Consider the following 61690-nt stretch of genomic DNA (forward strand, 5'->3'; position numbering starts at 1 on the left):
GCTCCACCCCACCTCTCTGTAGGGTGTTCTACCCGGAGACAGCTTCTGCAGCTCCCCCTTTCCCCAGATCACCCCCCATGCGCGATCAAGCCAGCCCGGCTGTGACAAAAGAATAGCAGTAGACATAAACAAGAAACAACCATTGACAAAACCCGAGGCGAGGTGGGTGGGATTGTTGCCTGTAGGCCACAGGTGATGATGCGACCTGACTCTCACGAGACCACGTTCCTCCAAGGCTCGGCCCCCACGTATGTGCGGACCGAGGCTGGAGTGCAAATCATTGCCCTTGTAAAGGCAACTTATTAGCCTTGTTTCGCCAGGGGGTCCCCTTCCAGCCCATAACGGCGGGCCATTCATGAAACACGACCAGCGCTTTATTGGTTTAGAAGACTCATTTAGCACCCATTCTTCCTACTTGGGTCTTCAACACTTCAGAGAAACAACCCACAAATACTTGGCCGAAGTGCGGGTGGGGATAATAATTTTCATTCTCAGACCACTTTCTGCAGGTAGATCTTCTCTCCAAAGTTAATGAACTTAAGCCCTGTTCCCCGTGCACGAGCCCTCCATGAGAAGGGTAGTTTCAGGTTTGGGGAAACTGCCGTGGTGTGCAATAGAACCAAGATCTGAGTCAGGTGGCACCCTAAAAGTCCTAGCAAGATTTGCAGGAATAAGCAGCAGGAGTTTTGACTCTCCTAATACTTTCCGGTCTGCAAATCTTGTTGGTCTGTCACATGCTACTGGGCCCAATACAGAAACCTTGCTCTAGAAAGTCCAGCTCCTTGTCCAGTGGCACATTTCAGTTCCCTCATTAAGATCGTCTACTGGCTTTTTTCAATAATGCAGACAGGCTGCTTACTCCAGGGCTAAGTCTTCCTTCGAAAGCAAGAAAAAAGATGCAGGAGTTCCTCTTTGAAGTGGCAGGAAAAAAATCACACCTCTACTGCTTTTATCAGAGCATTATCCAGAGACACAAAGGAAACTTCATGGTGGTTTAATTAAACACCAGCAACTGTTTAAGTCGTCACTGCAAATATGCTTAGTTATTATATGCAGGTGAACAAGTTTCCTTGGTGCTTAATTTTTAATATTTTTTTAAAAAAAAATTGTATTGCACATTTCAAACCCATGGAACAAATGACAAGAAGCAGAGGCCGGTTATTGGACCTTCTATTTATACCTCTACCTGCAGTGGTGGGATTCAAAAATTTTAATAACAGGTTCCATTGTTGGTGGGATTCAAACAGTGTACGCCGCTTTGATACACCTCCAGTCCCTATTGGGCAGGGAGGTTGCTTTATTAACCCCTTCTGAAGCACTCCAGAAAAAAATTAGTAACCACTTCTAGAGAAGTGGGTGAGAACTAGTTGGATCCCACCTCTGCTCTACTGGCTTCCAACCTTGTCACCTTAACTGGTCCAATTACCCCAGTCCAACAGGGAATACTTTTGTAAATGAGCCAAACCATCCCCAGGAGCGCCTTGGCATGCCCATCTGAAATTTGGACCCAGAAATGTTGAGTCCTGAAAAGGTACATTTTGAACTGTGGCTTGAAGTTGATTGAATGTGATGAGAGTGAACAGAAATGTGAGATTTGTGTACAGGGCTAAATCTACAGCACCCAGGCACTCCAGTCAATATGAGGCAGTAGAGACTGAAATTTTGGAAAAAGTGCCCAGTGACTTGGTGGGGCTAAATACAGGTCGGGTTCCCTTGTATTGGTAGGCTGAGAGGCAGATCTGTGTATCAGACAGCCTATGAGGTTTACAGGTTTGGGGATTTAAAATAGGATTCACTTTTACCTTGTGAATAGATTACGTTTCCACCTAGATTATCTTTTGCCAAAGGAGGGTTACCCGGCTCTGCCTACAGAAACATCCTTCCTCCCAGCGGTGGTGCTAAATATGTGCTGACTTCTATTGATAGTGCAAGCCATTTTAGGTATATGCGTGTCTCATCAGGTCTAAGTGCCAGAGAAATCCAAACGTTATGTGGCTGCTGTGAAAAACAAATTTGTATCAGAGCCTTACAGAATTTTGTACTGAGACAATGGAACTGAGGTACACAGCAGTAACGACTTCCAAAAGTGCCCGGAGAATGAAGGCGCCTGAGAGAATGCCAGATCCAGTGAAATATACTCCAAAGCACAGCAGCCTTGCAGAGAGGTTCAACCGAACTTTAATGGAGAAAAGCTGCTAAGCTGTCTATTTATTTAAGCAGAGTTGCCCTGGCCCCTGCTGGGAAGAAGCGAGTAAATACAGCTGTTTACCTGCACAATAGAAACTTATGTAAAGCCAGTGAAAAGAGCCCTTTTGAAATGTGGCACAATAAGATACCTGGTTTAGAAACGCTTGAAAGCTTTTGGATCCAAAAGCCTATGTGCACATTCCCAAAGAAGGACGGGAAAAGAGCAAAAGCTAGAACAAAGAATCTTGGGCAAATTTCTGGGGGTGCCTGTAGGGGGGGCGCATTTGTAGATGTGCTCCGGTGCCAAAAATTTCAGGCTATCATCAGGAGAATGTCCTGGTGATTACCCCTAAGTTTGGTGCCAGTTTGGTTCAGGGGTGCCAAAGTTATGGACCCTCAAAAGGGTAGCTCCCATCACCTTATCTCCCATTGGAAAGAATGGGGAATAGGGGCACCTTTTTTGGAGGGTCCATAACTTTACTCCCCTAAACCAAACTGCACGCAAACTTGGGGGGGAGGTATCATCAGGACAGTCTACTGATGATACCCTGACCCCATTTTGGTGCTGATATGTTTAAAAATGCACCCCCTACAGGCCAATAATATGAAAAAAACACCAAAAAAATAAAAGCACTTAATTTGGCTGGTGATACAGATCCCATGGATTCAGATTGAATAGGATTCGGACAGCTCATATTCCAGACCCTGCTCATGGAAATCCGTCCGAATCAGATTGCAGATTCGGTAAAAAACCAGATCCGGACCGTCCGAATCTCCAACCCTAATTACAGCCTTGAAAGAGATGCATGCAGAGCATCTAGATATCAAAACTACTTCTCTCAATGGAGAACTATCAGAGGAAGTTTACATGGAATTGCCACAAGGAATCCTATACAAATGGACAGCACAGCATGCAAACTTCAGAAAAGTTTGTATGGCTTGAAACAGGCAGCCAGATCATGGGAATGAAACACTGACAGTGCTGCTAAAGGTGCAAGGATTTCAGCAAGGACAAGCTGAGCCATGCTTGTTCTCAAGGATGAAAGATGGACAATATCAGTATGTGCTTACCTTTGTGGATGATCTATTATTGTGATTTACCAGAATAAAGAAAATGCAACAGAAATTGCCAATACACTGAACCAGTCTGTAGAAGTCAAACAGCTGGGAGAAGCACAGAAATATTTAAGAATCCAAATGGATACTTGGGAGCCAAGATGGGGGTTTTCTTCTCAATGAAACCCAAGATTGTGGACTTTATAGAGTCTGTGAAAATGAAGGATGCTACTGGAGTGAGCATACCAATGGATCTTGTGTACCTGAATCTCCAAGGTGGAGAACCACTGTAGAAGACAATCATCACTTTACAGGGGGAAGCAATTGGGAAGCTTCTGTACCTGTGCACAGTCACAATGCCAGACATATCTGCAGCTGCAGGAATTCTGAGCAGAAAAATAGATACACCCCAAATGCCCCATGTTTGGAGTGCTGTCAAAAAGAGTGTCCAGATATCTTACCAAAACTATGGACTGAAAACTAGGAATTTCACCCCTGGTAACCCACAACTGGTGGGATCTCCTGGATGCCAACTGGGGTGGGGGGCACTTTGACCTAGGGATGCCAGCCTCCCAGATTGCAGAATGAGGGGGTTCCCTGGAATTACACCTCATCTCCATACACTGCAGAGATTTTCCCAGGAAAAAGAATTTCTGCTTTGGAGGGTGCCCTCTCCACAGTCTACCTCCAAATCTCCAGGCGTTTTCCAACCTGGAGCTGGCAAATACCCCTCATTCCCTACCTGTGGCCAAATATCTCCCTTAGTGCAGAGCCCTTGATCACATGTGCACATTCTGGGGAAAAGTGAGAAGTCCTTAGGAAAGTCTGCCTTTTGTACTGACTTAAAGACAATTTTGTGAAGTGTTGATCCCCAATGCGCTGGTGAAGCATGGTAGGAGTGAATTTAGTTTTGGACTGTGGGCATGGAAGGAGCCTTTACTAAAATCCAAGGTATTCTTCCCCACACTTCACTCCCTTTACAAAATACTACTTGCATTGGTCCTGGCATTTTTCTCTGCTTAACATACCTTCCCTGAAATACACCTTTTGAGAGCATGTTGTAGAAACGTGGATGAATACATACATACACTGAGTTTATTTGCACACATGTTGGTGCCATTTTTATTACATTAAAACTAGTAACTTAAAACAAAGGTCATGACCCTTCCCAAAGGTTTATACCCTCAATTGGATTCACTAGGGGACACGACCGCGTTAATATATTTTCAATTCCAGTTTTATTTCATGTATATTTATTTATATTTCAATTTATATCCCACCCTCCCCCATAGGACTCAGGGCAGGAAACCATAACAACAATAAAAACAGCCAATATATTAGTACAATTAAAAACCACAAGAACAACAACAAATGGCCAAACCCACCCCCTTCCATACCCACAGGAGGCTGGATGGTATATGGGAATCACTTTAATTTTGGAAATATTCATTAGTATCTTGGAATACATATGGAATTATTCCAGAATAATAGTAGATATTTCCAAGTTGTTTCACTTTTCCTTTTTTATTATCTCCTGGAGAGGAGGAGGAGGGGGAGGAGGAGGAGGAGGAGGAGGAGGAGGAGGAGGAGGAGGAGGAGGAGGAGGAGGAGGAGGAAGAGTAGTGAGGGTATGTCTTTTTTCATCAAATGTATACAGTGAGGGTATGTCTTTTTTGGGCCAGAGTTTTGATTGCAGATGTGCTCCCATTTACAGTGCTACATATCCTGGATGGCTTGCAGTTCCTGAGATTGGGCAAACCCTGATTTTTCCCCCTAGCTTTGGAGTCTCTGGACATTTCCAGGGAATCAACACCTGACTTTATTAAAAAAAATCGGTAATGAGTCATCGCAATAGCACTATGAAGGACAACAATGCAAATTTTTTTTGAAGGGATTTAAAAAAAACTAGCAATTTTGCAACTGACCAAGAACGTCACAAAAGTGGGGGCAGGCAAGCCATGCAGCAAAGCAGCGGGGCACTTCCTTGCATGTAAACAGAGAAACGTGAGGAGACTCCACTGTAAGGAGCCAAGAACCTGGAAGAAAGTACTACATGCATAATGGGCTGAAGAGTTGGATTTATCCCAGTTTTTCTCTTCCACATGGAGTCTCAAAGCTCTTTCCCATCCCCGGGACAGACATTTTGCAAGGTAGATGAGGCTGAGAGTTCTAAGAGGATTGGGACTTGCCCAAAGTAACCGAGCAGGCTTTATGTGTAGGAATGGGAAACAAATCCAGTTCACAAGATTACAGTCTGCTGCTCATGTGGAGGAGTGGGAATCAAACCAGGCTGTCAGATTACAGTCCATTGATCTTAGCAATTATACCACACCGCCTTAAGACCATAAGAACATAAGAACTAGCCTGCTGGATCCGACCAGAGTCCATCTAGTCCAGCACTCTGCTACTCGCAGTGGCCCACCAGGTGCCTTTGGGAGCTCACATGCAGGGGTGAAAGCAATGGCCTGCTGCTGCTGCTGCTCCCAAGCACCTGGTCTGCTAAGGCATTTGCAATCTGAGATCAAGGAGGATCAAGATTGGTAGCCATAAATCGACTTCTCCTCCATGAATCTGTCCAAGCCCCTTTTAAAGCTATCCAGGTGAGTGGCCATCACCACCTCCTGTGGCAGCATATTCCAAACACCAATCACACGCTGCGTGAAGAAGTGTTTCCTTTTATTAGTCCTAATTCTTCCCCCCAGCATTTTCAATGATTCAACAGCTGAATTGTTTGGTGGTGTCTCCGCATGAGAAGATTCACGCCGCTACCACAAATCCTGACACCAACTCATTTCCATGTACTGAAGTCAAAACATCAACATCATTTTTGTGGCACCTCTTTCCTTGGAACCGCCTCTTTATTGGATGGTGGGATTCGGGATAAGAACAGGCAAAGGTTTGGTCAAGGAGAATTAAATAGGAAACATCAACAGGGAGCATTTAATGAATTCGACCATTTCATGGACTGACTGTCCTTGGGCACATCCATACGACAAAGTGAAGCCTAATTAGAGAAGAGAACTTCCAGAGCTTAGTTCCTGCCCATAACATCAAGATCAGGGCCAGGTGAAGCTGAATCCAAAATGGCGCTGCCATCTTTCCTTCTGGCAAAGTCCTTTTCAGCTTCCCAATAGGCCTACATGAAGATACAGTAAAGAGCAGCTGTGAATCAACATGGTCGTAGTTGCTGCTCTGAATGGGCGGGGAAGAGTCTCCCAGCTTCAGCCCCGGTAAGAGCAGAAGTGGGCTTGTGGCCATGCCATAGCAGGGCAAGCGGGCATCGTGGCGCTTGCCCCGCAATGTCATCGAGAAAGGGGCTGGCCCAGGGGTCTGCAACCGGCAGCCCTCCAGACGTTCATGGGCTACAATTCCCATCAGCCCCTGCCACCATGGCCAATTGAAGCCATCTGTAAGTTATAGATGGTTCTTATTAATTGGTTATTGGTTGTTGTTCCTTGTTTTAATTGTTTTTATGGCTAATGTTGGACACCGCCCTGAGCCCTTCGGGGGAGGGCGGTATATACATTTGATGAAATAAATAAATAAAATACTGACTCTTGAGTGTCCTACTTCCCACTCCCTTTAGCTAAAACAACTCCTTTGTGGAGCTCTTCTTGGAAGGGTGACTTTGAATCAATGATGGCTGTTCTCTTCGGTCTGATCCCCACTCCTCCTTAAGGCTTGCTAGAGGAGTCCTGCGAGGTCACACCTGCACGTGGGCTGGGCTCCTGATCCACCTGGTTCTTTACTCCAAAGCCAACTTCAGCTCCACCACTGACCACAAGGTTGAAACCAGTGCAAAAAGTTCCATCAGCGGCAAGATATATGGCAGCCAAAGCCACTTCTTCTGGCGTCCCAAAACGTCCCATTAGCTATAAAAGGGCAAGAGAAGAGAGATAAATATAGACTTCTATACTCCTCTCAAGTGAGATAAGGTTTCCCTTGCTGAATCTGTGTGTGGCAGGATTTTCTAGCAGTAGAATCCATATTTAGGTGCTGTGTGGTTTCCGGGCTGTATGGCCGTGTTCTAGCAGCATTCTCTCCTGACGTTTCGCCTGCATCTGTGGCTGGCATCTTCAGAGGATCCTCTGAAGATGCCAGCCACAGATGCAGGTGAAACGTCAGGAGAGAATGCTGCTAGAACACGGCCATACAGCCCGGAAACCACACAGCACCCAAGTGATTCCGGCCGTGAAAGCCTTCAACAATACAGAATCCATATTTTCTGGGTGAAGAATTCTAACTTTGAGTGTTTGTGTTCACAGTCCTTATTGTTACCCTTTTAGATGCGGTAGAGGTAGGGCTGCCAATTCCAGCTTGGGAGGTCTAGAGGCAAAGTCTGGGGAAGGCACAATCTGAAGAGGGTGACAGAACTCAGTGGGGATGCTTCTCCCTTAGGCAATACAGAAGTCCAAGAACACCCACCCTCTGTAGATTCCCATACCCTCCAGAGCTTTTCTCCTGAGCACTCATTTTTGTCGCACGGAGAATAGTTGTTATTTTCGGCGAACATCAGGTCCCACCATCAGGATGGTAACCTTAGGTCGAACCAGGTATCTGCAGCTGCACCATTCCTGTTTCCCCACAACACACTTGCCTGGAAATTTCTGCCTTCTTTCTTTGCGGCCTCTGGATTTGGCGACTGATTTGCATGCCCTTCCCACGAAGGAGTCCAGATATTACTTGGTGAGATGCTAAAATTCAAAATGTTGGGGAATTTTAGAAACGGTCAAAGAATCACGGCAAGATCTCAAAAGAACACCGGAGAAATAAGCGGAGGCAGGCAATAGTAAACTAGAAAGGAGCAGCAGTGGCGTAGTGGCTAAGAGCAGTGGCTGAGAGTAGGTGCGCTCTGATCTGGAGGAACCAGGTTTGATTCCCAACTCTGCCACTTGAGTTGTGGAGGCTTATCTGGGGAATTCAGATTAGCCTGTACACTCCCACACACACCAGCTGGGTGACCTTGGGCTAGTTACAGTTTCTTGGATCTCTCTCAGCCCCACCTACCTCACAGGGTGTTTGTTGTGAGGGGGGAAGGGCAAGGAGATTGTCAGCCCCTTTGAGTCTCCTGCAGGAGAGAAAGGGGGGGGGGATATAAATCCACACTCCTCCTCTTCCCTTGAAAGCCCTAAACCCATAAGTCAGCTGTGACCCGTGCCATGGAAGATTGTGGGGTGACATTGGCTCAGTCGCATCCTCTCAGCCTCAATTCTGGCAAGACCTCAAAGGAACACCAGGGGCATGACGTGGAGGAAAGCAATGGCAAACCACCTCCAGAAATCTCTTCCCTTGAAAACCCGAAGCCCGTCAATCAGCTGTGACTTGACAGCCAACAATAGCAACTAAAAGCTCCAGGCACTGGGTTAAGGAGGACCTGCCTTTCATCCATGAAATTATCCTGCCAAGGGCCATGTAGATCAAGAGTTTTGTATGGATAATAATCTCTCTTACCAGTTGACTCGGACTCCGTATTTGCTCTCATCTATGGCCAGAGTTTTGGTCATTGCAATAACTGCACCCTGCAAGGGAAACACACAACAAGCGTGGTTGCCAACTGACCATAAATGACTTGGGCTCCTTTTATGCCTTTGACTACAATCTGATCTGCATGAAGAAAAAGCTTTCTATGATATGTACATAAATAATACCTACAATCCAAGTAGCTATTAAGCTTCTATTAAACAGACAGGGTATTTTTCTCAAGGCCTCTTGGCAGCTCTAGTGAGGACAAGATAGGGGCCATACCTGGGTCATAACCATCCCCAGAAAGATCTGTTGCACTGGGCAAGAGATAATGCAGGAGGGGCAGCTGAGAAACTTGTAGTGCAATCCAGAACAGAGTTACTCCAGTCTAAATTATTCAGAGAGCCAGCGTGGTGTAGTGGTTAAGAGCAGGTGCGCTCTAATCTAGAGAACTGGGTTTGATTCCCTGCTCTGCCACTTGAGCTATGGAGGAACCAGATTAGCTTGTGTACTCCAGCACATGCCAGCTGGGTGACCTTGGGCTAGTCACATTTCTTTGGAGCTCTCTCCGTCCCACCTACCTCACAGGGTGTTTGTTGTGAGGGGGAAGGGACAGGAGATTGTAAGCCCCTTTGAGTCTCCTACAGGAGAGAAAGGGGGGATATAAATCCAAACTCTTCTTCTCCTAAATCTATTGAAGTCAGTGGGTTTAGACTGAAGTAACTCTGTTCCGGATTGCCCTGTTAATTTTGTCAATTCCATGCAAAGCTAACTGAAAATTCGCTTCGTGTGGGATGGACACCTTTATTAAGGATTCAAGAATTGCCGTTAATATACAAACTGATTGAAGGATGGAGCACCTTCCTTATGAGGAGAGGCTGCAGCGTTTGGGACTCTTTAGTTTGGAGAGGAGACGTCTGAGGGGGGATATGATTGAAGTCTATAAAATTATGCATGGGGTAGAAAATGTTGACAGAGAGAAATTTTTCTCTCTTTCTCACAATACTAGAACCAGGGGGCATTCCTTGAAAATGCTGGGGGGAAGAATTAGGACTAATAAAAGGAAACACTTCTTCACGCAACGTGTGATTGGTGTTTGGAATATGCTGCCACAGGAGGTGGTGATGGCCACTAACCTGGTTAGCTTTAAAAAGGGCTTGGACAGATTTATGGAGGAGAAGTCAATCTATGGCTACCAATCTTGATCCTCCTTGATCTCAGATTGCAAATGCCTTAGCAGACCAGGTGCTCAGGAGCAGCAGCAGCAGCAGAAGGCCATTGCTTTCACCTCCTGCCTGTGAGCTCCCAAAGGCACCTGGTGGGCCACTGCAAGAAGCAGAATGCTGGACTAGATGGACTCTGGTCTGATCCAGCAGGCTAGTTCTTATGTTCTTATGTTCTTAAACATAGGACTACATAATATATCATTTGATAGGTGTACCACTAGCAACTAGGAAGCCATCAATCACAGGCTGAAAAGGGGGGAAATTATGCATGAAATAAGCAAGATAACCTGGTGGCTTTTCTGTGAATTTGTTGATACACAACACTGCTCTCAAACATGCTCACATGTAAAAGCACTATTGTTCACGATTTGAATGTTTTCTAGGTCTAATAAATATTTGCATATAGTTTGGACTCTCCAAGTCTTATATTGGTTGCTTAGGTATAATATTTGTTTGAGTTGTGGATAGTTTTCAATGTATCTTTTGTAGTTGGAAATTTTCCAAACCTTCATCTCCTAATCAACATGCGGCAGAAGGCCCAAGGGCAGAACCTTTAAAAAAAAAAACTTGGGTCAGTATTACCTTGCTTGAGGAGTATGTCACAGTATTCTTCATCCCAATCACACCAAAAAGACTGGCCAAGTTGATGATGTTTCCTTTCGTTTTCCGTAAGTAGGGCAGCGCATACTGTACACAAAACACAAAGAGAAACGATGTGCCTGATCTCGAAACAGAAATGGATGAAGCTGCCATGTGCTGGAGTCAGACTATTATGTTAACACAGCTAGCTTAGAATTGCCAGTTGGCAGAGACCTTTTAAAACACTGCAAGTAGAAATTCTTGCAGCTGGAGATCGCAAGGTGCAAAGTAGCTCCTCAGCTATTGAGTCATGAATCTTGCATTTCATTTTGATTTGGGTTGCAGAGAACTGACAGATACAGGTAAAGCATTTCACCTCTGAATCACATACCATTCCAGGTTTTTTTCTTTTCTTTTTAAAAATAATCTTTATTAAGGTCCCTTCCGCACACGCAAAATAATGCATTTTCAAACCACTTTCACGACTGTTTGCAAGTGGATTTTGCTATTCCGCACAGCTTTAAAGAGCAGTGAAAGCAGTTTGAAAGTGCATTATTCTGCATGTGCGGAATGAGCCTAAGTTTAAAAGAAATAATACTATTTGAAAAACAAAGCAACAATTTTTATAGATCCAAAGGATCATGTCTCCAATACAGATAACATTGTCGTCATCTTTAGGAATACGTAATCTTGCAAATGTGACTCCTTGTTCTTGCAGCCTTTCTTATTTTATTTCTCACTCTTATCTTGCGACAGTTAACGATCTTATACACATTTCTGAAAAAAGCAAAACAGCATATATACATTCTTGTCTTTCAACTCCAGATGAAGCTAGCTGCCCTCAGAGAACAGGGAAACTCCTTGCAAGTTAGAAACACTCACCTTGGATGCTAACAAAACGCTTAGAGCGTTGAGTTCCATCATGTTGTGGAAGTCTTGGGCACTCACAGCCCTACCTGTTAGCAAGAGGATATAAAACGGAAGTGTATTTCACAGAGGCAAAATCCATAAAGAGCAAAAGAGTGGGCCTTTCCCCACTTATCTTAAGCCCCACGCTACTCTCGGAAAGTAGCGCGGGGTCCCCCGGCACTCTCCACGACAGGGGCGGCGACAGCACAGCCACCCCGACTCTGCCGCTGTCACACCCCTTCAGCGGGCGGCATCCCTGGCGCTCTTTTAAACGGCGCCTTGTGATGACCCCGCGCAAAGGGTCATGGGGGAGTGCCGGGGGACGCCCGGGTGCGCGGGGTCATGGGGACGCCCGGGTGCGCGCCAGGGATGCCGCATGCTGAGAGCAGCGGGCGGCATAGGGGGGATTAAGGTAAGTGGGGAAAGGCCCAGTGTGCACCCCTGAATACGCTAATGGATTTGACACTAGTTTTGGGGATTAAAGGGATACTCATTTGACTGAAACCATAAGTCAAACCTAATAGTCCAGGGGTCTGCAACTTGCGGCTCTCCAGATGTTCATGGACTACAACTCCCATCAGCCCCTGCCAGCATGGCCAATTGGCCATAGTGGCAGGGGCTGATGGGAATTGTAGTCCACGAACATCTGGAGAGCCGCAGGTTGCAGACCCCTGTAATAGTTCACATGGGCACAAGAGCAACCCTATTGGACCCCACCAGTAGTCCAGACCACTAAACACAGAGGCAACCACGTGCTCCAGAAGGCCCAAGCCTCTTATTGTTATTACCCTGAGGCTCCCAGCCTCCAAGTGGGGCAGGAAGATCTACAAGAATACAAAAATCAGTTGAAATACATCCTTTGGAGACTGGGATCTGTGGTCCCCACTGAGGTCTCTCCCCTCCAAACACTGTCCACCTCAGGTTCCCCTGCAAATCTTCAGGAATTCCCTAGCCGAGCTGACAATGCTGTACTGTCTCCCTTTCACTGATCCTCGGAGACGCAGGGGCTCCAAATGCAGAAGTTTCATTCCAACAGCATAGCTAACTGATAGACCTAACCTCCAGGAATCCTTCTGAGCCTCCAATTCAGCTGGAGGCCATCACTCCACCTTGGAACAGCAAAGTCCACAAGCTAGCTAATCTTGAAGTGAAGAAGACTTTCCTTTAAAATACGTTAGTTGGGAGAAGGCAGTCCTAAGAGCTTCATAGAAATATGTTGCGTGATAAGGGCACTGTCATTTCTTTACTTTCTTTATAAACAGGTATGGCTTGGATGCATTCTGGATTACAGCTGCTGCGAAGTTATAGTTCTGGACACATTTGACAAGTTCCTTCCATCTTTTGAATAAACACCCTCATCCCCCTCATCTCTCTATATAAAAATCTATCAGTTCGTTTTTCTGCTGACAGATAATCTCCCAAACTACTGGACCGACTGCTTTGAAATTTTCACACAACGTCACATTCGCGTGCGGCCAGGTTTTCATACTGTTTCCACACCTCCTGTGGTGTACATGTCACAACTGTGCCAGTTATGGTGTACATGCTACACCTGTGACAGTTGGAACCACAGTTCTGTTCCGCAACAGCACCATCTGCTGGCCATCAAAGCAACACCCTCTGATACAAGGGAACCAACCATGCCTTCCTTGAAAACCACTGCCTTATGGAGTGAAAGGGATGCGACGGGCTATCTGCACATGGCCCACCCACCCTAGCGGAGGAAGGGGAAGGTGAGGGAGGGTCCAGGGGTTTGCTGGACCAAATGCTCTGAAATTTGAACACAACATAGCTCATGCCTGTTTTACGCCTGCAAGGGAAGGGAGTGAAAGGGACAGGACCAGCCCACCTGGACATGGCCCGACCACCCTAGCAGAGGAAGGGGAACGTTAAGGAGGGACCTGCAGGGTTGCCATGCAAGGGAACAGGAGAGAGGGAGGGGAGAGAGGGGCCCCTTGCCTCTCCCCTCCCTTGCAATCATTGTGCAATGACACATGTTCGAACCGCTCGCTTCCCCTTTTCTTCCTTTTCCACTTCACCAGACTCAGCCACAGCAGCGCGTGGCCGGGCATGCTAGTATGCCAATAAAAGGCTTTTGTTGTTGTTGTTACACCCAACTATCAGAAAATCTCTTACCACTTCCAGCATTGTTCACCAAGCAGTCCAGGCACCCGTAACGTTCTACAGTGACTGAAATCAACCTCTGCAGGAACAGGGATGAAGAGAGTTCTATGTCAGGACAATATTAACAATGGTCAAGAGCCTTGAAGTTCCAGGCCTACAAGGCCCTGCCATCATCACGCCTTCCCTGGTTGCCAACTCCTCTGAGAGTTGAGAGCAAGAATGAGAAGGTTGGGTAGAAAAGGAACCACAAGGAAGAGAGGAGAAGAGAAACCAAAGAAGAAGGTGAATATATGGGATAAGGGACAAGATCAGATATGGTTTGGGGAGAGGGTGCTCTGGTCTTTCCTTGATGAAGATTGCTGAATTGTGAACTTCCAATTGGAATAGAGCCATGTATTTTATGCCAAGAGGAGATCCAGTGAGGGACAGCACGCTCACGATAGACAGGATTGTAGGGAGAGCATTTTCTTTCTAAAGAGGCTTCGCCTTGTCCAGGACCATTCCAACCTAAAAGGGTGCCCTGAGCTCACCCTGTACGCTGAACCACCTACACCCACCAGAGCTGTAACCCTTCCCTGCCTCACATCAGCCATGGGAATAGCATAGAAGAAGAAGAAGCGTTTGGATTTATATCCCCCCTTTCTCTCCTGCAGGAGACTCAAAGGGGCTTACAATCTCCTTGCCCTTCCCCCCTCACAACAAACGCCCTGTGAGGTAGGTGGGGCTGAGAGAGCTCCGAGAAGCTGTGACTAGCCCAAGGTCACCCAGCTGGCGTGTGTGGGAGTGTACAGGCTAATCTGAATTCCCCAGATAAGCCTCCACATCTCACGCGGCAGAGCAGGGATTCAAACCCGGTTCCTCCAGATTAGATACACGAGCTCTTAACCTCCTACCCCACTGTTGCATACTATGACAGTGGGGACTAGAAGCATAAAGTTCACAGAGAAGGTAAGTGGAACTACATGCAAGGACTTAAGGAGAGGAGACAGATATGACTTCGTGGGTGACAAACTCATGCGTAGTTTATGAAAGAAGATTATTATTCAAGTCAAAAGTCCAAAAGAACAGTGCCACCACCATTTAGACACTTGAGAATTAGAATATGGAGAATAATTTTACTAATGGTTGCTGTGACGCTGAAGAAGAATCCGCAGGGAAACACCAGTCCTCACCCGGTTTTAGCCTACCTTAATGTCGGTCTCCTTGCGGACATCACAGACCGCGAAGTAAGCGTCCCCCGGGCACTCAGAATCTTGCAGCTCTCTCTGAATTGCTTGTCCCTTTTCCGCTGCAAAGTGGAAAAACAGCGCAGTTGCCAGCCAAACAAGCCTTCTAACCCTACCTTTTCTGAGTGGCTCTCAGCTTATCCCTCCATCTTCCTCTCTAGTTGTGCCCAAGCTCTAAGTGCACAGACGTTTCTAAATACACAAGGGATTTGCAAAATGCTCTGAAAACTACCCCTCCCTCCTGCCTGTTTTCTCTTTTTTTTTTAAAAAAAATATTTTTATTGATATTTCGGAATTATTACAAATTTATAATGTATACTTTATATACATCCTCCATATCTTTTTTTCCCCTTTTTCCCCTCCCCCTCCTTCTTCTTCTCTTCTTTAGATGCGCAGCAGCAGGTCCATTCTTTTCAATCTTCTTGTCCATTTTTCTTCTGTAATTCCAATTTCGTTTAGCCAGTCTTTGAATTCTATCCAAATCTCCCTCATGTCCTTTTGTTTTTCTTGCCATATTTGATTTCTTGACATTGTGTCGAAAATTTCTAATTGTATTTGCTCCCATATATATTCCAACCATTTCTGCATTGTCCAGATTTTTTTGTCCTTCCACCCCAATTGTCCATTTGGAGAAAGGCAACCTAAAAGTGGGGGAACAAAGGGCCTTTCCCCACTCGAAGCGATCCCCCCTATGCCGCGGCGCGCGGCATCCCTGGTGCGTGCCCGGGCGTCCCCACAACCCCGCGCTCTGCGCGGGGTCATCAACAGGCGCCGTTTTCTCCAGCGCCAGGGATGCCGTGCGCTGAGTGGGCGCGACCGCGGCAGCATCGGGATGGCTTCGCTGTGGCCGCCCCTGTCGTGGGGTATGCCCAAGGACCCCACACTACTTGAAGAGCGTAGCGCGGGGCTTAAGGTAAGTGGGGAAAGGCCCAAATTCCTTCTGGAGAAAACTCCTGTCTACAGGGGGAGTGGACCAAATCGATGACCGATAAGTATTCAGAACCCAGAAGGAACTGAATACTGTTGTCTATTTTCCCTTGGAGGAGTAGATATCTTCAAATTGCTTTTACTATTGACTCCTGACACCTATTTTATGAAAAATAATTTTAAGTTTTAATTCTTTAATTAGGGTTTTAGTTGTTCTGTTTTTTTAATGAACCATTTTCATGCTGCTTTATAATATTCTTAATGTGAACTTTGTAAAGCTGCCTCACAAAGTATCTCAGTAGAGGTAACTTATACATATATTTTAAACAAACCAGGGTATCCTATCAGGGGGGCACAGGTTCTATACTCACCTTCAGATGGTAATGAACAGAACACCACATTGGCTCCCCGGCGAACTGGAGGAGGGGGAGAAAAAGAAAAACAAGACAGAACTTAACGGTTTGACTCACTCACCAAGATGTACATAGCAGACCAGGTGCTCAGGAGCAGCAGCAGAAGGCCATTGCTTTCACATCCTGCATGTGAGCTCCCAAAGGCACCTGGTGGGCCACAGCGAGTAGCAGAATGCTGGACTAGATGGACTCTGGTCTGATCCAGCAGGCTAGTTCTTATGTTCTTATGTTCTTACATCGAGAGATTCCTGCCCTTGTGCCTGGAAACCGGTGTGAATTACATGGAAACCAGAGTGCGGCTAAAAACAATTAAGTATTGGATACACCTACATTTCAAGGCACTGCATGGCAATCTTATCTGGGACATACTATCTGATTTTCAACAGTCAAAATGGAATAAATTAATAATCAATACAATCAAATCTGTAGGTTTAGCTTTAGACTTACTCCTCAACTAAGAAGAACCATATATATATATATATAAGGAATTTAAACAAAGAATCCTGGACACTGAGATGCAACACTTATTTTCGCATGCCAACAAAATTTGTTCTATGTATTGTCGAAGGCTTTCACGGCCAGAATCACTTGGGTGCTGTGTGGTTCCCGGGCTGTATGGCCGTGTTCTAGCAGCATTCTCTCCTGATATTTCGCCTGCATCTGTGGCTGGCATCTTCAGAGGATCAAATCCGCAGGCGAAACATCAGGAGAGAATGCTGCTAGAACACGGCCATACAGCCCGGAAACCACACAGCACCCAAAATTTGTTCTCCTTTGAACCTCTCACCCCGAAGTATAAAATATTACCTGCATATTTTTATAATTTAATAACACCAGTTTTGAGGCGTGCATTTATGCAAGCACGAATGAACACATTGCCCTTGGCTGACCTCAGAGGAAGATATTTAAATATCCCAGCAAAGGACAGATTATGCCATTGCCCAGACAAGCAAAAAAGAAACTATAGCACACATCTTGCTATACTGTATCCGGCATAACACCCTAAGAAGAGTCTTCATTGATCCCCACCTGAATACTGATCACCTATACTCTGATAGGGATGAGACTTGTTACCTTTTAAATGATCACAGTCCAAGAAAAACCGAAGATGTGGCTAAGGCCCCTTCCGCACACGCAAAATAATGCATTTTCAAACCACTTTCACAACTGTTTGCAAGCGGATTTTGCCATTCCGCACAGCTTCAAAGAGCACTGAAAGCAGTTTGAAAGTGCATTATTCTGCATGTGCAGAACGAGCCTAAGTTTCTAGCAAAGGCATTTTATCCTAATGGTCTATAATGTTTTGGATGTGTACATATGCCAATAAAAGTCATTTGAATTTGAATTAGATTCCTGCCTTTCCTCCCAGTTGGGTCTTCAACATTTCAAAAAACAACCCACAAACACTTTGGCTCATTCCGCACACGCAGAATAATGCACTTTCAAGCTGCTTTCAGGGCTCTTTGAAGCTGTGCGGAATGGCAAAAACAGTTGTGAAAGCAGCTTGAAAGTGCATTATTTTGCGTGTGCGGAATGAGCCTTTGAGAGAAAACAAATTATTTTCAGTCTCAGGAGGGGCAACTTTCTGCAGGCCAACTTCTCCCCAAAACTTTCCCTGGTGACAAAAGCAGTCATGCCCCCATCCCCACAAAGTCTTCCATGACGATAGTTTCACAGCGTGGGAAGCTGCCATGGTTTGCAGTAGAAGAGAAGAAGAAGAGTTTGGATTTATATCCCCCCTTTCTCTCCTGCAGGAGACTCAAAGGGGCTGACAATCTCCTTGCCCTTCCCCCCTCACAACAAACACCCTGTGAGGTAGGTGGGGCTGAGAGAGATCCAAGAAACTGTGACTAGCCCAAGGTCACCCAGCTGGCGTGTGTGGGAGTGTACAGGCTAATCTGAATTCCCCAGATAAGCCTCCACAGCTCAAGCGGCAGAGCTGGGAATCAAACCCGGTTCCTCCAGATTAGATACACGAGCTCTTAACCTCCTACGCCACTGCTGCTCCTAGGAGAAGTAGGAGAAGATCTGAGAAGAGGGGAAGAAGTAGGAGAAGATCTGAGTCCGGCAAGATTTCCAGGTTTAAGTATCAGGGGCTTTGACTCTCAAATGTTTCCAGCTGTCAGATGGGAGCCTGGCATCCAGGGAGGGAGGCATAGCTGCAGCCTGGTACGGAGGAAGGGGGATGAAGTGTTGGGGAGTACTTTCACTTTGCCTAAAGAACCAAGCAGAGGAACCCAGGACCAGGTGGTCTTATCTCTTCCCTGGCCTTCAGTCTTTCACACATTCCTTCCTTTCTATGTGCTTTTGTAGTTTGGGTAGAATGTGGGAAAAGAGAAGGGGGAGGTGTTGGAGAATTGATATAAGGTGTTTAGGAAAGCCATATTCAGAATTGGCTTTCGGCCTCTTGCTGACTGTTGTCTGCCAATAAAGACTTTTGAACCGAATGGTGCAAAGTCTGATTTGAGTACAGATCTGGGGCTTGACAGCAGCCTGGAAATCTTGTTGGTCCTTCTGGTGCTACTGGACTCAAATCTTGCTTCCTCAAACCCTGTTTCTTGAATATGTGACACATTCCATTTCCTCATTATTTCATCTGCTGACTTCTTTCAGTCATGCAGACCAACAACTTGCTCCAGGAGTAAGTCTGGAGGCTAGAAAGAGGTGCCTCGAAGTCTTTCTTTTAGTGGCCCGTAAAGTCACACCTCCCCTGCATTTCTTAGAAAACCTTGAGAGTGCAAAAGAAACTCCATTCTGGTTTAATTAAAAAGCAGCCGGCAAAATCATCGCTGCAAATAGGCTGAGTTTGTTATCATGTACAGATGATTTTCATCGATGCCGAATTTTCATTTTTTCCAAAGTGTGTCACACAGATCTCTACATTTTAAATTGCTTTTTCTATACAGTAGAATGAATTCTTCTATCGGCACCTTTCCCTGATAGCACAGCTACTCTAGGGGGGGAATTTACCCTCCCTTCCTTCACCTTGATGGCCACCCCCCCAAAAAAAAACCCATACCCAAGGGACAATCTCTTCTGCCCGTGCTCATGGGCAATGCCTCCGCAGTGGTAGGAGTACAAGGCCACCATGGAAGCTTGCTGAGCAACCTTGGGGCCGGTCATACACTCTCTGGTTAGCCTACTTCAAAAGCTGCTCTCTGGCTAGCCTACGGTCATTGTGGGAGGGGAAAATGGAAAATGTGATAAGGAACAGCCGTGACTTACTATGGCTGCCATTGCTGAGGGGGAAGGGTCAGCCTCCATGGTGCTGCCTCCTCCCCCTTTGGCTTGCCAGCAGCGTGGGGTCTGGGAGGTCGTGGGCGCCAGGCAGTGACGCTTGACGCCTTGACGTCATCTTACGATAAGGTGACCAGATGGTCACCTTCACCAACCGGGACAGGCGGGTGGGCGGCCCCCCGTGCGCGCGCACACTCGCGCAGCCGCAGGAGCGCACTGCCTTCTGGGGCGCTGCCGTTTCCCACCCTGTCACAGGGCGGGAAACGGCAGCGCCCCAGAATGCCGTGTGCTCCTGCGGCCGCGCGGGAGGCTGCCGCACTGCCTTGCGCCCCAGAAGGCAGTGCGGCAGCCTTCCAAAACCCGGGACTTTGGGGAAAACCCGCAGGACGTGGGACAAGTTCGTTAAAGGCGGGAATGTCCCACCAAAAGCAGGACGGCTGGTCACCATATCTTAGGAGGTGGGGCTGGGCGGCCTATTTAAGCCTGAGCCCGGCCTCCCCGCCTCCCCATTGGCTGAAGCGTGCGTGTTGAATTTGCTGAAGCCACTTTGGATCCAAGTTGGGAGGGAAAGTGGGGTATAAATGAAGCGAATCAATAAAACAAGGAAAGAGCCCTTACTGGCACATTTCAAAGGGCCATCCAAACTATTTTCTTCCTTCCCTAACTGGTCAACCAGATCGCCTCAGGAAGCCCATGGATATTCCCTTCAACTGGAGCGGGAAATTGGAAAATCCCTTGCGCACAATTTGAAAGTACAGTCTTGGATTTCCTTTGGCTTTTGCTCATCCTGTTCAAGCCAACCGCTAATGCTGCCATCCGCACTCCCTTGAAAATTAAGAAGAAGAAGAAGCTTACAATCTCCTTGCCCTTCCCCCCTCACAACAAACACCCTGTGAGGTACGGTAGGTGGGGCTGAGAGAGCTCCGAGAAGCTGTGACTAGCCCAAGGTGACCCAGCTGGCATGTGTGGGAGTGCACAGGCTAATCTGAATTCCCCAGATAAGCCTCCACAGCTCAGGCGGCAGAGCTGGGAATCAAACCCGGTTCCTCCAGATTAGATACACGAGCTCTTAACCTCCTGCGCCACTGCTGCTCCAAATTAACAGGATTCCAAGGAATCCCCAGGTCCCACCAGGAGGTTGGCATCCCTACCCCCTGCCTCCTGCCACAGACTGAAAGTCCCAGTATCAAGAAGTGTATCTGTATTCTGGCAGACTGTTCTTGAAGAGCATTACAACAGGTTGAAATTCAGCAGGTGCAGAGAGAGGGAGGGAGACACGAGAGAGCTATAATTTCCTATTATAGTCTTGTGGCATGTCAATGGCTAATGAAAAATCTCAAGACCTTATGCTGGAAGGTAGTACTACCTTTGTCCTTTTTGAGATTTCTGGACAAACGTGCCTCTGAGGATATAAAAAGGACCTTTCCCTCTCTCCCAGTTTCTCTCCATCCCACATTAGATGAGCAAGACTTCCTTGCCTTCCTGGCAGGTTTGGCCACAGCACCTGTTGCAGCAATTCCCCTCTCCTCCATCCCCAGTTTTTTTCCATCCTTACCAAATTCTCTCACGGTGGCCAGACCAATGCCAGAGGTGCCACCGGTCACGATCACCACCTTGCCTGGGTAACGCAGCTGTGTCGCCATCTCCGCTGTTTGCCTCGGTATCTCTTAATGAATAAAATCCACGTAGAGCTTTGGCTATATAGGCTCTTGGGCGGAGCAAAGCAACTGCTTAATTGTTGTATTGGGAAGAGGGTTTGTGCCTTCGCTGTTAAGAGCAGGTTGTGGAGCATGAAAATTATTTGTTTCACAACCGGGAGAAGAAGGACGAGAGGAAGCTTTTTCAAAGAACCTATATTTACTGCAACTGATGGGTTCATTGCCAAAAGCCCTAAAGTGAAGGAGTGGTAGACAAGAGATAAAAAAGAAAGCAAGTCTTGTTGGATTCCCCGTTCATGACCTTGCTGTTGAGGATATTTCTTCTAATACAAGAGGGGTGAATGGGCTAGTGAGCCTTCCTATTCCCTCTTTGCCTCTCCCACCCATTCACCCTTTACTAAAACCACTTCCTCAATAAAATGTTTTCCCCCCATAGCATCTCTTCAAATTCAATTACACTTCTCCTCTGGGCCTTCCCTTCTAGACTCGATATAGGAGTGTTTTCTTAGAAACATTCCTTAGAAAGAGATTCAGGCTCATTCCGCACATGCAGAATAATGCACTTTCAAACTGCTTTCAGTGCTCTTTGAAGCTGTGCGGAATGGCAAAACCCACTTGCAAACAGTTGTGAAAGTGGTTTGAAAATGCATTATTTTGCGTGTGCGGAAGGGGCCTCAGTTTATAAAGGAGTCTTCTTTAAGATTTTTTTTCTTGTGATTGTTCTTCTACCTTAGGCTAAATGGCCTTGGACTGTATTGTTTTTATACTTGAAACTATCTAGAGCTGAGAAATAACTGAGAAATAACTGAATGGTTTTAATGGTTTTAATGGTTTTAGTGGATTTTAGTGTATATGGTCATTGTGACCCTTGTTGCATATTGTATATAGATTAGTGTTGTGCACTGCCCAGATCTCCTTGGGGATTGGGCGGTCTATAAATTTAAATAATAAATAAATAATAAATAAAATAAAATAAATACATCTTATTTCTTTTTCTTTATTTTTAATAACATTTTAAAATGTCAGCTGTTTGAGATTATCTGGATAAAGGACCCTGGTTCTGGTACGTTACTGGTGAGGAACCCAGCTTTGGGTAACCTTTTCACAGCTGTCCTCTTCGCTCTTCCTCCGCTCCTACTTGAAACCCTATTACAATAACATTTTCAAAGCTCTGACTGCTGGGACAGATTTGTGTACCCACTCTTAGCTGGGATCTGTGCCATAGACACCAATCCCTGGTATTAACCAGGAAGCCATTTTGTAGCAGATTCCCCAAATGATTGATTCCTTTTCTTGCGACTGTAAGGCCATTTCCGCACGGCCCAAATACGAAGCACGGCCCAAATGCCGTCCCTAAGGTGCCGTTCGCACAGGCGGCGCTGCTGAAATGCAGCAGCGCCGCCCTGGCTCCCCTCCACCTTCCCAGAGCGGTGTCAGGCCGCACCCCAAAACCTCCCTCCTGGAGGGAGGTTTTTGGAAAACAGTGTGTTCCTGCCGGCGCGGTGCAAACGGCACCGCCGGGAACACACTGTTTTCCCCGTTGTCCCCCCCACTCACCTCGTCATCCTGCGTCGCTCTACCGGACTGCTGAGACCCTCCCTCGCTGTCCTCCAACCCCTGGAGGTCAGAGGGCAGTGTGGGCGGGTCTTAGTAGTCCAGCAGGGCGACACAGGATGACGAGGTGAGTGTGGGGGATGGGGAAGAGGCGGCTCCGTGCGGGGGCCCATGCGAACAGCCCCCACCCCTCCACCGGCAGGATTCCTGCTGGTGCAGGGGTGCCCTTTCTGCAGTGCGGAAAGGGCCTAAGCCACAAATAAGTCTCTAGGGTAAAATAAATACATTCACAAAAGACCTAAAAGGGGAATGATTCCTCAGACTGAGTGCAAGCATTCCCGGGGGGAGGGGGGAAGCAGAGTGGCATCAAGGGGAGGGGGGCTTTGCCACATCCCTGAAACCAGGGTAGCTGACGAAAGAGATGCCTAATTCATAGCACATTTTCAATGTGGGTGACCTACCTGAACGTTTGGTAAACATTCTCCTGCCAATCATGACTTTAATAAAACCAAGCAAAAACATTCCCTCGTGTCATGACCTACTGAACCATAAATGAATACTTACGTTTAAAAAATCTATTTCCTCCTTGGCCTGGATTGTTATTATGAAAACCATAACTTGATCTTGATGGTTGAAACTAGGCATTCCTTTGCTTATCCATTAACGGCATCTTAGTGCGTTTATCAGTGAAGCAACATCCCCTTGTGTCGCTGATCAGGTTTAATGTACCTCACCTTGTGTGAATTTAAGCAGGATTCCCTGCATTTCTGTGATAAAAAGGTATCAGGTTTCTAAGATCTAAAGCCTCTCTTCTGGGAGGGCTGCAGCTCTCCTCCGTTTTCAAAAATCCTACCAATAATATTTCTTTGGCATCATTTACTCTTGTGGAAAGTCACTCCAATTCTCCCTATTGCTGCACCTCACCAGAAAGAGAAGGACATTAGTTGATCAAGAGGAGGAAGTTATTGCTGGCCTAAACCTGTCTCAGCAAACACTAACCATGGTTGCCGCCTTCTGACCAGAGAAGGAAAATCTAACAGAATGGGGGGAAGTCAGAGATCTGTGCCGAATGGCGGGAAGTCAGAGATCTCTGCTGAAAACAGCAAAGTCCACTTGCAAACAATTGTGCATTATTCTGCATGTGCAAAAGTGCCTTTAGAGTATTGTCGAAGGCTTTCACGGCCGGAATCACCGGGGTGCTGTGTGGAGCCTGAATAAGGCCGTTAGCTTTAGCAGGCTCTTCTCCTGATTAATTTCACCTGCATCTGTGGCTGGCAACTCAGATCCTCTGAAGATGCCAGCCACACATGCAGGTGAAAAGGCAAAAGAGAATGATGCTAGAACACGGCCATACAGCCTGGAAACCACACAGCACCCCTGGCAGTGCCTTTTAGAGCTTTCTAAGGTAAGAGATTACTGAGAGCTGGTTGCCTTCTCAGTGCATGGCAACCTAGGTATTCCCTTACGGTCCCCCCCATCCAAATATTAACCAGGGATGAATTCCTGCTTAGCTTCAGAGATCTGGACAAGCATCTGGCTAGCCTGGGCCATCCAGGTCAGGGGCAGTCCAATGTTTCCATACAGGATAGCCTTTGGGGTTCACAAAAAACCAGGACCTTGCGCTTGCTGAGGGCTGGACTTTCTACCCTTCCTCCAAGGTGAAGAAGGCAGCCAGGTGCCCGCCGGTCGAAGCTCCGCTGCGGGCATGCCGCCAACTGGAGGCTGGGGCAGGATTACACCCCTCCCCCTCGGGGATTGCAGCTGGCAGGCTTCATGCCGAGGCCTGGCCAACTGCCTGGGACCATGTGCCCCCCGCACACGGAAAGATTGGAGCCGGCATTGCTGCATGCTGGCGCTGGATATTCCTCCAGCCTCCCACCTCCCTCCCCCCAGTGAGGATCATGACCAGCATCCTGCACTCCGGAGACTCACAGCCTGCTGAGGGCTGGTACCAGACGAGGCTGACCCAGTCTATGCAGGCCACCTGGCTGGGGCTGCGTTTCCCCCCAACCCCTGGACACAGGCAGGGAGGAGAATCGCAGCCAGCAGCCTGCTTGCTGGAGGCTGAATTTCCCCCACAGCTTCAAAGGCTGGACCACCTTCCCCAGCCTGCTGGACGGCCGCTCCGGAGGTGGTTCGAAGGCCGGGCCACCTCCCCCTCACACAAGGATTCCTGCTTCCCACAGGAGGACCATGCCAGCCTCAATAAGCTGCAGAAGGTTCTGCTTGTTTCCTCATGCACTCTGGCCCCTCCTGGGGAAGCCTCGGTGGCTCTGAAGTCCAGGCTACACCATGAGGCTGGGGGGCTGCTGAAGTGCCCTGGAACTTTTGCACTCACCAAACTCAAACTTGGTGCCACACTGTTCCATTGGTGCCACACATCCCCATGGGAGCAGCTAAAGACTGTCCGAAGCTCCCATATAGGCTCCCGGCCACCCCTCCTGATGATAGCTGTCGCCGTCATGACATCTCTGATGTCCATAGTGCCACCTGCCTTCCACTCTTCTGCAGTGCAGACAAGGCGGGGCCATCCTGGCACAATAGCGGGCCCCACTTGGATTCAGGGCCACTCTTTTATATTTAATGAGATAACAGAATCCAGTTTTTCCATTACTTACAGAATGCTTAACGGAATATATGGAGTCAAGGAGAAAGAAAAGAAACGCTTGCAAACTTTTTTGCTACGATTACACAGGTTTATATATAAATACAATGTGTGAAAGATACTATATGCACCTTAAATCCATCACCTCAAGTGCAGTATATACAAGCAATTGCTTAAACATAATAAACGCCATGATACAAAAATATCATTCTTACATATCAATTGCCCCAAAAGGTCTGATGACCCTTCTTTCTATCTAGGCTTGGAGATTCGGATACAACGAATACCAGATTCGACTCAGGCATGTCCTGCACGAATCTGCACGAATCCAAATGCAACGTATTCGGGCTTTTGGGAGGTATTTTTTGGTGTTTTTTCACATTTCGGCCTGCAGGGGGCGCATTTTTAAAGGTAGCGTAGCCTGTCCTGATGATGCCTCCCCGAAGTTTACAGTGAAATTTGTTTTAGGAGTCCAGGAGATATGGACCCCCAAAGTGGGTGCCCCATCCCACATTATTTCCAATGGGAGCTAACAGGAGATGGGGGTTAACCAACTGGGAGAAGACCCCCCCCCCTCAAAAAACACAGTCCATGCACACACACCCAAGAATCCATACAGCTAAAGTGAAACACTTTAAATGTTCTGCAGTACCATGCATTTTACTACGTAAACTATTCAAAACATCACACCCCAAGAACCCCACCCAAAACACACACACACACAGGAAATCTATACACTTTCAACTGTTAGTAAAAGCCAAAGGTTCTTAAAAGCAAAAATTGGTTTGGTTACTTGCACCAAACTCTTACCCTTAATCATCTCTTCTCCACTCCTACTTTCCTACTCTGCAGGGCTGTCCCATTAGGCCAGACTCTCAATGACCAGTCACCAGAGGGAGAGCAATTTTAAGGCTGTCTTGAACAGTGTCTCAACCTCTGGCACTGAATGGGCTGTGAAGAACCATCTACCCCGCACCTACTTGCAGCCCTATTGCTTGATGAAGGAGTCTTGTGAGTTTCCACTTGCACATGCGTCAGGCTCAGAATCCACCTGGGCCTTCTTCCCAAAGCCAACTTCACCTCCACCACTGAGTATAAGGTTGAAACCAGTGCAGAAAGTTCCATCAGCGGCAAGATACAGGGCAGCCAAAGCCACTTCTTCTGGGGTCCCAAAACGTCTTATTAGCTATAAGAGTTCAAGAGAAGAGGAATAAATGTAGACCTCTGTGCTCAGCTCACGTGAGATAAGATCATGAGGTCTCAGATGCTGAATCTGTGTGGGGCAGGATTTCCTAGCAGTTGAACTTAGATTTTCTGGGTGCAGAATTCTAACATTCAGGGTTTTTGTGTTCACTGCCCTTCTTATTGTTAACATTTTAGATGCAGTAGAAGTACGGCTGGCAATTGCAGCATGGGAGATCTAGAGGAAGTCCTTGGGGAGGGACAAGTTTGGGGAGCGGGAGAGAGCTCAGTGAGGATGCTTCTACTATAGGAGATATGGAAGTTCAAGAGCATCCACCTTCTGTAGACACTCTAGGGCTTCCGTTTCTCCTGAGCACTGATCTGTGTAGCAAGAAGAACATCAGGTCCCACCATCAGGATGGCAACCTTAAGTCAAGCCATTTATCAACAGCAGCACCATTCCTGTTTCCCCACAACACACTTGCCTGAAAATCTTTGTTTTCCTGGATTGTAGCTTCTGGATTCGGGGTCTCATTTGCATTCCTTTCCCACAAGGGTGTCCAGATACTACCTGGTGAGATGCTAAAATTCAAAATGTTTAGGAATTTTTTAAAAGGTCAGGGAATCATGAAATACAATCAACTATTTCCCTGAATGAATGTGTCTGGAGAAGTGTCTCATGTATCAGTTTCCATGATGACCTCACAATTTTACACAATATATAAACTACTAGTGGGGCCCGGGCATGCGTTGCTGTGGCAATTGTCCTTCTCATCACAGTCCGCAACCCACACAGATGTCCATGCAGGTCCAATGATCCTCAGCATAGCCTTTTGGGGTGGTCAAATGGAATCCCTCTTTCCCTTTTCAATTCACATTGTTATATGGTGGTGTCTTGTTTTTTAGTATAAGGTAACCCTTTCCTTTCCACAACGTAACTGCAAATATAGTATAAGGTAACCCTTTCCTTAAGTATAAGGTAACCCTTTCCTTTCCTTTAGTATAAGGTAACCCTTTCCTTTCCACAACGTAACTGCGAATATAGTATAAGGTAACCCTTTCCTTAAGTATAAGGTAACCCTTTCCTTTCCTTTAGTATAAGGTAACCCTTTCCTTTCCACAACGTAACTGCGAATCCCGCTGTCCATGAGGCTGGTTGACACACACAGTCCTGGCTTGGGGAAGGCAGAACTGGGGCAAGGAGGCTATCCCAGTCAGGCAGCAGAGGCAGGGTGGTGAGGCGCTCAGATCGAGGCCAGCTCCCTGGGTTCGTAAAGGGCAACGTGCAAAAGAAGCTGAGCCAGTAGTGTTGGTTCAGCCATTTCACCCCGCTGGATCGTCTTAGAAGAAAAGGCAAATTCCAGCTCGCTTTTAGTAAAAAGAGAGCTGTAAGCACATGGCGTGGTGAGGAAGTGGGTAAGTGGTGGTTGGATGTGAGGAAGGGCTTAGTGAGGTGTGTGAGGATGAGCTGGATGTGTGTTGTGTGGTAGCAGTGGGTGAGGCACAGAGAGTGAAAGTTAACTGCGTGTGAGGGGGGGAACCCCACCTGACATCTCACACGGCAAAGTGTGTATGTGTTTCACTTCCACTCATATTACCTAACAGTATTGCCTATTTACCATTTTCACTGCTCATCTCTGCCCATCTGCGTGAACATCCTAAGCCCTCATTAACCAGTTTCTCCTCAGGCCACAGACAGACAGGCTTAAGCACCAACATCTCTAAGGGTGACACACCTGTTAAACATGAAGGCTCTCATGGCCTGGTGCACCAGGAAAAAGACGTTTTACCTTGCTCAGGTATGGACTTTCGGCGATTTGAAGGTCCGATTACCTGCCCAGAACAGGGAGGAGCGTCATGTGAAAATTTGGGAGCGATCTGTCCAGCTGTTTTGGTGTTTGGGGCGTGACTAACAAAGTCACTGTTAGCTTTTTATATGTATAGATGTCAGCCTGCACTCCTAATCACAAATTTCTCTATCCAATAATAATGGGACATGAGGTGCAGCCTCTGCAATCTCAATTTTTTTGTGGAAGTACTGAAATCATTGGTTTCCAGCACAAGAAAAGCAATAGTAAAAATTGAACTGCTTTTTTAAAAAATAATGATTATTGCTTCCTTCTTTCAACCCTCTTCTCAGTTCTGCAACTAACCAATCACTTGACTCCAGTACAACTATAATATATTTCACCAAACAATCTCCGCTGGGATTCTGTAAACAGAATGGTGGTGGTGGACATAACAGAATGGTGGGAGACTTACAGCCAGGTTGCAGAATGGTGGGGGTCTTACAGCCCAATCCAGAGGGCACAGGCAACCAGAGATGGTACAATTGCCACACCGCTGTGCCACATTCAGAGGGCTTCCACGTAGCACAGAGAGCCAGGCAGCAACATGCCAGAAACTCCCTGGTCAGGTGAAAGTCCTCCATAGCTCAAAATGGACTTATGGCACTCCTCAAATGGTGACTGAGGGCTAGCAGAACAGGCGATCTCTTTCAGATGCCAGTGCATGCCTTAGCATTTGTTATGTTTCTCCATCTATAAACTTTTATTTCTTTTCCAGCAAAAAAATCCTTTGCCTAAAAAAAAAAAAAACTCCCACTCGCGCCATGGAAGCTTGTTGGGTGACTTTTGGCCCAGTCAGCATTCTCAGCCTTCCTTCAATTCTGGCAAGACCTCAAAGGAACACCAGGGGCATGACGTGGAGGAAAGCAATGGCAAACCACCTCCAGAAATCTCTTCCCTTGAAAACTCTAAACCCATAAATCAGCTGTGACAATAACAACTGAGAGCTCCTGGCGCTGGGGTAAAGGTTAGGAGGACCTGTCTTTCTTCCACGAAATTATCCTGCCAAAGGCCACGTAGATCAAGAGTTCTGTATGGATAATAATCTCTCTTACCAGTTGACTCGGACTCCGTATTTGCTCTCATCTATGGCCAGAGTTTTGGTCATTGCAATAATCGCACCCTGCAAGGGAAACACACAACAAGCGTGGTTGCCAACTGACCGTAAATGTCTTGGTCTCCATTTATGCCTTTGAGTACAGTCTGATATGCATAAATAATGTGGATGTCAATAACGCTTTCAATCAAGGAAGTTATTAAGTTTCCACTAAAGAGGCTGGATATTTTTCTCAAGGCCTCTTGGAAGCCCTGCTGATGGCAGGAGAGAACGTACAGAGGCTGACGTTCTCATCCATCAACACTTGACTTTCAGTCCCTGAGTCATCACTATCCCTGGAAGACCCGTTTGTAATGTGCAGAGGAACTGAGAAGACCTCAGTGGGAGGGGCAAGCAAGTGGTCAGCTATAATTTATTTATTTATTTGTTTGTTTGTTTGTTTGTTCCACTGTTATACCGCCCTCCCCCAAAGGGCTCAGGGCGGTGTACAACCCAACAAACCATAAAACAGAATACAAATTTAAATTAAGACTTAAAATGCAGCATTCAATTATCAAACCAATTTAAGTTTAAAATAGATGGCATCCGGCTATTAAAACTCCTCTTAAGAGAGGGACAGTGGGTTTTAGAATGTTTCTCAGAATGTTTCAGGCACCCACATCAGCAGCTGGTCTCCCCAAAGGCCCGGTGGAATAGCTCAGTCTTTCACAGGCCCCCCAAGTGAACTCATTAAGGTCTAGAGGAACTCATTAAGGTCTAGAGGAACTCATTAAGGTCTAGAGGAAGGTCTAGAGGCATTCCACCAGGCAGGGGCCAGGGCCGTAAAAGCCCTGGCCCTGGTGGAGGCCAGCCGCATCATAGAGGGGGCGGGGATCACCAGCAAATTGGCCCCTCCTAGCTAGCAAGGTAGCAGCCTGCTATCTTTCTCTCTTTCCTATCCTAAATGGAGTTCCTAATAAACATTTACCTTTTACTTTTTTAATCAGTGCGCGCTAATCTGCTTCTCCAAGGTACAATAAAATGATAGTTTTCATTGTACCTGCTATTATTTTTATAGTTTGGAACTTTTCAGAACTTCATCTGCTTTTCAAGATACTATTAAAGGCACGAGGGTAGAAACCTTAAAAAAATTAGCAACCATTTTGTCTGTGAGTCAGCCTTACCTTGCTTAGGGAATACGTCACTCTGTTTTTCAGCCCAATCACACCAATAATACTGGCCATGTTGATGATGTTTCCTCTTGTTTCCCGTAAGTAGGGCAGCGCATACTGTTCACAAAACACGACAAGAAAAAATGTGCCTGATCTCAAAACAGAAATTCATGAAGCTACCATATGTTGGACTCAAACTATTATGTTAACACAGCTAGCTTAACATTGCCTGTTGGCACAGAAACAGCAAGTAGAAATTCTTGCAGCTGGAGATGGCAAGGTGTAAAGCAAGCCCTCGAGTGTTGCGCCATAGACCTTGCGAATCATTTTGATTTAGGCTGCAGAGAACCGACACAGGTAAAGCATTGCACCTTTGAGTGGTATAGATTGACTACATCACTTTCAACCCTGGATGAAGCCAACTGACCTCAGGGAAAAGGGAAACTCCTTGCAAGTTAGAGACACTCACCTTTGATGCTAACAAAATGCTCAGAGTGTTGAGTTCCATGACGTTGCGGACGTCTTGGGCAGTCACATCATCTATCTTGTCAATTCTAGCTGTTTGCAAGAGGATATACAATGGAAGTGTATTTCACAGAGGCAAAATCCACAAAGAGCAAAAGATCCCATCACTATACCCTGGAACATCAAAGTCCACAAGCTAACTAATCTTGAAGTGAAGAAAACCTTCCTTGGGAATGTGTTAATGCGGGAGATGTGTGGCTTCAGAGAAGGGAGTCCTAAGACCTTCATACAAACATGTTATATGATAAGGGCACTGTCATTTCTTTACTTCCTTCAGAAAACCTGTAGAAGATATAGTTCCTGAACTAATGGTTGGATAAGTTCATTCCGCTTACTGAACATACAAGAAACACCCCTCATCCCACTCTATACGCCTAATAAACAGCTTTTGTTGTTGTTACTCACGCCTAACCGTCCGAAAATCTCGTGACTCATCTCCAGCATTGTTCACCAAGCAGGTGTCGAGGCAATTCCATAACGCTCCAGAGTAGCCGAAATCAACCTCTGCAGGAACAGGGATGAAAGTGTTCTCAGACGGGACAATATTAACAACGGGTCAAGAGCCCTGTCCAGACTGACAAGGCCCTGCCACCATCTACAACTGCCCTGATTGCCACGTGCGTCTCGAGAGTTGAGAGCAAGACCAAGAAGGCTGGGTAGAAAAGGAGCCACAGGGAAGAGAGGAAAAGAAAACCAAAGAAGGTGAATCTATATATATAAAATGCTAAATACCACTGACTTATCAACAGAATTCAAAAAACTACCAAACCACACACATGAAATTTGGCACACCTGTTCCTTATATACTCCCCGTGCTCACTGCTAAGAAAGGATTTCCAAAATATTAACTTCCACTCAATTTATTACCTATTTACTGTATCTACTGCTCATCTCTGGGCCATCTGCGTTAACATCATTCTAAGGGCAAACCAACCGGCCAGTACACAGACATGTTAGCAATCGCACCATTCTAAGGAGTGACAGTTAAACACAACCAGCTTCATGCTGTCCTTCACCAAGGTGTGCCAAATGCACTCTAACACTGCCCTCTACAATGCATGTGAACTCTATCCCTTCTGCTGAAACTGCTACAGGGAGACTAGGGAATTAAACGATGAAAGTGCTTTTACACACTGCATTAGAAAAAGACAATAACTACAGGAAGCTGCTTGCAAAATATGCAAAAAGCAAAACTCCATCCAGTCCACATTGTACAGGCTGAAAGCAGGAATATGCTGCATGTCGCCCCCCCAAAAAGTTCACAAACAGGCTGCAAAGAAGTATGCTGAATGCCACCCCAACGTTAACAGACAGGGTTGTGAAAAAAGTACTCCTCCACTACAGCCAAATACTATCAAAATATATTACAAACCACACTATCACCTTGGACTACTAAACATTTTGTTGAGTTTTGCATATGGACATCAGGATTGATTACTGTGGAGACAAGTTTACTGCTTCTCGGCCTCCAATCACCCTGTGCTTGGTGTATGCGTGCTCTGAAGTGGCGGGATGAGTCCCCAAGGAATGTGCTGCAGTGGCAATATAGTCCAACTCCCTGCCCTCCAACCCTACCCTGAACCTCTTCACAGCCTTCTCACTCATCATCATCCAATTGCAGAACACATCCTTTCTCAAGCATCCCGAAAATATAACAGCTGCTTCCACATGACGTCTTTTTACTTGGAGCCCACCAAGTAAGGGAAAGAGAGGCAGCATAACACATTGCATTAGAAAAAAAGAAGACAACTACAGGAAGCTGCTGCAAAATATGCGAAAACAAACCCATCAGTCCACAGACAGGCTAAGGAAATATTCTGCATGTCACCCCAAAGTTCACAAACAGGCTGTGATGAAGTATGCGGAATGTCACCCCGAAATTCATAGACAGCCTGCAATGAAGTATGCGTAGCTAAGCACGAGTGCCCTGCTAGTATATAGTATAAGGGACAAGATCAGATTTGGTTTGGGGAGAGCGTGCTCTGGTCTTTTCTTGATAAAGATTGCTGAATTGTGAACTTCCGATTGGAACAGAGCAATGTATTTTATACCAAGAAGAAGATCCAGTGAGGGACAGCAAGCTCATGATAGACAGGATTGTAGGGAGAGCATTTTCTTTCAAAAGAGGTTTCTCCTTGTCCAGGAAGATACCAACTTAAAATGGTGTCCTGGGCTCACCCTGGATGCCGCACCCCCTACCCCCTACCATACCACACAGCTGTGACCCTGCCCTGTCTCACACATGCCATGGGAATGGCATACTATGGCAGTGAGGACTAGAAGCTTAAAGTTCACAAAGAAGTTGAAGTGGAACTAAGCATGAAAGAACTTTAAGAAGAGGAGAGAGATACATGACTTCCACAGGTGACAAACTGATGCTTAGTTTATGCAAGGAGAGCATTATTCTCAAAGGAAAAAGAAGAACAATGTCACCACCATTTGGACACTTGGAGGAATTAGGAATATGGAGAATAATTTTACTAATGGTGCTATACAGTGGACGCGAAGAAGAATCCGCATCGGAAAATAATTTCACCAGTCCCCACCCAGTTTTAGCCTCCACCTTAATGTCTGCTCTCCTTATGTGACATCACAGGCACCTCGAAGCAAGGCATCTCCTGGGCACCCCTGGAATCCTGCAGCTTCTCTCTGAATTGCTTTCCCCTTTTCCTCGGGCTGCAAAGTAGCGGGAGGAACAGCACAGTTGCCAGCCGTAACAAGCCTTCTAAACTCCAGCCTTTTATGGGGGGGGGGGGCTTTCAGCTTCTCTCTCCATTTTTTTCTCTTCTAGGGTCAGGGGTAGCAGGAACCTGCGGCTCTCCAGCTAGTTCAGGAACCAGCCATTCTATCAGCCCCACCAGCATGGCCAATTGGCCATGCTGACAGAGGCTGATGGGAATTGTAGTTCCTGAACATCTGGAGAGCCGCAGGTTCCCTACCCCTGCTCTAGGTGTATCCAAGCTTTAAATACACAAAAGTTTCTAAATACACAATGCATTCTTCTCCCTCCTGCTTGTTGTCTCCATTTGGAGAAAGGCAACCTAAAAGGGCTGAAGCAGAAACTAAGGCCCCTTCCACACACGCAAAATAATGCATTTTCAAACCACTTTCACAACTGTTTGAAAGTGGATTTTGCCATTCCGCACAGCTTCAAAGAGCACTGAAAGCAGTTTGAAAGTGTATTATTCTGTATGTGCGGAATGAGCCTAATACAATGGGGAAACAAATTCCTTGTGGAGGCAACTCTACAGTTGATCACTGGAACAGGGAAACTGGACCAAGTTGATGACTGATAAGTAATCAGAACCCAGAAGGGACTGAACATTGTTGTCGGTTTTCCCTTGGAGGAGTAGATCTTTTCTAATTGCTTTTACTATTGACTTCTGAAACCTAGTTTGTGAAAATAATGTTAGGTTTCAACTGTTTAATTTGGGTTTTAGTTCTTTTTTTTTTGATGAACCATTTTCATACTGCTTTATAATATATTGTCGAAGGCTTTCACGGCCGGAATCACTTGGGTGCTGTGTGGTTTCCGGGCTGTATGGCCGTGTTCTAGCAGCATTCTCTCCTGACGTTTCGCCTGCATCTGTGGCTGGCATCTTCAGAGGATCTGCTTTATAATATTCTTGATGCGAACTTTGTAAAGCTGCCTCATGAAGGATCTCAGTAGAGGGAACTTATACATATATGTTCATGGTTCTAGACTCACCTTCGGATGGTATTGAACAGAAGACCACATTGGCTCCCTGGCGAACTGGAGGAGGAGGAGAAACGAGACCGAACTCAATGGTTTGACTCACTCACCAGGATGTACATCAAGAGATTCCTGCCTTTCTTCCCAGTTGGGTTTTCAGCCTTTCAAAAAAAAAACCCAGTTCTTTCCATTCCTTACTTCAAATTCTCTCCTACGATCGGCCAGACCTCAATACCAGAGGTGCCACCGGGTCACAATCACCACCTTGCCCGAGTAACGCAGCTGTGTCGCTTTTATCTCCGCCGCTTTGGCCTCAGTGTCTCTTAATGAATAAAATCCCACAAAATCCATTTTCGTACACTTATAGACTTCTTGGGTGGATCATCAATGCAACTGCTTAATTGTTATGCGTTGGGAGGAGGGTTACCTGTGGCTACCTTTGCTGAGAATAGGATTGTGGAGCATAAAAGATGTTTGTTCCAGAACTGGGAGGAGGAGAAGAAGGATGGGAGGAATCTTTTTGGAAGCACCTATATTCACTGCAACTAATGGGTTCATAGCCAAAAGCCCTAAAGTGAAGGAGTGGCAGGCAGGAGATACAAAGAAAGCAAGTCTTGTTTGATTCCCCAACTGCCAGCCCGGCCAGCTGTTGAGTATTATTTACTGGCTAATATGAGAGGGATGGGCGGGCTGGTGGGCCCTCACTTTCCCTCTGTGCCTCTCCCACCCATTCACTCTTTACAAAAATCACTTCCTCAAGAAAGAAGCGGACCAGACTTACCTGGTCCACCATTGCCGCCGGGGGAAGTATTTCGCTAAGCCTCCTCCCTTCCCCTCTCCCGCCAGGCCGCTGTGCCACTGGGCTGCTCTGTGCAGGCGCTGGGAGGCGCAGCCCATTGGCTGTGGGGGCTAGCTGAAACGCAGGGTCCTGACGTCAGGCTAATTCCGTCAGCCACTACAATCACCTTTATAGGCTGGAAGGGCTACATGTCGGCCTTCTTTTGCCTAAGCCGTCAAGGTTTGCACATGTGGGACTGATTCTTGGCCAGGTTAGCTGCCTGCTAAATCCATTTTGGAAATCCACCCTATGAGGTTTGGGGTGGAGCAAGCCAGTGCTCTTACCGCCCAGGCGTGGGCTGAGCTGGCTTGCGCCCCACAGCGAATGGGGGGAGATTTTCAGGCAGCGGTCTACTGCCCATCTGATATTTCTTCCTCATTGCCGTTATTCTCATTTCCTCAAACACGCAGGTTTGAGGAATCCCTGGGTTTGGGGGACAGCCTTCTGGGCTGCCCACCGCAAGGATCAGACCCCATGCTGCGCCTTGCACTCGCTATTCTGTTAAGCCAATAAATTTATGGCAATGGCCAATTTTTATACCACAAATAAAGTGTTTTGTCTTTTGTAACTGTTGCCTTGTTTGGTTCATACTGCAAGCTATCTCTCCCTCTGGTAAGTAAAATGTTTGCCCCCATACCAGGAACGTCAGGAAAAAAAGGGGGGGTTCTCGAGTTCAAACCCCTCCCATTACATGCTTGAAACAACGCATGGACTGGGACAGCCGGAAAGCCCTCAATCACCAAACCCACCCGATAAAAAAATTTATACCTACGTCACTGCCCCTTACCATCAAATCAAATTCAATTACAGGCCTTTCCCCACTCACCGTTTGCTGCACACTACTCTTGCCAAGTAGCGCAGCGTCCAGCGGCACTCCCCACTACAGGGGCAGCCGCATAATGCAGCTACCCCGTTCTGCCGCCTTCAGCCTTCTCAGCGCACGTCATTTCTGGCGCTGCTGAAAACGGCGCCTTTTGATGACCCCCGCGCAGAGCTGCGGGGCAGCGTGTAAAGCCCGGGAACACAACCCTCATGCTGAAAAGGTCCACACCGGATGAAAATGACGTCATTTGTAAAAGTGGGGAAACGGCCTACATTTCTTCTCTGCTGGGCCCTCTCTGCTAGACTTTCCTTTGGTACAGGTGTAAAATTTCAATACTGGCATAATCCTTGGACAGTTGTTTTGTGAAAAAAAGGCAAGGGAATTAACTGAGGTGTAGGACGGGTCATTCCAGCCCCATACCACTCTTCTGCTTCCTTTTGGTGCCGAGATTGGGGAATCTTGAATGTCCTCACATCTGAACTCTCCCCAGTGGCCCCCTCCCTGGCTGCACTACTCATCGGCCGTCTCCGCCCCGCCACGGTAAGGGTTGGGCTTAATGACATGACGCCGACCCAATTTCTCTGGGACCGGCTCGGCATGAACGTGTCCCAGAACCTCCCGCCAGATCACTGCATTCGGCGCTGCGCCGCTACAGGTCGACACTACGCAGTTTTGCTCTCCGGCATCAAGCCACAACAGCCGAGGTTGGGACACGCCTCCTGCCCTGCGTGACTTCTCCAGAGCTGCTGGTGGCAGAGGGGTGTGTCCTGCCTCGGCGCCGCGAGGGGGGGTCGGAGAGCAGTGAAGTAACTTAATGGGACACGGGTGGAGGGAAGGAGCATTGGACCCCGCCAGCCGCCGCATCCGGAGACGGGCAGCAGCTCCAAGCCGCCGTTTGCCATAAACCCGGCGCTTTTGCCGTCACTCTGTGGCTGCCGCATTTTGCCCGTGTGGCAGCGTGGGCCAAGTGGGCGCTGGCCAGGGACGGGATATGGAAGTCATCGGGAGGTGGAGCCGCTGGTGAGAGGAGGGCACCTGTGGCTTCACAAACTGCCCATGATATTTCCTCCTTCCCCTTCTAAGGTGGGAACTCCCACTGCTATGTAAGAGCAGGTGGCCAGCTTCTGTGTCATCATCATAAGCATTGCCAGGACCCATCCTTTAGCACTGGGCAAGCAGATGCCCAGGGATGCCCAGTGGGAACTGGGCTTATTTACTGTGGGAGGTGGTGATGTGGACAGCAACCCAATTTCCCTGGCTACACCCATCTCCACCCCTGGGCTGGCTCTGATAGGTTCTGCTTTGGCTCCTACTGCCAGGCAGCCCCTGATTGGGTTCCTTGATCTCCAGACAACAGAAATTCTAGTTTCCCTGCAGGAAATGGCTTGCTTTGGAGGGTATCCTCTCTAGCATTAGTAATTCTCAGAGATCCATCCCTGCCAACAAAAAACCTGCCTTCCCAGCACTTCATATCCCACAGATGCAGCAGACTGCTAAATGATTTGTACCCATTGGTCTTAAACCTGGTTAGCATAAAGCAAAGGTGTGTTGCCACAATGAGGCCAAGCCAGATGTTCAAATGCTTTGCCATCAGCTGCACAATAGGGATGCTTCTGTAATATACCCCCCCACCCCACCACCCCAGAGAGAGGAGTTTGTTTCTCTGTCAGGAAACTCTTTGAGCACATGTTCTGTTCCCATTTTGTCCAAAATATTCTCTGCTCAGAGAGTAAGTGGCTGCTCCTGCTTATCCAAGACAAATGGCCCTGGCTTCCTGGTTTAACTATCGCAAGGTGACTCCTTTGGAACAGTGACGATCCTCTTATTGTGGAGAAGATGACTCAGTTTTTGTTACCGGTTCTGGCTCCATGAGTTATATATTTATGCATGATCAATTCTGAGTGCCTAATAAAGGTTTTGTTTGTTTATACACCCAAAGATCACCTGGAATTTTCCAACCTCCCTAGACTGCTTTTTCACTGCACAGTGTTGCTCTGATATCTGGCTTACCCTTCATACATGAAATCCTTTAGGCAGCAGAAACTGCCAGAGATCTGGAGAATCAGATTTTCCAAGATGCCCAAGAGTTCTGATCTGTAAATGGAAGCCTCATATTGTTATACCCTCATGTCCCCCCCACAACCCAATTCCATGTATTGTATTACTGAGAGCTAATCAAGCTGTCGCTAAATGGCAGGCTGTTGCTTCATATAAAATGAGGGAGGATACCGGCTGCATGATCATGACCTCTTCAGGATCTTCTTCTGCCTTCATCAATGTGTAGCACAAAATGAGAGTATTTGCAGATTACTTCTATTGTCTCGAACACACTGTAACATGTAAAACAATGTTTATTGTTCTAATTCCTGGTCAAAATGGGTTCTAGATGAGCCAATTCTATAGAAATCCTCTGACACCTATTTTAGAAAGAGATTCAATTCTGGAGTACAGGATTCTTCTTAAGACTTGTCCCTCATGTGGTTGATCTTTTCTGCCTTAGGGCGGAATAGCCTTGTAGGTTGCATTTTATACTTTGGAACTCTGCTTGGAAACCTGTCTAGAGCTGGAGGAAGAAGAAGAAGAAGAAGAAGAAGCAAGAAGAAGAAGAAGAAGAAGAAGAAGAAGAAGAAGCTAAAGAAGCCAGCCAAAGAAGAAGAAGAAGAAGAAGAAGAAGAAGAAGAAGAAGGAGGAGGAGGAGGAGGAGGAGGAGGAGAGGAGGAGTGAGGAGGAGAGGAGTGGAGGAGGAGCTTTGGATTTGAGATTTCCCCTTTCCTGTAGGGAGGACTTCAAAAGGGCTTACATACTTTCCTGCCCCTTCCCCCCTCACAACACCCACCCTAGAGGGAAGCGGGGCTGAGCATGAGTCTCCGAAAAGCTGGCCATGCTGACAGAGAGGCTGGGATGGGAATTGTAGTTCCTGAACATCTGAGAGAGCCAAGCAGGTTCCCTACCCCTGGACTAGCTCAAGATCACCCAGCTGCTGAGTGTGTGGGAGTGCAATGGCAGCTTCTAATTCTGAATTCTTGATAAGCTCCCACGGGTCAGGCGGCAGATGGAATCAAACTCGGTTCCTCCACCTGTTTCTTAACCCTACTAATGCCTCACCAGGCCCCTGATATTTTCTATTTCTTTTTATGCTTAATGTACCTTTAAAATTCCCAGCTGTTTCAGAGCATCTGAATAAAGAGGCTAAATCTTGGTGCCACACACATTGGTAAGGCACCTTTTTTCACAACTGTTCTCTTAGCTTTTTTACCCTGTTCTTTACTTGCAGCCCTATTGTCACTTTCTAGGTTTTATAGGCCCTGTGAGTTCTCACCTGCACCTGAGCTAGCCTCCAGAATCCACCTGGGCCTTCTTCCCAGTTTTCATTTCAGCCTCCAATTCACTGACTACCAGGGTTGAAACTAGTGCAGAAAAAGTTCCAGCATCAGGCAAGATACAGTGCCTAAGGTTTTATCTCTTCTGTGGTCCCCAAAACGTCCCAGCAATAAAAGAGTTCCAAGAGAAGAGGGATACTGCTCACTTTTAATGCTTCAGCTCCAAGTGAGATAAGATCATGAGGGTCTCAGATGCTGAATCTAGGTGGGGCAGGATTTCTCTAGTGAGTGGAATCTTAGGAATATCTGAGGGGCAGAATTCTGACATTCTGTGTTTGTATTCAGGCCCTAATGTTCTTTCTGTGGCTGTCAATGTTAAGATGCAGTAGAAGTATGGCTGCAAATTGCAGCATGGGAGATCTAGAGGAAGTCCTTGGGGAGGGACAAACTTGGGGAGGGAGGGAGAGGCCTGAGTGAGGATGCTTCTCTTAGTTGTCAGAGATATGAAAGTCCAAGAGCATCCACCTTCTGGTATACACTCTAGGGCTTCTGTTTTCTCCTATACACTGGTCTGTGTAGCATCCAGGATGTCAAGCCAACTTAGACCTGCAACCCAGTCCAAGCCATTTATCAGCAGCAGCACCGGCCCTCTCAGCCTCTGGCCACAATACACTCTAATAAGGCTCTGATAACTCTTTGAGTTCCCTTGTGAGCTGCTGCCCTCTGGATTCAGTGTGACTGACGGCATTCCTTTCCTAACAAAGTAAAGCTAAGCATACTATGCATGCTAAAAATCAAAAATGTTTAAATTCTTTTGGCTTAAAAACTTGTGGAATTCAAGGAACATGACAAAATATTTCCCAAAATGGATGAGCCCATGAGAAGCCGCCTTCTTCCTAGAAATGAACTGGGGCTTCCATGATGACTCCACAAACTTTTGGCCACACTATATAAACTATACACTCCTTATCACTTATTTCTCTATATAAGGACAGAACATCCTAGTTTTCAGTAATCTCAGTTTTTGGGGGAAGTAACAACTCCTTGATTTCCCGCACAAGAAAAAGCAGTAGCAAAATCTGTATCCTTCAAAAAAAAGATTATTGAGTTTCCTCCCCTGCCCCCCAGCTGTGTGGAATAATCATCACTTGAGGACCAGTACAACAACGTAAATCTTTCCCCAAACCATCTTCTCTCTGGACTGCGTAAACAGAACAGTGGTGGACTCACACCCCGATCCCAGAGGGCACAGGTGGCGAGCCGCAGAGGCGCACCAACGTTCCTCAACACTGTGCCATGTTCAGGGGCCTTCCAGGCAGCACAGAGAGCCAGGGCAGCAAATGCTAGAAACTCCCCGGCCAGCTGAAATCTACCCCCCACAGCCTGTAAAATGGATCTTATGGCACCCAAAATGGGGATTCGAGGCCGCAGAACAGGTGATCTCTTTCACGCCAGCCGCATCTCTATCATTGGTTATCTTACTCCATCTATATGTATTTATCTTGAGGTTATCCTTTCTTTGCTTTTAAAATTTCACGCTTGCATGTAAGTGCGTTTTGTTGCTTTTGTTCTATTTAAGCGAATAAAAGGCTTTGGCTCGTTTTGCAATAAAGACGACAAACTATTCTAAATGAATGGAGTCTGGAGGAGAAGAAGAAGAAGAAGAAGAAGAAGAAGAAGAAGAAGAAATAATAGCTGAAGAAGAAGAAGGAAGAAGGAAGAAGAAGGAAGAAGGAAGTTCATTCTCGTTCACCAAATGACAAGAAACACCCTCATACCACCATATGCCCATAAACAGCTTTTGTTAGCACAACTTAAAACTGCAAGTCTAGATTTTATCGAGGAAATATTCTGCACCTAGAAGGGTCTGGGAATACGGTTGCCCATTTTCCCTGCCAGGAGTGAGTAGATCTTTTTTCAAATCACTATTGAGTTCTCCCATCTATTTTGCAGTACCTAGTTCTAGGTTTTAATCGTTTCAATTGGGGTACAAGTTTGTGTTTTTTAATGAACTATTTTCTGGATGCTTTGGCATGCTCTTAAGGTGAACTTTGTGTTTTCGCTCTAGAAGAGCTCATCATATCCCCCCTTTCTTCCTCCTTGTGAGAGACTCAGGCGGGTTAATAGTCTCCTTGCAGGTTCTCTTCCCCTCACATAACAGTATTTCTTCTTCCAAGAAACGGGTCCGTTTCCACGACACCCCTACTCTGAACACACGGTATTCTCTGTCACCCTTCACTGTTAACATCTCATTTCTCTGGCATGGGCGATAATAAGATACGCAACGCAGCCCTCTGCAATCTCAATTTTCGGGGTTAACAAATCACGGGAGCCTAGTACAAGAACAAGCAACAGTGAAACTTTTATCAGTTTTTTTGAAATAATAATGATGATTGCTTTCTCCCCAGCCCCAACCTGGGTTTTACAAGAATGGTTATTTCTGCAGTTCCTTTGTTTTGAGCGCAGCCAGCTGCCCCATTCAGAGGGGCTTCCCAAGCAGCTACACAGAGGCAGGCAGCAAATTCCAGAAGCTTCCCGCTGGGACCAGCTGAGAAGCCTCTCCAGTGAGGCCTCAAAATGCGACTTATGGCACCCAAAGGCTGGCAGCCGTGAGGGGCTACGCAACAGGTGATCTTTTTTTGAATGCCAGCTGCGTCCTTATTTCTATTGCCATTATCTTTTACTCCATCTATATACTTTTTATTTCTTTTCAGCAAAAAGCCTTTGGCTATAAAACCCCATTCATCGCCGGCTACGAGGGAGTTTGTTGGGTGACATACTGGCCCAGTCGCGTGATCCTCTCAGCAGCCTCAATTCTGGTTAGAGACCTCAAAGCGCGAAATACCAGTGGAGGGAGAAGTAATGGCAAACCACCTCCTGTAGAATCTCTGAAAACCCTCCACGCATAAGTCAGCTTTGACTTTGACGGACCAACAATAGCAACTAAAAGTTCCTGGCGTTGGGGTATGGAGGACCTGTCTTTCTTCCCATGAAATATCCTGCACCGCGAAGGACAATGTAGATCATAAGTTCTGTGTGGATAATAATCACTCTTACCAGTTGACTCGGACTCCATATTTGCTCTCATCTATGGCCAGAGTTTTGGTCATTGCAATAATCGCACCCCTGCAAAAGGGAAAACAATAACAACAAGTATGGTTAAGCCAACTGACTGTATAAATAACTTTCGAGTACAAGTCTGATATGCATAAAAGTGAAATAGTGGTTTCTTAAAGTTAATACATGGACGTGGAAATAATGCCTGCAATCCAGGAAGCTCATTAAGTTTCCACTAAAACAGAGGCTGGTTATTTTTTCTTAAGGCCTCTTGGAAGTTCCCTGCTGAAGGCAAGACAAGAAGGAATGATATAGAGCCAGATCTTCTCACCCATCAACACTTGACTTTCAGTCCCTGAAACATCACTATCCCTGGAAGACCTGCTTCTAACGTGCAAAGGAACTGAGAAGACCCCGCAGTGGACAGGCGAGTGGTCAGCTAGAGAGGGCTAAATTTAGTGACCCTCCATCCTTTTGTGGTCACCTCTTGTTTCGTCCTTAGATCCTTTGAGGGTCTGAATGCTGTCCAGTATGTTGAGGGTGCTTAATGTCTGGATCTTCGCCCAGTCCCTCAATGAGTCACTCTCTAGGTTGCTGGAATCTTTCTTTCCTCTTCTCTTTCTCTCTGTGCTAGCAACTGCTTAGATAACGTAGAGTGGGCCAGTTTCCCCACTCCCAGGGATCCCCCCTATGCACTTAGCTGCCAGCATCCCTAGCGCTTGGCGCCCGAAGTCTGCCCACGACCTTGCACATTGCAAAAGGTGTTACCTTTACAATAGCGCCAGGGATGCTGCGATGCTGAGGGGGCGTGAGCAGCGGCAGCGTCCGGGCGGCTAAGGCGTTGTCATCACACGCCCCTGTCCGTGGGAGTGCCCGGGGACCCCATGCTACTTTGAAAGAGAGGTAAGCCTTGAGAACTTAAGGTAAGTGGGGAAAGGCACCTCTGGCCATCCCCAGGGAAGGGTTAGGGTTAGGGTTAGGGTTAGGGTTAGGGACTTTTGCTTTCCTCCACTTTTCCTGCTTTTACTTTACTTACTAAGGGGCAGGAATGGAAGGGGGCAATAGAGGGAATAAAGCTAAGGGTTTTGGGGCTCAGTGTTCATTTCCGTAAAGGCTTCTGGTTGATGAAATCCAGAGTCTGCCATTGAATGGGATTGCAGACCTGACAAAAAAACACGAACTTCTTCTTGCTAGCAAGGTAGCAGCCTGCTACCTTTCCCCACTTTTCTATCCTAAATGTCGCTTCTTCATAAACATTTACCTCGTCATCCGCTTTTAATCCAGTGTTTTAGCTCCTTCTCTGTGCAGTCAATGTTAGTTTCATTGCACCTGCTATTATTTTTTATAGCTTGGAACTTTTCAAAAACTTCTATCCTGCTATTCAGTTGATACTATTAAAGACACACGCGGGTAGAAAGCTTTCAGGGGAAAAAAAAATTGAAACAATCATTTCATTAAGTGGGGTCAGTGATTTCACATATCTTGCATGGAGAATATGACATTCTTGGGTCCTTCGCCCAATCATACCAGTAATACTGGCCATGTTGATGATGTTTCCTCTCGTTTCCCGTAAGTAGGGCAGCGCATACTGTGCACAGAACACAAAGAAGAAGAAGAGTAGAAGAGTCTGGATTTATATCCCCCCTTTCTCTCCTGCAGGAGACTCAAAGGGGGTTACAATCTCCTTGCCTTTCCACTGCTTTTACAACAGTTAACACCCTGTGTGAAGTGGGTGGAGCTGAGAGAGTCTCCAAGAAGCTGCATGAAGCTTGCAAAGGTCACCCAGCTGGTGTGTGTGGGAGTGTGCAAGGCTAATCTGAATTCCCCAGATAAGCCTCCACACGCTTCAGGCAGCAGAGCCGAGGAGGAATCAAACCCGGTTTCTCCAGATTACATACACCCATGAGCTCTCTCACCAGCCTCCTACGCCACTGCTGCTCCCAAAGAGAAAAAATGTGCTGGATCTCAAAACAGAAATTGATGAAGCTGCCAAATGTTGGAGTCAGACTATTATGTTAACACAGCTAGCTTAGAATTGCCAGTTGACAGAGACCCTTTAAAACACAGCAAAGTAAGAAAATCCTGCAGCTGGAGATATGGTAAGGTCCCAAAGGAGATCCCTCAGTTGTTGAGCCATAGACCTTGCACATCCGTTTGATTTGGGCTGAAGAAATACAGGTAAAGCATTGTACCTCTCAATCATATACCATTCCAAGAATTTTTTCTACTTGATGCCCTCAACTCTGGATGAAGCCAGCTGCCCCCAGGGAAAAGGGAAACTCCTTGCAAGTTAGAAACACTCACCTTTGATGCTAACAAAATACTCAGAGTGTTGAATTCCATGGCGTTGCGGGCATCTTGGGCAGTCACATCATCTATCTTGTCAATTTTAGCTGTTTGCAAGAGGATATCAAATGGGAGTGTATTTCACAGAGGCAAAAGCCACAAAGAGCAAAAGATCCCATCACTACACCCTGGAACAGTAAAGTCCACAAGCTAACTAATCTTGACGTGAAGAAGACCTTCCTTGGGAAAGTGTTAGTGTGGGAGACGTGTGGTTTCACAGAAGGGAGTCCTACGACCTTCATAGAAACACGGCATATGATAAAGGCACTGTCATTTCTTTCCTTCATTGGTAAACAGCCACCTGGGAAGCTGTAGTTCCTAGAACTGATGGTTGGACAACTTCATTCTGTCTACTGAATACACAAGAAACACCCTCACAACCCTCATATGCTAATACAGGGCTTTTGTTGTTGCTAATCCCACCTAAATCGTTCTGGCACTCTCTTACATCCTCCAGCGCCAGTTCCACCACTCAAGCAGTCCAGGGGCAATCTTATAGCGTGCCCAGAGCGGCCGCAATCAACCTCTGCAGGTACAGGAATGAAAAGAGCTCTACGTTGGGATTAATATTAATGATAGTCCAGGGATTTTCAGAATGTTCCAGGCCGGCCTACAAGGTTGACTCCGCACCATCATTAACTCGCCCTTGTCACAATTTGTTCCGAGAGGAGCTGGATGAGCAAAGAACTGGTGGAGGCAAGGTAGGGAAAGGAGCCACAAGGAAGAGAGGAGAGGATAAACCAAAGAAGGAGGTCCATACGTGGCAGAGAGGCAGGATCGGATTTGGCTCGGGGAGAGCGTGCTCTAGCCTTTTATTGATGGAGATTGCTGTATTGTGAACAGCTTCCTTTTGGAATAGAGCATTTTTTCATTAACTATGGCCCTTCAGGGATGTTGACAGACTACAATTCCTACGAGCCCCACCATACTCTGGCTATGCTGGCAGGGCTGATGCAATTGTAGTCCATGAACATCTGGATGGGCCATAGTTTGAAGACCCCTTCTGCACAGAGCGATGGTACTAAGAAGAAGATCCAGTGAGGGACAGGCAAGATCCAGCTAGACAGGGTTGTAGGGGGATCACCTTCTTTCTAAAGAGGCTTCTCTTTGTCCAGGACTGCATATCAACCTGAAATAAGTTCCCTGGGCTTCCACCCCATGCTAAACCACCCCACCCACCAGAGCTGCTGGCTGCTACCTCCCTGCCGCACATCAGCCATGGGAATAGCATACTATGACAGTGAAGACTAGAAGCTTACAGTTCACAGAGAAGTTAAGTGGAACTAAATGCAAGAACATAAGCAAAGGAGAGAGGTGAGCAACTTTAAGTGGTGACAAACTCCATGCTTTAGTTTAAGGGAGCAGAGCATTATTCAAGACTAAAAACCCAGAAGAAAAGTGTCACCGCCACTGGATACCGGAGAATTAGAACAAGTGGGAGACAATTTTAAATAATGGCTATAGTGATGCTAAAGAAGAACCCCCAGGGATGTACGAGTCCCCAGCCAGTTTTAGCCTTTACCTTATTGCCTGTCTCCTTTTGCGGATATCACAGGACTTTCGCGCCGGGGCCCTCCCCTGGGCAACCTTGAATTCTGTGAGTTCTCTCTGAATTGTTTGTCCCTTTTCCGCTGGGTAGTGGAAGTAACGTGTTTAGTTGTTAGCCAAACAAGCCTTCAATCCCCACCTTTTTTCTGAAGTGCTTTCAGCCTAGTTCCTCCATTTTCCTCTCTGGCTGTGTCCAAGCTCTAAATACACAAAAAAGTTTCTAAATACAATAAGGGATTTGGTTAAATGCATTGAAAATCTATTCTTCTCCCTCTTGCTCGTTTTCTCCATTTGGAGAAAAAGGCAAACTAAAAGGGCTGCAACAGAACCTAATACAGTCTTGTTTCTAGTGTAAACAATTTCAGGAGTAGTAACTCCGCCCCTCGAAGCGTCTACCAGGAACAGGGGAAGTGGATGAAATTGATGACCGATAAGTATTCAGAACCCAGAAGAGACTGAACATTGTTGTCTATTTTTCCCAGGAGGAGTAGATCTTTTCAAATTGCTTTTACTATTGAGTTCTGACATCTATTTTGTGAGAATAATTTTAGGTTGTAATTGTTTAATTGGGTTTTAGTGTGTTTCTCAGTGAACCATTTTTGTGCTTCTTCATAATATTCTTAATGTGAACTTTGTAAAATTGCCTTTGTGAAGGATCTCGTAGTAGAGGTAACTCCATACATATATATATTTTACCAGGACAGAGTCCCAAGTCAGGGTGGCGTGAGCCACGCTAGTTCTAGGGATTCTCACCCTTCTTATGGTATTGCAATTGTAGCGACCAATGCCGCCTCTAAGGAATCTGGAGCATGGGAAGAGTATGAGCGGCATGCAAATGCAGGAACCCACCTGCTTTAATTCGCCTCTGCAAGGATGGCCACTTGGCAGGTCCTCTGCCTTTCCTCCTGGTTACCCGGTCTTTCAGAAAAACAACTCATCCCTGCTCTTCCTTCATCCTCACCAGCTCTCAACATGGCCAGACCACATGCCTGCGGTGCCACGGGTCACCATCACCACCACCAAGTAACGAGCGCCGCCGTCCCTGCCATGTCTGCTGTTTGCCTCTGTATCCCTTAATGAATAAAATCCCTGAAATCCATTGTATATATAGACTCTTGGGTGGAGCAATGCAACTGCTTAATTGTTGTGTTGGGAGGAGAGTTTGTGGCTACCTTGTTAAGACTAGATTGTGGAGCATAAAAGTTGTTTGTTCCAGAACTGGGAGAAGAAGGATGGGAGGAATATTTTTAGAAGCACTTATGGCCCACTGAAACCCGGTTAAGGTTCAGAGCCAAATGCCCAAAAGCGGAAGAAGCGGCAGGCGGGTGAGACAAAGCAGAGCAAGTGCCCCCGGCGGATTCCCCATTCATGATCTTGATGCTGAGGATATTTGTTCTAATACAAGAGGGGTGGGAGGGCTGGTGTGGGGTGAGAGGCCCTGGCCACACCCATTTCCATCCCTGGACTCTGATAGGTGCCGTGTTTGGTTCCCATGCCAGGCAGCCCCTGATTGGTTCAGATCTCCAGACAACAGAGATTAGTTTCCCTGGAAAAAATGGCTGCTTTGGAGGATTTCCTCTTTGGCATTATATCCCACTGGGTATCCATCCTCTCAACTAAAACCTGCCTTCCTAGATTTATATATCCTGATCACTTCCAGAATTTCCCAATCTCCCTAAACAATTTAACTGCACAGTCGCCTGATATCTATTAATCCATTCATGTAATTTCTTGATTTAGGCAGCAGAAACTGCCAGAGATCTTGAGAATGAGATTTTCCAAGATGCCCAAGAGTTCCTATCTAAGTGGAAGCCCATATTGTTATACCTCAGGTCCCCCACATCCCATTCCACATTGTATTACTGAAAGCTAACTGCTCTTGAATGGTAGGTTATGGTGTCATAAGATGAAGGAGGAGACGACTGCATGGCCATGCCCCCTTGTATCATCATCTTCTTCTTCTTCTTCTTCTTCTTCTTCTTCTTCTTCTTCTTCTTCTTCTTCTTCTTCTTCTTCTTCTTCTTCTTCTTCTTCTTCTTCTTCTTCTTCTTCTTCTTCTTCTTCTTCTTCTTCTCAAGTATCTGAGGGCGAAACATACAATTTATTCTGCTGGATCAGATCAGAGTCCATCTAGGTCCAGCACTCTGCTAATACTGCAGTGGGCTCCACCAGGTGCTCTTTTGGGAGCTCACATGGCGGATGCCGTGAAAGTAATGAAAGCCTGCTGCCGCTGCTGCACCCCAGCACCTTATTCAAGCGGAAGGTGATTTGCAACTTCAGATCAAGGAGGATCAAGATTGGTAGCTTATAGACCTATTTCTCCTCCATAAACGTAACCAAGCCCCTTTTAAAGCTATCCAGGTTAGTGGCGGTTTTCACCTCCTGTGGCAAGTATATTATTCCAAACACCAATCACACGTTGGCGTGGAATAGCGTTTCCTTTTATTAGTCCTAATTCTCTCCCCCCCAGCAGCATTTTCAATGGATTTCGCCTAGTTCTAGTATTATTGCAAGAGTGAAAAATTTCTCCTCTGTCAACATTTTCTACCCTACATGCATAATTTTATATTCTTTAATCATATTCCCCCTCAGATCGCCTCCTCTCCAAACTAAAGATTCTAAACGCTTCGCAGCTTCCTCCTTCATAAGGAAGATGTTCCAATCCTTCAATCGTCCGCTCTGCCCTTTCTCTGCACTTTTTCTATCTCTTCGACATCCTTTTTGAGATGCGGCGACAACAACCTTGAACACAGTAATCTTAGTGCGGTCGCACCATGGCTTTCTGGTATATAAGGGCAGACCTCTTCTTTTCTTCTTTCTCTTCTTCTTCTTCTTCTTCTTCTTCTTCTTCTCTCTTCTTCTTCTTCTTCTTCTCTTGCACAATAGAGCATTTAGTAGAGGGACCGCTTCATTTTCAAATGCGACTGTAACACATACACAGAATGTTACACATACATTTAGATCTGCTTTAGTTCTGTTAGGTTAAGCATTCAGTTTACTTTCAAGATTCCACAGTAGGACCTCGAACCTTACAGACCTCGGTGTATACCCGCCATATTCTCCAAATTCAAGTAAGACAAGGAAAATGTTTCTTAAATGTTCAGGACCACTCTGTTGTAGATTGTGGCAATTCTACCTCCTACTAGCAAGAGGGGGCTGGTAAATTCACTGAGAAAACCACAATTACAAAATAAGGACAACATGGATCTACACATCAGCCATATTAACTAGATTCCAATAAATAATTCAAATGTCCAGCTGCTGCATCTAATGATAAGCTTACATTTATGGTTTAGTAGATCAACTATCTCTACCTTAAACTCCCCTAGGAAGTCTCAGGTGTCTGGCTCTGTAAGCTGAACTTTGGTGCATATGTGTCTTCTGTGTAACTGTTTCGCATTTTCCTGTTCAAACTTCACATTGTTCATAATTGGTGGATAGTCACTTTTCTCCCTTTTAAAGCTAACACACTTTTTTGTAGTTTATTTTGAAAGTGGCATTTGAAAAAGCTTGTTTGACTTTGCCGCCATTGGTCCGGACTGCTGAATGGCGGTTAGAGTTGCCCCAGGATGGTATGTGGTATAATTATGGGCTTTGACGGCATCGCCTATTTCTGACTTGCGCCCATTTTCCCTCAGCCAGGAAGTGCTGGGTATGTGTGTGTCAAGTACGCTTTATGAGCTGCAAGCCGTTCCTCCTAATCTTTTTGAGATTTTCTCATAAAGCAAGTGTTTCAACCTGTGAATAGCGTTGTTTTTTTAATATCCTGTTCTTAATCCAACACAAAGCTAATGGCATGGAGTTCCTTTAGGTTACCAATGTTTCCTCCGTGCAGGGTGAAGAGCGTAGGGATGGAAGGGAATAGATTAAGAATGAATAAAAAAGCGGGTAGGATACACAGGTGTATCTATACAAAATGGAGTCTGGCGCAAAATGTAGGGAAAATGGAATGGTGGAGTGTGTGTGAAAAACTCAGATTTTGCCACGGGCTTCGTTTTTCCTGGATACACCTCTGCATGCTGGGCTTTGTTTCCAACAGTCAGAAGCTCTGCTTTTGAAGAACTGAGCTTTGTTGTGTAACAGTGGACACAGTGTATAACAGACTCCCCCCCCCTCCTGGGGGGGGGGGGGGGGGGGGGGGAGTGAGGGGGGGGGGGGGGCGGGGGGGGGGTGGGGCCGGGTGCGGGGGGGGGGGGGTGGTGGGGGGGGGGGGAGGGGGGTGGGGGGGGGGGGGGGGGGGGGCTGGGGGGGGGGGGGGGGGGGGGGGGGGGGGGGGGGGGGGGGGGGGGGGTGGGGGGGGGGGGGGGTGGGGGGGGGGGGGGGTGGGGGGGGGGGGGGGTGGGGGGGGGGGGGGGTGGGGGGGGGGGGGGGTGGGGGGGGGGGGGGGTGGGGGGGGGGGGGGGTGGGGGGGGGGGGGGGTGGGGGGGGGGGGGGGTGGGGGGGGGGGGGGGTGGGGGGGGGGGGGGGTGGGGGGGGGGGGGGGTGGGGGGGGGGGGGGGTGGGGGGGGGGGGGGGTGGGGGGGGGGGGGGGTGGGGGGGGGGGGGGGTGGGGGGGGGGGGGGGTGGGGGGGGGGGGGGGTGGGGGGGGGGGGGGGTGGGGGGGGGGGGGGGTGGGGGGGGGGGGGGGTGGGGGGGGGGGGGGGTGGGGGGGGGGGGGGGTGGGGGGGGGGGGGGGTGGGGGGGGGGGGGGGTGGGGGGGGGGGGGGGTGGGGGGGGGGGGGGGTGGGGGGGGGGGGGGGTGGGGGGGGGGGGGGGTGGGGGGGGGGGGGGGTGGGGGGGGGGGGGGGTGGGGGGGGGGGGGGGTGGGGGGGGGGGGGGGTGGGGGGGGGGGGGGGTGGGGGGGGGGGGGGGTGGGGGGGGGGGGGGGTGGGGGGGGGGGGGGGTGGGGGGGGGGGGGGGTGGGGGGGGGGGGGGGTGGGGGGGGGGGGGGGTGGGGGGGGGGGGGGGTGGGGGGGGGGGGGGGTGGGGGGGGGGGGGGGTGGGGGGGGGGGGGGGTGGGGGGGGGGGGGGGTGGGGGGGGGGGGGGGTGGGGGGGGGGGGGGGTGGGGGGGGGGGGGGGTGGGGGGGGGGGGGGGTGGGGGGGGGGGGGGGTGGGGGGGGGGGGGGGTGGGGGGGGGGGGGGGTGGGGGGGGGGGGGGGTGGGGGGGGGGGGGGGTGGGGGGGGGGGGGGGTGGGGGGGGGGGGGGGTGGGGGGGGGGGGGGGTGGGGGGGGGGGGGGGTGGGGGGGGGGGGGGGTGGGGGGGGGGGGGGGTGGGGGGGGGGGGGGGTGGGGGGGGGGGGGGGTGGGGGGGGGGGGGGGTGGGGGGGGGGGGGGGTGGGGGGGGGGGGGGGTGGGGGGGGGGGGGGGTGGGGGGGGGGGGGGGTGGGGGGGGGGGGGGGTGGGGGGGGGGGGGGGTGGGGGGGGGGGGGGGTGGGGGGGGGGGGGGGTGGGGGGGGGGGGGGGTGGGGGGGGGGGGGGGTGGGGGGGGGGGGGGGTGGGGGGGGGGGGGGGTGGGGGGGGGGGGGGGTGGGGGGGGGGGGGGGTGGGGGGGGGGGGGGGTGGGGGGGGGGGGGGGTGGGGGGGGGGGGGGGTGGGGGGGGGGGGGGGTGGGGGGGGGGGGGGGTGGGGGGGGGGGGGGGTGGGGGGGGGGGGGGGTGGGGGGGGGGGGGGGTGGGGGGGGGGGGGGGTGGGGGGGGGGGGGGGTGGGGGGGGGGGGGGGTGGGGGGGGGGGGGGGTGGGGGGGGGGGGGGGTGGGGGGGGGGGGGGGTGGGGGGGGGGGGGGGTGGGGGGGGGGGGGGGTGGGGGGGGGGGGGGGTGGGGGGGGGGGGGGGTGGGGGGGGGGGGGGGTGGGGGGGGGGGGGGGTGGGGGGGGGGGGGGGTGGGGGGGGGGGGGGGTGGGGGGGGGGGGGGGTGGGGGGGGGGGGGGGTGGGGGGGGGGGGGGGTGGGGGGGGGGGGGGGTGGGGGGGGGGGGGGGTGGGGGGGGGGGGGGGTGGGGGGGGGGGGGGGTGGGGGGGGGGGGGGGTGGGGGGGGGGGGGGGTGGGGGGGGGGGGGGGTGGGGGGGGGGGGGGGTGGGGGGGGGGGGGGGTGGGGGGGGGGGGGGGTGGGGGGGGGGGGGGGTGGGGGGGGGGGGGGGTGGGGGGGGGGGGGGGTGGGGGGGGGGGGGGGTGGGGGGGGGGGGGGGTGGGGGGGGGGGGGGGTGGGGGGGGGGGGGGGTGGGGGGGGGGGGGGGTGGGGGGGGGGGGGGGTGGGGGGGGGGGGGGGTGGGGGGGGGGGGGGGTGGGGGGGGGGGGGGGTGGGGGGGGGGGGGGGTGGGGGGGGGGGGGGGTGGGGGGGGGGGGGGGTGGGGGGGGGGGGGGGTGGGGGGGGGGGGGGGTGGGGGGGGGGGGGGGTGGGGGGGGGGGGGGGTGGGGGGGGGGGGGGGTGGGGGGGGGGGGGGGTGGGGGGGGGGGGGGGTGGGGGGGGGGGGGGGTGGGGGGGGGGGGGGGTGGGGGGGGGGGGGGGTGGGGGGGGGGGGGGGTGGGGGGGGGGGGGGGTGGGGGGGGGGGGGGGTGGGGGGGGGGGGGGGTGGGGGGGGGGGGGGGTGGGGGGGGGGGGGGGTGGGGGGGGGGGGGGGTGGGGGGGGGGGGGGGTGGGGGGGGGGGGGGGTGGGGGGGGGGGGGGGTGGGGGGGGGGGGGGGTGGGGGGGGGGGGGGGTGGGGGGGGGGGGGGGTGGGGGGGGGGGGGGGTGGGGGGGGGGGGGGGTGGGGGGGGGGGGGGGTGGGGGGGGGGGGGGGTGGGGGGGGGGGGGGGTGGGGGGGGGGGGGGGTGGGGGGGGGGGGGGGTGGGGGGGGGGGGGGGTGGGGGGGGGGGGGGGTGGGGGGGGGGGGGGGTGGGGGGGGGGGGGGGTGGGGGGGGGGGGGGGTGGGGGGGGGGGGGGGTGGGGGGGGGGGGGGGTGGGGGGGGGGGGGGGTGGGGGGGGGGGGGGGTGGGGGGGGGGGGGGGTGGGGGGGGGGGGGGGTGGGGGGGGGGGGGGGTGGGGGGGGGGGGGGGTGGGGGGGGGGGGGGGTGGGGGGGGGGGGGGGTGGGGGGGGGGGGGGGTGGGGGGGGGGGGGGGTGGGGGGGGGGGGGGGTGGGGGGGGGGGGGGGTGGGGGGGGGGGGGGATTAACTTGTTATTTCCTTCAGCAAAAAACCTTGCCTATAAACCCCGCTCATTTCATGGAAGCCTGTTAGGTGACATTGGCCCAGTCGCTTATTCTCAGCCTCAAATCTGGCAAGACCTCAAAGGAATACCAGGAGGCAAGTGGAGTGGAGGCAAGCAATGGCAATACCCCTTCAGAAATCTCTTCCCTAGAAAACCCGAAACCTGTAAATCAGCCGTGACTTGACGGCCAACAATAGCAAGTAAAAGCTCCAGGCACTGGGTTAAGGAGGACCTGTCTTCCTTCCATGAAATTATTCTGTCAAGGCAAAGTAGATTAAGAGTTCTGTATGGATAATAATCACTCTTACCAGTTGACTCGTACTCCATATTTGCTCTCATCTATGGCCAGAGTTTTGGTCATTGCAATAACTGCACCCTGCAAGGGAAACACACAACAAGCGTGGTTGCCAACTGACCGCAAATAACCTGGTCTCCTTTTATGCCCTTGAGTACAGTTTGATATGCATGAACAGAAAGAGGGTTGTTGTTTTTAACAATGTGGACATAAATAATGCTTACAATCCAGGGAGCTATTAAACTTCCACTAAAGAGGCTGATTATTTTTATCCAAGCATCTTGGAAACCCTGCTGAGGGCAGGAGAGAAAGTACAGAGGCTGACCTTCTCATCCATCAACACTTGGCTTTCAGTCCCGGAGTCATCACTATCCCTGGAAGACCCGTTTCTAATGTGCAAAGGAACTGATTGCTATGGGTATTTGAGGCTCATTCCGCACATGCAGAATAATGCACTTTCAAACTGCTTTCAGTGCTCTTTGAAGCTGTGCGGAATGGCAAAATCCACTTGCAAACAGTTTTGAAAGTGGTTTGAAAATGCATTATTTTGCGTGTGCGGAATGAGCCTGAGAAATGTAAGACTTAAGCAAAACGTTAGCATTTGCAAGAAGCTGTAAATTCACTGATGTTGCTCCCAGGAAAAGAATGCAATGATTAAAGCCAAAAGTGATAATGGGGAGAAAAACAGGCTTGATTGATACAGCAACCAAAATCCTGGTACGGGGCAAGGGGAGGAATGACAAGAGCAGCCCAGCCAATGAGTAAAGACACAGGGTGTGTACGCTCAGGGAGGGTATAAGTAATGTTTGCAAACAATAAAGCTCTGAGACTCCGCCCTGAAGCTCACGGGAGATCTGCCAAAACTGCAGTTTGAACGAATAAAACTTTGAAACAGAGGAATCTTTTGGAATTGGTTTATTTTAGCAACCATTTTACCCACGGGTCAGTATTACCTTGCTTGAGGAATACGTCACTCTATGGTTGGTCCCAATCATACCAGCAAGACTGGCCATGTTGATGATGTTTCCTCTCGTTTCCCGTAAGTAGGGCAGTGCATACTGTACACAAAACACGGAGACAAACAATGTGCCTGATCTCAAAACAGAAATTGTTGAAGCTGCCATGTGCTGGTGTCAAACAATTATGTTAACACAGCTAGCTTAGAATTCCCAGTTGGCAGAGACCCTTTAAAACACAGCAAGTAGAAATTCTTGCAGCAGGAGATCGCAAGGTGCAAAGTAGGTCCTCAGCTGTTGAGCCATAGACCTTGCGAATCATTTTGATTTGGGGTGCAGAGAAGACACAGGTAAAGTATTGCACCGCTGAGTCATATAACATTCCAACATTGTATAACATTGACTTTCAACTCTGGGTGAACCCAGCTGCCCACACGGGAAAGGGAAACTCCTTGCAAGTTAGAAACACTCACTTTTGATGCCAACAAAATGCTCCGAGTATTGAGTTCCATGGTGCTGTAGAAGTCTTGGGCAGTCACATCGTCTATCTTGTCAAGTCTAACTGTTTGCAAGAGGATATAAAAAAGAAGTGTATTTCACAGAGGGAAAAATCCACAGAGAGCAAAAGATCCCATCACTACACCCTGGAACAGCAAAGTCCACAAGCTAACTAATTTTGAAGTAAAGAAGACCTTCCTTGAGAAAATATTGGTGTGGGAGACCTGTGGTTTCACAGAAGGGAATCCTAAGAGCTTATTATGAGAAGGGCACTGTCATTTCTTTACTTCCTTTGTAAACCTGTGAAGCTGTAGTTCCTAAAACTGATGGTTGGACAAGTTCATGCAGTCTTCTGAATAGACAAGAAATACCCTCACAACCCTTATATGCCAATAAAAGGCTTCTGATGTTGTTGTTACTCACACCCAACTGTCTGGAAACCTCTTACCATCTCCAGCATTGTTCACCAAGCAGTCCAGGCACCCATAACGTTCTAGAGTGGCCGAAATCAACCTCTGCAGGAACAGGGATGAAAAAGAGTTCTAAGTCAGGACAATATTAGCAATGGTCAAGAGCCTTGCAGTTCCAGACCTAGAAGACACTGCCACCATCACAACTGCCCTGGTTGCCACCTGTTCCAAGAGTTGAAAGCAAGACTGAGAGGTTGGGTAGGAAGGGAGCCACAAGGAAGAGAGGAGGAGAGACCTCACAAGAGGCTGCATACATGGGGTGAGGGGCAAATTTGCAATGTGTTTTATACCAAGAAGAAGATCCAGTGAAGGACAGCAAGATCTAGCTAGACAGGATTGTAGGGGGATCACCTTCTTTCTAAAGAGGCTTCTCCTTCTCCAACCAAAATGGTGCCCTGGACGCACCCTGGATGCTGCACCCAATACCCGCTACCAAACCCTACAGCTATGACCCGGTCCTGCCTCACACCAGCGATGGGAATGGCATATTATGACAGTGAGGACTAGAAGCTTAAGGTTCACAGAGAAGTTAAGTGGAATTATATGCAGGAACTTAAGGAGAGGAGGGAGGCATTACTTTGTGGGCGACAAACTCATGCTTAAGTTTATGAAAGCAGAGCATTATTCAAGACAAAAAAAGCAGAGCATTATTCAAGTCAGAAGAAAAGTGTCACCTCCATTTGGACACTTGAGAATTAGAATAGGGAGAATAATTTTACTAATGGTAACAGTGACGCTGAAGAAGAACCCCCAGGGAAGTACGAGTCCTCACCCAGTTTTAGCCTACCTTAATGTCTGCCTCCTTGCGGACATCACAGACCTCGAAGTAAGCATCCCCTGGGCACCGTGAATCCTGCAGCTCTCTCTGAATTGCTTTCCCCTTTTCCGCTGCAATTGGAGGAACAGTGCAGTTGTGATGTGATTTGGCAAGTGCCAGTAACACAATCCAGCAATGAAGGGGTTAATGTTGTGTATCAGAATTAGTTAGTGAGGTCAGAAGTCAGTGACCAGGTAATTGACCCTCATTGGTCAGTTAGGTCTACATGCAGGTTTGTGCATAGGATACATCCTCCCTCCCTCTCTCTCTCTCTCTCTCTCTCTCTCTCTCTCTCTCGTAGCTTTTTAGTCATGTGATAGCCGAGGTGGAAGCTCGCCAATGAGTTAGCTAGATAGAAAGATACTTGTTTTCTTCTCCCAGGTTACCTTTCCCTTCCTTTACAGATAGTAAACTGTATTTTTCTATAAGCAACTGTCTTTGCTTTTTTTTATTGTGCAAACTCTGCCTCATAAGATGCGTGATAGCCATATCACAAATAAAGCCCCAACAAAGATTTTGGCCCCAGGACTTTTCGCTGCACAGAGGAGAGCCATTTAAAACACAGCTACTGAGTTAAGTCAAGATAAAGGAAGGGGCTTTTTTCTTCTTCTATTGTTCCTGTGTGGATTACCCGTCGGAGGACAGAAAGCAGCTTCTTATGTTTAAATTAGATTACTCCGGGAACATGCATGAACATTTAAATCAAATCATGAATCATGTGAGTCTTTTGAGATCAGCAAGAGTGATGTTTGACGATGATGAGATTACTGCGATAATTCTAAGTAGCCTCCCAAAGGGCTATGCTAATGAGGCGGCAGAGGCGAAAAATGACTTAAAAGTGGAACGTGCGTTGACCTTTTTAAAGGATGAATATGCAAAACGAAAGCAAGAGAATGCTGCATGTGAAGAATTGTCTGTCTGGAGAGTTGCAAGCCATTCATGACGAAGAATTGCAAAATATTTCCGTTGTGGAAGGGCAGGTCATCTAGTGAAACATTGCAGAGAAGGCGGAGCTGAACAAAGCCTGTGAAAACAAGCCGTGCCTCAGAGTAATGTAGAAGAAGAAGAAGAAGAAGAAGAAGAAGAAGAAGAAGAAGAAGAAGAGTTTGGATTTTTATCCCCCCTTTCTCTCCTGCAGGAGACTCAAAGGGGCTGACAATCTCCTTGCCCTTCCCCCCTCACAACAAACACCCTGTGAGGTAGGTGGGGCTGAGAGAGCTCCGAGAAGCTGTGGCTAGCCCAAGGTCACCCAGCTGGCGTGTGTGGGAGTGCACAGGCTAATCTGGATTCCCCAGATAAGCCTCCACAGCTCAGGCGGCAGAGCTGGGAATCAAACCCGCTTCCTTCAGATTAGATACACAAGCTCTTAACCTCCTACGCCACTGCTGCTCACTCCTGAAGACAGAGGGAGGGAGAGCATACCCCCAACCCCCAAGAGACAAAGGGAAGCATGAGCAAAAATCAACCTATATGGTTGCCAACTCCAGTCTAAAGACTGCAAAGAGCTTATTCTTGTTAGATTCGGGAGCTGCGTATCGTGTGGTAAACTCCAGGGATTATTTTGTGAAGATGGAACCGTGCAGTGAAGAGTTAGTTCAGGTCAGCGACCTGCCATTCAAGACACGAGCAAAAGGAACAGTGAGACTCTATGTTGAGAATGTCAATGGAGGGACTGTGGAACACAATTTAGCTGATACAATGTTCATTCAAAAAATGTTGTAGCAAACCAGGAGGCCCTATTGGAGGGGCGCGGGTTCTAGACTCACCTTCGGATGGTTTTGAAAAGAAGACCACATTGGCTCCCTGGCGAACTGGAGAAAAAGGGAAACAACACAGAACTCAACGGTTTGACTCACTCACCAAGATGTGCATCGAGGTATTCCTGTCTTTCCTCCCAGTTGGGTTTTCAGCCTTTCAAAAAACAATACCCAGTTCTTTCCATTCCTACCAAATTCTCTCACGATGGACAGACCAATGCCTGAGGTGCCACCGGTCACGATCACCACCTTGCCCGGGTAACGCAGCTGTGTCGCCATGTCCACTGTTTGCCTCAGTGTCTCTTAATGAATAAAATCCATACAGAGCTTTGGATATATAGGCTCTTGGGCGGAGCAAAGCAACTGCTTAATTGTAGTGTTGGGAAGAGGGTTTGCTTGCTAAGAGTAGGTTGTGGAGCATGAAAATTGTTTGTTTCAGAAAAGGGAGAAGGAGGACAGGAGGGAGTTGTTTAGACGTGCTTTTATTCACTGCAAATGGTGGGTTCGTAGCCAAAACCCCTAAAGTGAAGGAGTGGTAGGCAGGAGATACAAAGAAAGCAAGTCTCGTTGGATTCCCCATTCATGACCTTGCTGCTGAAGATATTGCTTCTAATACAAGAGGGATGGGTTGACACCATCCGTGCCCTCCCCCTCCCCATCCGAATGGTATCAACTTCTCAAATCAAAAATTTACTCAATAGGTTTATTACTTGAAGATCTCTGTATGCTGACACCCACCTTAAAAAGTAGACTTCTAGAACAGGAATATCTCATCTTGTTGAGGCAAGCAAATAAATCATGCTCACCCCTCTCTGTTGGAATAATACCGGAACAGGGGCACATAGCCAAATATCTTGAATTATTAACTGAACCCCAACAGAGATGGATTATCACAAGGGCCAGATCCAACACCTTCCCATCGGCCATTACAAAGGGTCGTTACTTATCCATCCCTCTCCAGGATCGGGTTTGTCCACACTGTAAAAATCAAGCGGAGACTCTTGCTCACAATTATTCTTGACTGTCTGAGATATGTGGGCATTAGGCATTTCTCTCCCAGGCTGGCCCTAGACAGATCTGAAAGAGACTCCGACTGCTCTGTTGTGGAGCTTCTGTTAAACACAGATGTCATGCTCTTGGGAAAAGTAGCAAAATTTCTTTTACAAGTGACAGAACTTTCTAAGTAATATACAGTCTTCCTGTCTGTGCTTTGAATGCACTCTTGATTTGTATTTCAAAAATGTCTGGCAATGCTCTAGAACCTATTTTTAAATGCCAAATAAAGGTTGTTGTTGTAAATATTGCTTCTAATACAAGAATGGTGGGTGGATGGGGAGGCCCTCCCATTCCCTCTTTACTCAAATCACTTCCTCAAGAAATTTTTGCCCCCATACCATTTCTTCAAATTCAATTACATTTCTTCTCCTCTGGGCCCTTGTGAAGAAACGGCACCTCCCACCCCCTTCCTCTCTCCAAGCAGGTATCATAGGTTTGGAGGACTTGAAAATGCCAGAGGGACATCATGAAGAGGTAACTGACCTAGGGGGAGAAGATAACCCAAACTGACCCTGAGAGAGGGGTGAGGCCTGAAAACTGCTGGGAACAGAGAGGCAAGCTCTCTTTCTGCTGGGCCACTGAAGGGAGCAGACCTCTTGCCTGGGCTCAGGATAGAGCAGCCATTGTTGGACCATGTGCTCGCCCAGGAATCTGATCCCATCCTCCAGGTAATGGGAACTCTGTGAGAATTGTAACCTTCTAAGTTTAAGAGCCTACCCTCTTGTAACAACTGCTTAGGCATGTTTAGAGATAGGGACAGAGGAATTGTGCTTATATTCAAGGATGTAGGTAAGGAGGGGGTTCTTGGGTTCAACCCCCCCATTCATGTCCGAAGCTCCGCCCCTCCGTTTGTGGATTTTTAAAACATTTGTAGTGTTTTTTTCAGTTTCTGGCCTGCAGGGGGGTGCATTGTTTGAGCTAGCAGCACCAAACTTTCAGGGATTGTTTGCGGGACTCCCCTGATGATACTACCCAAGTTTGGTGAGGTTTGGTTCAGGGGCCCCAAAGTTATGGACTCCCAAAAGGGGTGCCCCCATCCTCCATTGTTTCCAATGGGAGCTAATAGAAGATGGGGGCTACACTTTTGAGGGTCCATAACTTTGAACACCCTGAACCAAACTTCACCAAACCTGGGTGGTGTCATCAGGGGAGTCTCTTACTGATACCATCCAGGCTTTGTGAAGTTTGTTCCAGGCAGTCCAAAGTTATGGACTCCCAAAGGGGTATCCCATCCCCCATTGTTTCCAATGGGAGCTAATGGAAGATGGGGGCTACACATTTGAGGGGCCATAACTTTGGACCCCCCTGAACCAAACTTCACCAAACCTGGGAGGTATCATCAGGAGAGTCTCCTAAAAATACCCTGAAAGTTTGGTGCTGCTAGCTTAACAATTGCACCCCTGACAGCAGACACCCCCAAGTTTCCCCAGATTCTCCTTTTAAATCCACCCCCTTCGGCATGGATTTAAAGGGAGAATCGGAGGTCCCCAGTTTAAACATTGAAAGTGATGCTGTTTCAGGGTGGGGGATAATCCACCCCAAAACAGCATCACTTTCCAATGTCGTTTTAACTGGGGACCCCAGATTCTCTCTTTAAGGTGGATTTAAAAAGAGAATTTGGGCTTTCTTGTTGAAACACCATTGAAATGATGCTGTTTGGGGGTGGATTCCAGCATCACAGCAACTGCCCATGCCCCCCCCCGCAAAACTCATATTTTGGACCAGGCTCCATTTTCCCTAGCTACGCCTCTCCCCAGAGGGGAGGGCAGAAGGGGCTGCCGGCTGGGAGCCCAGTTGGTGGGGGGTGGGGGAAGGTGGGGCAGGGGAGTCTGCCATCCCCGACCTGGGAGAGCTGCTTTTATAAGCACTGAGGCAGGGGGGCTTGGGGAGGTGTGGCCACGCCCCCAGGAGCGGGTGGGGGTGGCCCCACCCCGAACCCCCCCATAAAAAATCTGCCTGTTAGGTTTAGATCTGCCTTAGTTCTGTTAGGTTTAGTATTCAGTTACCTCAAGTTTCCATAGTAGAAGTAGTTAAGACAATGAAAGGGTTTCATTGTTCGGAAGCACTCTATTGTAGATCGTGACAGTTCCGACGTCCCAACTAGCAAGAGGAGGCTGGTGCTTGTC

The 61690-nt window shown here is 48.7% G+C and overlaps 2 protein-coding genes across 2 annotated transcripts; both read right to left on the bottom strand.

The window, feature by feature from the left end:
* Positions 1-6382: 6382 nt before the first annotated feature.
* On the bottom strand, positions 6383-20990 carry LOC125445305 (17-beta-hydroxysteroid dehydrogenase 14-like). The gene is made up of 9 exons (XM_048518317.1): positions 20903-20990; positions 16069-16113; positions 14732-14832; positions 13557-13623; positions 11394-11467; positions 10515-10619; positions 8695-8762; positions 7841-7937; positions 6383-7115 (listed from the first exon to the last, which is right to left on the bottom strand). Exons 1-9 carry the CDS (start codon positions 20988-20990, stop codon positions 6918-6920), a joined length of 843 nt encoding a protein of 280 aa, XP_048374274.1. The 3' UTR covers positions 6383-6917.
* Positions 20991-26152: 5162 nt separating this feature from the next.
* LOC125444288 lies at positions 26153-58787 on the bottom strand. Its single transcript, XM_048516715.1, is given in 19 exon segments — positions 26153-26350; positions 26832-26928; positions 29249-29316; positions 30414-30518; positions 30871-30945; positions 31339-31395; positions 31398-31430; positions 35402-35533; positions 43427-43545; positions 44186-44246; positions 44963-45051; positions 49689-49720; positions 54024-54091; positions 54964-55068; positions 55440-55528; positions 55913-55979; positions 56722-56822; positions 58518-58562; positions 58700-58787. Coding segments are annotated over 19 exon segments (1629 nt in total).
* Positions 58788-61690: the final 2903 nt, after the last annotated feature.

This window comes from Sphaerodactylus townsendi, linkage group LG15 (assembly GCF_021028975.2).
Source record: "Sphaerodactylus townsendi isolate TG3544 linkage group LG15, MPM_Stown_v2.3, whole genome shotgun sequence".
In the NCBI taxonomy this organism is placed as follows: Eukaryota; Metazoa; Chordata; class Lepidosauria; order Squamata; family Sphaerodactylidae; genus Sphaerodactylus; species Sphaerodactylus townsendi.

What these genes read in the sequence shown, in the direction of transcription:
- LOC125445305 (XM_048518317.1), bottom strand. Translation starts at nt 20,990, where the DNA reads ATGGCGACACAGCTGCGTTACCCAGGCAAGGTGGTGATCGTGACCGGT. An exon ending in GGCCACCGTGAGAGAATTTG is followed by an intron (nt 16,114 to 20,902) that starts GTAAGGATGGAA and finishes CCCCTCCTCCAG; the next exon opens with TTCGCCGGGGAGCCAATGTG. An exon ending in TGACATACTCCTCAAGCAAG is followed by an intron (nt 8,763 to 10,514) that starts GTAATACTGACC and finishes TTTCCCTTGCAG; the next exon opens with GGTGCAGTTATTGCAATGAC.